Source organism: Sceloporus occidentalis, unplaced genomic scaffold, assembly GCF_023333645.1.
Source record: "Sceloporus occidentalis isolate IW3139 unplaced genomic scaffold, rSceOcc1.0.p SCAF_59, whole genome shotgun sequence".
Classification (NCBI taxonomy): domain Eukaryota; kingdom Metazoa; phylum Chordata; class Lepidosauria; order Squamata; family Phrynosomatidae; genus Sceloporus; species Sceloporus occidentalis.
This window is the reverse complement of record NW_028317039.1, coordinates 2,010,511-2,082,599: the sequence shown is the minus strand read 5'-3', so window position 1 is coordinate 2,082,599 and position 72,089 is coordinate 2,010,511. Positions and strand designations below refer to the sequence as shown.

General features: G+C 39.2%; 1 protein-coding gene across 1 annotated transcript; it reads left to right on the top strand.

Moving 5' to 3' along the window:
- The first annotated feature begins 24,039 nt into the window (after positions 1–24,039).
- Positions 24,040–66,631, top strand: LOC149287537 (vacuolar protein sorting-associated protein 8 homolog). The gene is made up of 25 exons (XM_089492749.1): positions 24,040–24,258; positions 26,423–26,512; positions 28,383–28,434; positions 28,639–28,681; positions 28,860–28,932; positions 32,603–32,722; positions 34,654–34,725; positions 34,843–34,962; positions 37,226–37,282; positions 38,305–38,387; positions 39,401–39,485; positions 39,568–39,666; positions 40,111–40,200; positions 41,026–41,072; positions 42,667–42,814; positions 43,300–43,386; positions 43,538–43,589; positions 44,150–44,253; positions 44,636–44,717; positions 45,413–45,495; positions 50,124–50,204; positions 52,820–52,989; positions 54,088–54,256; positions 63,844–63,924; positions 66,482–66,631. Exons 1-25 carry the CDS (start codon positions 24,055–24,057, stop codon positions 66,629–66,631), a joined length of 2,442 nt encoding a protein of 813 aa, XP_089348875.1. The 5' UTR covers positions 24,040–24,054.
- Positions 66,632–72,089: the final 5,458 nt, after the last annotated feature.

The window sequence follows — 72,089 nt, the reverse complement described above, 5'->3', positions numbered from 1 at the left end:
CTGTCACACCAACACCCATACACAATCACACACCATGACAGGCTCTGCTACACTGACACCCACACATACACACACCAGGACAGGGTCTGCCACACCGACACCCAAACACACACACACACACAACAGGACAGGCTCTGCCACACTGACACCCAATCACAAACACCTGGACAGGCTTTGCCACACTGACACCCGCATCCGGAGGGTTTCCACGGACGGTTTCACTCAGCCTGCCTGTGGCATCTTTGCCCCCAAAACAGCTTGCCTGTGGCAACTTTGCCACCAAAACAGCCTGCCTGTGGTATCTTTGCCACCAAAACAGCCTGCCTGTTGCATCTTTGCCCCCCCTTACACATCCATGCTATCACACACACATATTCATTCACTCTTTCACAAATATTTATTCACTAATTCACAGATAATCATTCACTCATTCAGATATTCATTCATACATTGATACTCATTAATTCCCTCATTCAGATACTCATTTACATATACTCATTCACAAACATTCATTCACTCCCTCCTTTACATAAACTCATTAATTCATTCTTTCTTTCAATCTCACATACTCCATACAGCCTCCCTCACCCCCTTACCTGAGCTAATGATGTACGCGCCGCTCGCAGACTTCTGCAGATCTGCACAGGGGAAGCAGACGTGCAGCAGGGTCATGTGACGTACGTCACATGGTTCCGTTGGATTCCTGCGTCCCCCTGGCGGTAGAAGAGACGCTGCTCACGTGCGTCTGCCAGGTAAGTAGCGGGCCCGCTGCTAGAGTTGCGGGCCCGGTCGCAGTTGCTGCAGGCATAAGGGGCAGGTGCCCCTTTTGCCCTGCATTAAGGACGGCCGCATAGGCCCAGTCAGTCCGGTCCTGGCTGGGCCTATTTTAAGGTAGGGGCCTGGAGCTGCAGCTCCGTTAGCCCCTAAGTCGATCCGGCCCTGCCGCGGCCTGGGCTGGCCCGGTTGCGGCCCGGCGTGCCCGATGGCCAGTCCGGGCCTGTGCTCATTCATTTACAGATACTCATTCATTCCCTTAATCGCACATACTCCCTCCCCCAACCCCTTACCTGAACTGCAGATCTCTCACTCGTAGACTACTGCAGGGGCCCTGCTGCTTCCTCTCGAACAACTTCTCTTGCCACGCCCCCAGGAGAAGAAGGAACGGAGCAGAGTCATGTGATGTGCATTCACGTGAACACTTTAATGAACACTACTGTTCATTAAACTATTTTACCCAAATAGAGATAAGCAGAGTTACTAATTTGCCTTCTTCTCTGTTTTCGTCTCTACAGGATAAGGTTGATGCAGGGTTGCCTACAGCAATAGTGAGTATAGTTCTTATATATACACAAGAACTCTGTTGCCTTTAGTAGATGCCAGCATGAATACAGTATACGCACTACAATATATTTTTGTGCAGAATCTATTTTAGCTATACACTAAAATAAAATCAAGTCTCTTGCAGACCAGCACACATTAACACACAGACACAATTCTGACTAAAGCAAAACCCATGGCAACAACAACTTTAAAATTGAAACTACAGTAACACTTATAATGGTGAGTTATGTAGCCAAAGTGGTTCTCATACAAGGTTTTAATTATGTTTGTCTCTTTTCTGCATACAACTGTGCTTTTTGTGCTCCTTCTTAGACTGTGTCAAATCTGATTGCCGTAGGCACTTCTCACGGCCTAGCATTGATATTTGGTAAGTATCTCTGGACATCATTTTTGTGTAGTCTTATTTATGTATACACACATTACCAATAAGTATAATGTAGCACTGCATGTTCTTTTCCTAAGAAACTATATTTTAGTTTATATTCCCTCCTGTTATCATAGCTTCAAAAAATTAGTCTGGGGTATGACTTGTTTCCACTGCAGCTCACCAGTCACGTGACAGACAGGAAAACAGTACTTTATGAGAGAAGGAGCACAACTAGGCTAAACTATTATACTCAGGCCAGATAATGCATGCACGATATTGCCCTTTTAATAATTATATTATAGGGCTAGCAGGTCTTTCAATACATTCGTTGCAATGTTTCTTGCAATGGAAGTTCATTTGGGTTGGCCATGTGTAATGGGTTCAATCAGCTGGAAAAACTCTGCTACCAACTCTCAATTTAGTGAAGAGATCCCTTTGTGTGTTAAGCCGATGCGTTTGAGATTGCCATACTAAAAGCACACTTATGACGTCAAAAAATGGATGGGTCCCATTACCAGGCATAACCAATATAATTAGGAAGGCTTGTAAAATGTTTTAGCATGTATGCATGCAGTGCCTTGCTCCCGCAATGAGTTATATTTGGCAGACAGAAAAAATGCCATTGTACCTCTTTGGCACTAATGGTTTGTCACTTTTTCTGCCTCTTTTTCTGCTGGAAATACCCAGGCAAAGGTATGAAGATCTACACTGTGCATGCAAAACATTGTGGGAGGCTTCTTTTGTGTGCAGTAGGAATGAATGTTGAGTCACATTCTGTCATACCAAGAAACGGCCTCCCAAAATATTAATGGTCACGAATGACATAATGCTAATGAGTCTCTGGTCCAACTACAGTGCGCAGTGAGACTAACATAACCTAATTACAATATCATGCTTGCATTGTTAAATATATTCATGTTTGTTCCATGGTGGCCCAAAATAATTTGTCTTACCAACAAAATGGAGTCCATTGATTCAGAGTTGTTTAATATCTTCTGGGTGCAATGGAGTTAAGGATTTCAGGTTATCTAGAAATTATTTCTAGGGCTGCCTACTCTTTTTCTTAGGTGACCAGGGCTACATAACCTTTATATTTTTGTAACTTTTTTAGCCAGATCACATGCCTCTTTTATTAACTATGCAGTATCTGTTGCTGCTACCCATTCATAAACTGATGGATAAAATTAGATATAATTAACATTTGCATTGTTAATTATGTCTAGAAGACTAGACCTTTTTTAAATATAAAGAGCCCTTTGGAAATATTGTATAAATATGCTTGTAGGTAAATAAGGTATCCAAGTGTGTATATAAAAAAGGAACAATACATTTTTGAAATGTATTTAAACCCCAAATATTTGAGGTACAATCGCAACAATCCCTGCAGACCAAAAACTGAATGTTTAGGAAATACTGGTCTGCTCTTGCATGCTGTATTGTTTAAACATTGATTGTCTATTAATGTATTGTGTTTTAATATTTCCTTTCTTGTGTGAATACAGTTGAAAGTGACAGGTGAATGTTAGGCTGATTTATTATAGTCCACGTCATCCCTATTTGACACGACAAGATCGGGTGAAATGTGTAAAAGAACTAATATGAATGTACATCAGGTACTGCTCCATGTGTAGTTGGGGCATAGCCAGTGTCAAAGCTTTGCCTCAGGGGGGTATGAGGAGATGAAACTAATCAGTTCCCCACATATATTAAAATAAGATGTTGAAGATGGTCTCTGTAGGTCTAGTTGTCAGAGGGTGAAAATTAAAGTAGGAGAATTATAGGTGGATCCCCCTACCCTTACCCTATCCCCATTCTTATTTGAGTCCTACATGAAAAACATCAAGCCTTGTTAGTGTTATGTTGTCATTTATAGTGCATTCACTTTGCATTATCCTGTATATTTTATGTAGTACACTTGACTCTTCGCTGTCCTGGAACTGATACTTGTGTTGTTTTTACAGATGCCAACCAAGCACTGAGACTTTGCCTGGGCAGTACCGCATTGGGTGCACAATATGGGGCTGTGTCTGCCCTGAGCATTAACAATGATTGCTCCAGATTGCTCTGTGGCTTTGCAAAAGGACAGGTATTTATGCCAAGAACTATTTTCCATCCTCAATAATTACTCAATGTAACTGTTGGTTAATTTACACTTGCCTGCCTTTCTATGTATGCTCTGTATAGTTTGATGGAGCGACACAAATACAGACATGGATGCTTATGTTTTTGACATTAAATGAACAATGGCAATTTTCAGATTCCTTCTTGTCATGATATTTCAAAATTGTTCTATTTCAGCTTTCTGCCCCTTATGATCTCCCCCTAGATCCTATATCACTTTAACACTCACGCTGCTTAGCTTCATTACATTTCATTACATTACTCTTGATGTAAATTGATATTTTAGTAGACAACCAACAGTAGGGACTTCTTACCCGCTTGATGCATAAAAGAAATGAGCAGATATAGGGTGGACGTCAGGAACAGAAATCGCCAAGCGTATGTGCCCATACAAAATTATTGAACTTTATTGATTCACAAGAAAAATGCATTTTGTCCGAAAAGGACTTAATCATAGACTATCATAGTCTAGAGGTTATGTATAAAAGAGAAATAATTTTTGAGCAGAATTTCAAAGTAGCCTTATCGCCATTGCAACCAAAGGAAACGTTTAGTTGGATTGATTACATCACTTTCCCGACTTTTCACCATATCTATTTTTAATCATTGACTCATTGCAATTTCTTTCTTTCTGTTAGATTACAATGTGGGACCTTGCTGGGGGGAAGCTCTTACGATCCATAACAGATGCTCATCCTCCTGGAACTGCCATTTTGCACATCAAGGTAAGTGCCCATTTAAAGGAAGGTGAATAGCTTTGGGTAACTTTAATGGAACTGATTTTAAAGATTCACACACAAGTTTAAAGAAAAGCTGATTAAAAAAAAAAATAAAGGAATTACCTCTCTGTGGTTTTTTAAAATCCTGCAGCAAAACCTCAACATCCTTTAAATTTGATTCTCTCATAAAGGCTGGGTGAAATTGACATTCTGAGTTATTAACTATATATATATATACAAATTAACTATAGCTGAGTGTCTCCTTTATGCAATTGTTTCTGTGTTCTGTGGTATATAATTGTAGATGACAATCTACAGGAGGTGAGTATTTTGCTTTTATGTCTTTTACGCCCACAACCAATCACAAAAAAAGTATCGTAACAATAAAAGAGACATGAAACTTGTCCTCTTTCTTTGATGGGGAATAACAGAACAGTGCAAACACACTAGATACAATAAACTATAAAACAAAACGTAGCCACTCTTTCAAAATCCAAAACTGAACCTTCTTCTCGAATCCACACTCTTCCTCGTCCTGAAAGTCATATCGATCCTGATTAAACTGAAAAAAACAAAGAAAATGCGAAAAGTATCTTATAATGATAAAGTTAAATGTATCTCCAGCCAATACATTATAAAGATTACCATCATGTCATAAATGATACAGTACAACTAGAGATGAAAACATATAAAAACGATACAAATACACTTGCCCAACTTTGAATAAACACAAAGAGAAAAACTATAAGTGTCCCCTCACAGGAAGGGCGGGAAAATTCTTGCCTCCTGTCATTATTAAAATCATGATTATAGGTACACTAAAGCTAGCATAATCTAAAATTTTAATACATGACAGGAGGCTTCATATTTTTCTGTTTTAACACTCCTCTACCAATGAAGAAGAAGTGCACAGCACTTTCCTGAAATAAAACGTCCGAAAGGTAGACTGCACAAAGGATATCCGTCAATGAAACACCGGCGTCGAACCTCCCCTGATGCTGCTGCACCTGTGAGTGTGCTCCAAAAGAGCTATCAATACCCACCAAAGATAAAATCCAGCAAATCCAATGAGCTAAAGTGGCGGTCAGTTTGTGTGGAACAACGTAGGAGATAAACAGTTGGCATGCTGAGGAATGATGCAAGTTAGCAGTGCGTGAAACATAAACACTTAACATAGATACGACACAAATCTGAAGTTGAGAGTTTAAAAAGAGGTAAAAAAATCAATGACAAATCAGATTTCGTCCGTCCAGAAACATGGAAAGTAACCCCTTCCTGGGAAAAGAGAGAAGGCTTTGAGTTCAGTTACCCTATGAAATGAAACTAAAGAAATACAAGTTTTTTCATGTCCCATATTTGTGACTATTTGAGAGCTGGAGGTCAGGCCAGATTAATAACCCTAAACACTCTACAGACTAATGGGTCCTGACCTGCCAGAACTCCCGGGATTTGCACATGAGCGGCTGATATGGCCAATCTCATCACGTTAATCGTTCTAAAGGTGGGATAAATATGTAGAATCGTCTATATAGGGGCAGTAAAGGGATCAGAATCCATTTCCATACACCAGCTATGCCATTGTTTCCATGCGGATAAGTAACATCTGCGAGTGCCTGGTGCCCATGAGTCCCAAAGTAACTCTTTAGGTGCTTGAGATAGTCCGTGGACATCCCAGCTGCCCCGGAGAGCGTCCAAGCCACTAATTGGACATGTTCTTCTATTATCAGGTGCCGAGGTTTGTGAGGGAGAAAAGGTTTGTAATGGATGTTTGTACGATATATCCAGAAAATCTGGATACCACGCTTGTCGCATTTCATCTAAAAGTGACAGGAGATAAGTATAGTTAGGGATATTATATAAGTAATATAGATATATAATGTATTAAGGTGAGGTCTCTTTGTAAACGGGTTGCACCTCATAAGTGAAGGGGGACAGTGTGTATGCAGACCGTATCTTTGAAAACCCCAAATTATACTGTCTAGATAGGCAGATATTACTCATATGCCCAACCATTGCCGCGGGGCGATACAATTAGGGGGCTCACCCCAATATGCGACCCAAATCTGATACTATATGGTATTCAACCCTCTGACAGCAAGATTTATCCCTTGCGATCAATCAGATTGTCAGAATGATATGTCTTTGTACTGAATTGGGTAGAAAAGATAACACGAGGCTCATCCCCGAAACCCAGGGCTGAAGACAGGCAGGGTTGGAACATAAAGTTATTAGTACTGTTAGAAATAGTTATAGGAGGTGTCCGAATCGAAAAAAATATAGCTCAAACTTGAGAAATTAGTGAAAAAGCAGAAAAACTGACTTGACAAAATGGCTGCCGTATGAGAAAAATGTCCCGTATGTAACAGACTCCAATAAGATGGCCGCCGTAAATCCCCCACTCACACACATGGGAGATCCAAGGGAGAGGTCCTGCCGCGATCCGCGCATTAGTAGATGCACCTGCTACCTACAGGCCAACAAACACAGAAGAGGAAAAGAGACAAATGGAAAGGTAAGAAGTAATTGAGATCAAAGACGGTAAACTAACAGCACCGGCGTTGAGAAAAGGATAGGGAGACCATAATAGGAGAGCAAACTACTAAAATAGGTGACACAAAATGAAGATACAGAATAGATGACGCAAATACATGAAAGTTACGGAAACCGTAAAAGACAAAGTCGATATAGAAGAACAAAACAGAATCTAAAAAAATGATGAACTGGGTAATAACAGTAGAGGAAACATAAGAAGTGGGCCACAAGAACCCCATGGCTCAGTTTCATGGCTCAGTCTCTTATTGTTACCATACTTTTTTTTTTTGATTGGTTGTGGGATTACACTGCATACCTATAGCTGTCTGGGCACACTGTAGCAATACTTGTTGCTTGCACCATTGTACTTGACACCATTTAAATATCTGTATTTATGTTCAAGCATTCATTTTCTGCAGTGTTACCATAGGAAATCTCTGACAGTGTAAAAATATCCCTGCAAGATATATTTAGACCTTGCTGGTTTTTCTGATGACCTCCAGTGCTGCTGATCCTACAATGTGTGATCGGTAAATCAGGGCAGAAAGAGCCCTGCTTCGTAATCACTTTGTTACCCGTACACAGCAAAATTAAAATAAAACAATACAAATTGACATTTTTATCCACTCCGTGGCAATGTTTTGATCCAACTACAGATTCTTTTTCAAGCTTCACAAAATAGATCCGCAGGGGCTACAAAGACCAAAAGACTAGTCGTAATACACTGCTCTCTGATGAAGGCAATGCAAATTGAGAAAAAAACTATATGGATAAGTGAAAAAAGAAAAATAGAAAGGAAACAAACGAATTTAACAAAAAATTGCATGCCTTTTTATATGTTTGGTTTTAAATGAAAGCGTGCTAAACGTCCTTGGATTGCATTAGAAATAAACAGCTGTATTTCTATTTATGAAACCGTTTTGGTCCCCTAAATTGTGTTATTTCATGTGCATTATGTTTGCAGTTCACAGATGATCCTACTCTTGCTATCTGCAATGACAGCGGAGGCTCTGTGTTCGAATTAACTTTCAAGTAGGTCCTTTCATCTTATCCAGTGAGCTGTATTTAATCATGTGCACAACTCTTAATAAAGGTTCAGCTGTTTTGTAGGATTTTCTCCATCTGTAGCCCCAGAAGGCCCTTTAAGCCAAAACTTCTTGTCAAAGTACTGAATTTGGAGAAATCGCCATGACCAACAAATATAATATTCCTATTATTAGCTTCTAATTTCTAGTTTCCCTTTTATTATGGGTTTGCTTTAAGAACCCATAATTAGTGGATAGATTACAGTAGCATACCTTAACATCTGTCTTATTTTATTTTATCAGTAACTTAACATTTAGTAACATTCAATCCCCCCCCCATAAAATGCTTGCTTTTACCGTATTTGCTCGATTATAAGACGACCCTGATTATAAGACGACCCCCCAAATCTGAATATTAATTTAGGAAAAAAAGAAAAAGCCTGAATATAAGACGACCGTATAGGAAAAAAGTTTTACCAGTAAATGTTAATTCATCTAAACTAGTTTTTTTAATAAGCTATGATTGAGAAAAATATTTTGGTTTTATTTCCTTCTGTTTTCCAACCTGCCCCCTGGTTATGTACATCTGCCCCAGAAATGCCTTATACCCCCCTATATGCCACTGTGCCCCATGATATGCCTTTTAACCCTATATGCCACTGTGGCCCATGATATGCCTTTTGACCACCTATGTGCCACTCTGCCTCCAGAAATGCCTTATACCCACTCTGGCATTTAGAGGGTTAAAAGGCATATTACGGGGAAGAGTGGCATATAGGGAGGTTTAAGGCATTCAGGAGGCAGAGTGGCGTATAGAGGGTTAAAAAGGCATTTCTGGAGGCAGAGTGGCATTAAGGGGGTTAAAAGGCATTTCACAGAGCACTCTGCCTCCAGAAATGCCTTATGCCCCCCATTTAACACGCCCCCGCCCCCCCCCCCAAACTTACCGGTGCTTCTGACTTCCCTGTCATGTAGCGGGGGCAGCGTGTAGATCCCACGCACTTACGCTGCAGCCTGAAGGATGCGTGGCTAGCAGCGGGGGTTGTCTGCGTCCATCGCGCAGACCTTCCCCGTCTGTCAGAGATCAGAGTTCCCGGCACCGGTGCAGCGGAAGTTGTCTACGCGAATGTACTTCTGGATGTACTTGACTGCATTTGGCCACTAGATGGTTCTTTATGACCTGTATATGTTATTGTTTAGAGCAGTGAATAACCGGCTGTTTTATAAACCTGTAAGTCTATTTATGCTTTCATTTGTAAATGTACTTATTTTACCTAATGTGTACTACGTCACTTTACTGATTTACTGAATATCTCCATGCCTTCCCAGTATGCACATTAAAGTACTTTGCAACCACTTTAACCCCTTAACGTCCATTGACGGGTCAGGCACCTCACGCAAAAACGGTCAGGTGACGACCTATAACGTGCCTGGCACGTCCTTTGCATTAAGCAAGCTTAGAAACTCTGTTTTAAAAGAGTTTTAAACTTCAATGGTGTCGCTGAAATGCCTCGATAGCTAGGCATTCAGCGACACTGAACACCCACCCCAGGACACACTGTGACCGCTCCATCTGCCCTTGTCTGAAAGTCTGATCGTGATAGTACAAAATGACAAGTTTGGATATTCTACTTGTATTACCATTGCAGACGAGTTATGGGAGTAAGGACCTGTGAATCCAGATGCCTTTTCAGTGGATCTAAAGGAGAAGTATGTTGTATTGAACCCTTGCACACAAAGGCTGAGATACGAGATCACCCCATTAACCAGTATTCACTGCTTGCTATGGCGTCTTTAACTAAGGTAAAGTAAAACCATCATGTTCCATTATCAGTATGAACACTGTACTTATGTGCAAGTATTCTGATGTATTAAATGTGCATTAACGAGAGAATATTTAAAGAGTTCTTACATTTACTTATTTACTAGTATAACAGTATGAGTTTTCAAAAATTGCGTGCACTTTTGTTTTTGAAGCAGTTTTCGTTTTTTCCATATTGTTTTTAGACATCTTATTAGTCAGAACAGAACCCATGACTCCTAATCATACTGGTAAATAATGGAATGGCTCAGTCTTTTTTACCCAGCCAAAGGTGCCATCTGAAAGTCTATGCCACATAGAATCTACTCAGTGTGGTTTTTGATCAAGCAACGTTATCCAAAATACTACGTGACTGAGAACAATGGCAGCCTCCAGGTCTGCAGATGAAGAGCGTTTATTGGAATAATAACAGACAAAACCAGCTTTTGGTATAAAGCACCATATTTTATACTTTAAGGAATCTTTTCAAAATTTTATGTAGTCAGAGTGACCACAGCATCATTGGTTAGTGATATTTTTCTGGCTGCTGTCATCTCACTGTTGGTAATGTTTTCATGTCCTGTACCAATGAGGCTGGATCTCTGTTTTATTTCTCGCAGAAGTATTAATTAAATAAAATAGGACATAATAGCTAACTTGTCATACTAATAATGTATCCATAAAGCTGGCTTCAGAGTGAGTTGTTTTCTAAGTGTCATTAAAGTCTATGTTTGCATGTTAAGCTCTGTGTATTGCTAGCCGAGGTTGCAAATTACACTGCAAGTTAGGATTTCTAATAAACATTGAGCCTGTTATCCCACAGATTCTGGTGATTGGTTTGAAGCCATCCCTAAAGGTTTTGATGACCTTTCCCTATGGACGTGTAAGTTCGTTTTACACATACCTATCCTTTGCAAAACTCTTTGGCTTCCATGTCAGGCAACTGTAATTTTTACAGTCTAGTTTATGTAGCAGAAAGTGAATTGAAACTATTCTTCAAATGTTAAATGCTAAATCTAAGTGTGGTGTGGTCATTAGGAGAGACTGCTATAAAATCAATGCAAACATTTATTCTAACTCATACTCCATTTCACCCACTTACACATCCATGATCACATATATATATATATATATATATAAAACACAGTTACACATATACATACATCCCGCCGCCCCCCTTACCTCTCACCGCTCCTTCAGCTTTCTCTCTGGCTGTTTGCGCACACTGTGCGGAAAGCCTCTGTTTCACTGCGGGGTCACGTCACATGACCCCGATACATTCCTGTCTCCCTGTGCCGGTTCAAAATTAGTTTAGGAAGGACCCTTCTGATCTGGAGTAGTGCGGTCCTGGTCGGAAGCGCCCTTTCTAAACTATTTTGTACTAGTATGAAAAGACAGGAACAAGAAGTTACAGGGTCGCACCGGGCCCCCTAGAGGCACCGGCACCCTGTCGTTGTTGCATCCCCTGTAGTTACGCCAGTGATTATAACCTATTTTGTCTATGGAAGGAAGAACAAAATTAATATTTACTGCCCACACCAAGACACAGCTACGTTTATATATTTTTAATGAATTTCAAAATTCTTAATAACGAGCTTCACTTTTTCAGTGAACTGCATGTGAGTCTTTACAAATACCAATTGGTGGCCAAAAATGCAGTTCCTCTGTAAAGCTCAGAGGCAGGCATCAATTTAAACATGTGATGCGGCAGCAGGATGGCAGCTCTCACATGCAGCTCAATAAAAAATTAGAGGAAATTTTATATTCATTTTTAGCCGGGAACAATATATGAACAATTGATGATATGTTAATATTACAAGGAGCAAAATTGCCTAAAAAATATGGACAGGTGGCTGGTATGTTTTTTTCATGAAGCTTCCATATTTCCCGCATGAATATTAGCCTGTGAATGTTGATTATAACTGCAGCATTGCCATCCTATCTGTCATGCTTCATTATCTAGCTTAGCATTTTGTAGCAGTCCAGCAGTGAAAAGACTATTTGCTGCATTATGAATTTCCACACACTTAATAATTGGACTTGACCTCTTCAATATATCTTCCGTTTTAAGCAATCATCAACAAGTTCACCTCTGTGACCTTGTCTCAGTTTTAACATACATATGCATATGAGTGAAGCACTTGAAGGGCGCTCTGTTCTCAATGATTTGAGACTTTTAATGAACTGAAACTCCCAAATGGTATTGCAGACAATTTATATAGTGGCATGGACCGCATGATTAAAGGAATACTTTTGGAAAATCAGTGTATTATCAAATGTCAACCAGCCAGCTAACATCCCTCCACCACTGCTCCAATCCTAATTAGAAAATATACAGTGTGTGTGTGTATATGTGTATGTATATATATATATATATATATATATATATATATATATATATATATATATATATATATATACAACCCATCCAGACACCCCCCAGGACTCCCAAGACATGCTCACATAGAAAATACTACCCATCACACCACCCTGCCTTCTAACACCATGTAGTACTGAACAAATGCCCATATTATAATGTCCCCAGAATAAACTGTACAGAAATGCCATATTAAATACTAACCTCAGTACACAGGCAGATACACTGCAGCAGCTCAAGCTAGGTTCACTGCCTTGCAGCATGTGAAGAACCAGGTGGCAATACATACATTCCCTATGGACCTGCTATGATATCCACCTGTGCTGATGATGTGGGGACCTGTGGCGCGCCATCTTCATGGATGGCCACTCCTTTTCTGGCCGTAATAAAGCTATTCATATCTTACTTTTCAATTAAGATTTCTGTTTGACTGGAAATCAAAGTTTTACAGGAACCTACCAAAACTATTGAGCAAGTACAAACATACTGTAACATAATATTTTTTTAACCCGATAAAAGCACAATGTTGGGTAATAAAATCCTTCGGGTGTTGTTTATAAAACTGGTTCTGTGAAGAGTCTAGTGGATTGGTCTGGTCAGGAGAGAGACTGCATTGGTTGCTACAGTAAGACTACTTTTCATGATCTCACCAGGACCACTTTTTATATATAACCACTATTGATTCCCTACTAAAAGATGACAGAGAGACTCACGGCCATTTCCCCCTATTGCGGGCTTCAAATTGTTTAGTCCCACATCACACACATAAACCTCATTTACCATTGACCATTCTTATATTTTGTGTTTACAGACTGATCCATCCAGCGTTCCTCTTTTGGCCTGGAACTTTGTGGCTCTGCAGGGTGCACTCAACCCAATGCTGGCTTTTTGCAGAGGGGATATGGTCCATTTTCTCCTGGTAAGACATGGAAAAAATATATCAAATTGACATATACATACAATACAGTTGTATTTGAATTACAGTATCTCACAAAAGTGAGTACACTCCTCACATTTTTGTAAATATATTTTATTATATCTTTTTGTGTGACAACACTGAAGAAATGACACTCTGCTACAACGTAAAGTAGTGAGTGTACAGCCTGTATATAAATTTGCTGTCCCCCTCAAAATAACTCAACACACAGCCATTAATGTATACCCTAAGTGGAAATGTCCAAATTGTCAATATTTTGTGTGGCCACCATTATTTTAAGCACCGCCTTAACCCTCTTGTGCACGGAGCTCACCAGAGCTTCACAGTTTGCCACTGGAGTCCTCTTTCACTCCTCCATGACGACATCACAGAGCTGGTGGACCTTGCGCTCCCCCAACTTCCGTTTTGAGAATGCCCCACAGATGCTCAATAGGGTTTAGGTCTGGATTCATGCTTGGCCAGTCCATCACTTTTACCCTCAGCTTCTTTAGCAAGGCAGTGGTCGTCTTGGAGGTGTGTTTGGGGTCTTTATCATGTTGGAATACTGCCCTGCAGCCAAGTCTCCAGTACATGTTGGCATTCATGGTTCCCTCAGTGAACTGTAGCTCCCCAGTGCTGGCAGCAATCATGCAGGCCAAGACCATGACACTCCCACCACCATGCTTGACTGTAGGCAAGACACACTTGTCTTTGTACTCCGCACCTGGTGTCCGCCACACACACTTGACACCATCTGAACCAAATAAGTTTATCTTGGTCTCATCGGACCACAGGACATGGTTCCAGTAATCCATGTCCATAGTCTGCTTGTCTTCAGCAAACTGTTTGCAGGCTTTCTTGTGCATCATCTTTAGAAGAGGCTTCCTTCTGGGACGACAGCCATGCAGACCAGGCACTGACAGGCTGACCCCCACCCTTTCAACCTCTGCAGCAATGCTGGCAGCACTTATATGTCTATTTCCCCAAAACAACCTCTGGATATGACGCTGAACCGCTGTATGGTCTTGCCCACCATGCTGCAGCTCAGTTTCAGGGTCTTGGCAATCTTCTTATAGCTTAGACCATCTTTATGTAGAGCAACAATTTTTTTTTTTCAGATCCTCAGAGAGTTCTTTGCCGTGAGCTGCCATGTTGAACTTCCAGTGACCAGTATGAGAGAGTGTGAGAGCGATAACACCAAACACACCTGCTCCCCATTCACACCTGAGACCTTGTAACACTAATGAGTCACATGACACCAGGGATGGAAAATGGCTAATTGGGCCCAATTTGGACATTTCCACTTAGGGTGTACTCACTTTTTTTGCCAAGGCTTTAGACATTAAAGGCTGCGTGTTGAGTTATTTTGTGGGGACAGCAAATTTGCAGTTATACAGGCTGTACACTCACTACTTTACATTGTAGCAGAGTGTCCTTTCTTCATCACATGAAAAGATATAATAACATATTTACAAAAATGTGAGGGGTGTACTCACTTTTGTGAGATACTGTATATGGTTTTAGGTAAATACAACCTCAGATGAACAACAATACAGTTGTATTTGAATGATTAGATAAACAGCTATCTACATGTGTGAAGATCTTTTGGTGCCACCACAAATGCATTTCATAGGAACATCAGTAGTTAAATGATTATCTGGTTATGGTTCTAGACTTTGTTTTGCAGTAAACTGCATCCTTTATTTTCTAGGTAAAACGGGATGAATCTGGAGCAATTCATATCAGTAAACAGAGACAGCTACACTTACATTATGACCTTATCAACTTTACGGTGAGTTGTGATTTGTCAGTATTATATGGATGTACGCTGATGTCCCTTTAAAAATAAGACCATGGTTCCATCTTATGTTTTCCTTGGGGCAGTGGATTAATGCTCGTACTGTGGTACTGCTGGACAGCGCTGAGAAGCTTCATGTGATTGACCGTCTGTCCCAGGAGGAACTAGAGACCATAGAGATATCTGACGTTCAACTTGTGTACAACAGCAGTCACTTCAAGTCACTGGCCACTGGGGGGAATGTAAGCCAGGCCCTGGTGAGAACTCCTCTTGTGTATTGCCTGTTCATTGAGCACAGCTAATCATAACGCATAGATGTGTCACTGAAACACTGGATTTTAATTTGTACTGTGGAAAAGTTTTTCCCCTTGAGCAGAAAATACAGTGCTGTATGCAGTAACATAGGTTAGCATCCACAAGAAAACATCCTTTGTGTGCTTCCTTGGAGACTGCCACTGTTTTCAGTCATGTGATACTTTCTCTGCTCAAATACCACACTGTGGCGATTCTTTATGCCAATGAATTACCGTATTTTCTCGAATATAAGACACTTTTTTTTCCAAAGCAAATACCCCTTGTCTTATATTCAAGGTCATCTTATAATCGGAGCTTAAATAGTGGTCTGACTATAGACTAAGATCCAGATCCCCCGCAGAGCTGCTGGGCACCTGGAACCTCCCCTGCTGCTGGCACTTCCTCTAGGGCGTCTATGACGGAGTGCTGGGGTAACATGACCTTCTGGTGCTCCATCATAAAAGCTCCAACGGAAGTGCCGGGCAGAAGCGGAGGTTCACCAGCTGCCAGAAAGGAGGATTCCCCGCAGCGCTGCAGGGGACCTGGTTCCTCCTCTCTGGCAGCCGGTGGACAACCTCCGCCTGTGCCCAGGACTTCTGCTGGGGCTTCTATGACGGAGCACCAACGTGATATCATCGTAGACGTCCACCGGCTGCCCCCACTAGACACCAGGGAGTGTGGAGCACAGGGGACAAGTCTCGGAATGCATTGGTAAGTCTGGGGGGGCAGAGTGGCATATAGGGGGGTATAAGGCATATCTGGGGGCAGAGTGGCATATAGGGGGTATAAGGCTAATCTGAGAGGCAGTGTGGCTATAAGGGGTATAAAGCTAATATGGGAGGTAGGGTGGCATATCAGGGAGGCAAAGTGGTATATAAGGGGGTAAAGGCATATCTGGGGGGCAGAGTGGAAGATAGAGGGGTATAAGGCATATCTGGGGCAGAGTGGCAAGCCTGGGGGCATATGTGCATAACTGGAGGGCAGGTTAGCAAAAAAACAAAAACAAAAACAACAAATTCATTTTTCTCATTCATAGTTTTTATTAAATATGAAAAAAATAGTTTACATGTGAATTAATATTTACTAGTACAGACATATACACATACACTGCCCTTACACGTTGCCTTTATAAACACCTGCCCATAAACATACAGATGCAAATACAGATACACACACATACCTACACTGCTCTTACACACACCTGACCATACACACTGCCTTTACACACACCTGCCCATAGACACACATATACACATACACTGCCCTTACACACCCCTACCTTTACACACACATATGCACATACAAGTACACACCCACCAGCTTACAAACACACATATACCTACACTGCTCTTACACACACACACCTGACAATACACACTGCCTTTACACACACCTACCCATACACGCTGCCTTTACACACACCTGCCCATTAACACGCATATACACATGCACATGCATACACACACCATCTTACAAATACACTTATTCTAAAGAAGGTCTGAAATGTTGAATGGAACTGTGTGGAGTCTGGCTACATGTGTATCATTGTCCTGCAAAGCGCTTCCTACGTCCCTGAATCAGGGTTGTCTTATAATGGAGCAAATACGGTACAGCTTATGCAATTAAATTGTTTTCTACATGGAATTTCTTTGAAATTCTGTTGTTTAACACAAGGCAGTATGATAACAAGTAATAATGTTTGTGTAGCAGTTTAGGCCAAGGCAACACAGCTAATACTCATACAAATGACTAATATACAGCCATCTGAAAACATATTATGCAAACACTTGTTTATTGTTACATTATATTATGCAAACACAGTATAGCACAATACAAAACCCAATACTAGTGATAAAAATGGTGGCAGTATCTTTTTAAAGACTACTTCCTTAAAAAAAAAAAAAGCCCTCTTTGAGAAAGATAAAAATCTCTGTGGTTTAATAACGCATTAAGGTTGGTGAACCGGATGCAAATGGGCCGAGCCCTGACATCTGTGTGTTTGCATCCTGCAGGCTCTAGTAGGAGAGAAAGCTTGTTACCAGGCAATCAGCATATATGGTGGACAAATCTTCTACCTTGGAACTAAGGTACGGAACCTATACTATAATAACACAAATTAAAAAAAAAGTTGTACCATAGCAAAATTGTAAAAAGTAACTTATATTAACATGTATATGTGTAGAAGGCTCTTACATTAATAAATGTTTCTTGGTTGCTTAAGGGGTTAATCAACTTTGCTACCTTGCACACCTCTGGTTTGCATTTTTAGAACTTCCTTACCCTCTTATACTTTTACTCTACATCTTGTTTTCCATCTCATGCCCACACTGTCTTTTGTCTTTCCACAGTCAGTCCATGCCATGATGCTGAGGAACTGGCGAGAGGTAAGATGCAAAATAGAGATGATTTGAGAATGGGGATAGTTATTGAGATATCTTATGCTGTGTCAGAGGTAGAGTAGGTATTCTGTATGTCACACATATTTATGCACCTGTGTACAAAGTAGTTCTGCTGTCATTTTATCTTTCTTAAATATATATGGATATTTATGCCCTTAGTACTATATACTATTATATTCCCAAAGTTGCTGTGAATGTTTGATGAAATAAATGCTTACGTATGGAAACATAATTGACTTTCCAAAAAATGATTATTGCTTTTCTGAAATATTCTTTTAGTTATAATAGCAGATCAAAATCATTGTGTATAGGCAGACGTATTAAAAGCAAAAACACACAAAAGCTGATGAATATCTTACCGTACCACATGGTCTATTAACACATTGATCGCAGCAATAAATTCTGTGTTGTCGCCTACAGTTCTTCATAATCTCTCAGCGTACACTGCATCAATCATTGGTAGGGTTATTTTACCACATAATCAATCAGTTATGATGTTTATCATTGTAACAAGTATTTCTGGATTACAACATACTTTGCAACATAATCGTACAAAATTATGCAAATCTCAAGAGAGTCGGGGTAACAATTAAAAAAGGATTCCATCACCATTTTAATACAAAGTAGAGCTTTTCAATACTCACATTTATGCCTGAAATGCGCTATTAAAGAGAAAAAATAATCATCACAATTTGACAACTGCATTCATATTGGTCAATTAGATATTTTTGTTTATAAAAAAGGAAATACAGCACTGTTATTACTTGTATATATAAATAGAAAAGAAAAAATGTATATATATATACATTTGTTAAGTGGAAAAATGTGTATTAAGTAAGTGTGTAGTGAGTGAAAAAAAGGGGAGATCCCCCCTTCTATTAAAAAACAAATGTAGTGAAATCCAGTGATATTTACCGATCTTATCGCTATTGGTGGAGATAATATGAAGAAATAATTTATATTCAATATGTCAATGTTTGCAAAGAGAGCAGCTAGTCCTGGAGAGGTGTGGAATTCCTCTTGGCAAGGGAAAACCTATGGTGACAGAGAATTAACTAAAAGAAGACAGCGCTCAAGCAGGATGTAGATATGTAATATGTAGATATTTTTGTTTAATTATGGCACCTCTTGTCTTTTGTTCCAGAGAGTGGATCATTTACTGAAGCAAGACTGTTATACCGAAGCATTGGCTCTAGCATGGTCTTTCCATGAAGGAAAAGCAAAAGCTGTTGTCGGTGAGGGGGTTGTCAGAGACCTGATTTGGCATGTTTACTTCAATACGATAAATATCACACATAAAACGGCACTCAAAAATGGTTAAATCTGTTTTCTTGTTCTACATTATCTGTTGGAGGAGCCATAAGCTAACATAAGTCTATTATTTTTAAGGTGGATACACTATTAACAGCACAAATAGATACTCCTAATAACTAATGTATTCCAGGATAGGCTTCCACCTCCAGCCTCATCATACCTGAGTATGAGGTGGAGGTCTGTGCAACCTGCTGCTGCCGGGCCCCAGTAAGCTGCCATATTGCAGCATTCATGTGATGCACAGGGTGTTTAGTTGTTGGTAGACTGGCAAGCACTGCATTTTAATAAGTCATTCCGAGTTTCTGTTACTCTTTTGTCTTTAGGTCTTTCTGGGGACATAAAGAAAAGGAAGAGCGTGGTGGCTGATAAGGTGCGATAAAGAGCTCTGATAGTGAAACAGAATGAGTAGAATATAAGAAGAAGATCATCAATCATTGCTTCAAAGTTGCCAGTCAATTATTTTTTACAGAGTCATACTGTCATACATAACTGAACAATATACTAAAACGTATTTTTTTATACACCCAAAAAGTTATTAAAAAAACGTTTTTATTGGTTTTGTTCAGATTTCATTTAGCTATAAAAACCATACTTAAAAAAAGTCACATTACCACACTGTGGTGTCCTAAAACATTCTAAACTTTTTCCGTTTCTAGTCATATATTTCTACTTAGATTACCTGTCTCTTGTGCTTAGTACATTTTATGCACCTTACCTTCTTTAGGTGTTAGAGTAATACAAAGAAAAACGTAACATTTTAATACAATAATAATACATCCATAAAACAATTTTTAGGAATTCACTTTTTAAAAAGGTCCTAGTTTTCAAACAAATGGCAAGACTGAAATTAATTAAAAAAATATTCAAAATCTAGCAAGTAGTCGTATAATGTATAAATCTGTTCTTTTACTTGGTTAATTTTATAAGAAATGAGCAGGTCTTAATGCTATAAAAAATGACTTTAATAAAACAAGTGTTTGTTAAGTAAACCACCAGCTCAAATGAAAATGATGTGAAAGATTTGAATTCTAGTGCTAAGCCTCACACACTTATCTTTTTATGCAACTAAAGCTGGCACATGTATTTCAGAAGAAGGGCTGCGTTGACCTTGCATGATACATAGCTGAATCTTGTATATTTTTATTGATTTATCTGCAGGTTACACAATTGCAAATTCCTGGTTTAGTGAATGATTCATGTAGAAATGTAGCATGTGTGCAAGTATATCTTGCAGGTAATTTTTCGAATTAGAGTGAATTAGAGTTGAATATACTAATGTACACCTTTTATGTAAACAACATTTTTTATACCTTTCTAAACGACAGATCTTGCATTTCACTTGATTAAAATAATTGTCTCTGTGCCAGAAGGAAATTAAGTGTATTGCAGATACGGGGTTAAAAAGAAAACTCTGGTGTGGAAGATTAAAGCTTACTGATTTTATGTGCACTTGCAGATGGTTGAAATCTTACTCCAGTACACAGACAAAGCATTGAGAAAGTGCCCCGAGCAAGGGAAAATTCAGGTGATGGAGCAACATTTTCAGGTAAGGGAGCTATTTATGGTCTATATGATGCACAGGCAACGATGGGATGATTATTATGGCACATTAGGTTAATATCTTAATTTTGCATGGTTCCTTAGCACTGTTTAATAGGGAGGCTGCATCATGACAGGGTTCATGACCATACAATCTTTTATTTTTTCAGGACACTGTGCCAGTCATGGTTGATTATTGCCTTTTGCTACAGCGGATGTAAGTGAATTACAGCTACTACTTTATTTTGAATAATATCCTGAACTGTTTATGGGCCCCTGTCTTCTGTAATCATGAAGGCCAAATTTAATCCCTCTTAGATGTTCTAGAACTCGTGCTACCTTATCAGGTGTTTAACTTTAGGCTACTATCTCCCCAACGTTTTCGGTCTATCTCCCCAACATTTTCTTAAATTGCATTTGTTTATTCTAGTATTGCTTCATCTGCAAGATGGTCACTCCTGATTTTCTAAGTCCTAAATATGTTTGGGAAGCTTCTAATCTATCACCCCTGACCATTCATCCTCAGTGCAATAGTAACATAGTAATTTAGGATGAAAAAACACACGTTCAACTTCAAGTTGCTGTTTATCCAGAATAAGGCAAGAAAACCCATGTTAAAGCGATTACCAATTGTGCTTCAAAAAGAGGGAAGTAATCCTTGATTCCAAAATACCTGATTTCTCATTGGATTAGCAAGCTATAACTAAGCATGCCCTTATAATCAGACCAATTATATCCCTGTATATTTTTATTTTATATATTAAAAGCATCTATTGAATTTGATATCACCACCTTTATTGTTCTTACCGTATATAACCCTCTTCACTGTTTTAAGTGAAAATTCTGAATGGATGATCTCTTGTACTTTGCAGTCTTATGAACAGGCCATCCGAGACTATTGACATTGTCTCCATATGTACCGTATTGGCTCGGATATAGGCTGCCCCGTATATAGGCCGCCCCGTATATAGGCCGCACCCTAAAAGTTTGGTGCTTTTTTAAAGAAAAAGTTTTTTTCTTTAAAAAAGCACCAAAAAAACATGCTGCCACTCTGTCTCCCCCCCCCCCGAGATATGCTGCCACTGTCCCCCCCCCCCCGAGATATGCTGCCACTGTCCCCCCCCCCCCCGAGATATGCTGCCACTGTCCTACTCCCCCCCCCCCCGAGATATGCTGCCACTCTGCCCCACCCGACTTACCAGAGGAGACTCCCGGGTGTCTTGCGGGGCCGGCGGGGGACATCTACGCAATACGCGTACACAACTTGAAGTTGTATACGCGTATTGCGTAGATGTCCCCCGCCGGCCCCGCAAGACACCCGGGAGTCTCCTCTGGTAAGTCTTGGGGGCAGAGGTAAAACGCATCGTGCGGACTGTCACCGGCTGCGGCGATGTGGGTAAACAACCTCGGCAGCCGGTGACCATCCGCACGATGCGCTTAGACAACCTCCCGTGCCGGCACCCCCCCATGGAAAGTGCTGGCAGGGGAGGCTGTCTAAGCTTATCGGGGAGTAGGATGCAGGTCCCCTGCACCGCTGCGGGGGATCTGTATCCTAACCCTGATCGCTAGACCCCGAATATAGGCCTTAAAGACTTAAAGTGGGGGGAAAAAGTGCGGCCTATATTCGAGCCAATACGGTATTTGTATAGCGCTATCATATGCCTCAAGACACCTTTTTTTTTTTCTAATTAACCATGAGGCAAACTGGTCTTGTGTGAAGTGCAACTTCTAGAATCCATGTGACCTGCAAATTGTATTTGTAAAACACTGCCGTTTAGAAGTCTTACATATAGATGAAACAAACAAACAATGCACCGCTAGTTGACATCCTGATCCTAGCTGCTATTGACAATGTTTTGTGATGTTTTTATGCACCTATTACCCAGTCACACATTGACAAAGATGTTGGCAATCCTGCCTGACTAGCTAAAGAATAAAAAATGTATAGTTGATGGATTACTCAGTCATATTATATGCATCATTTTTCAAACGTACAGGCTGCAGATATCGTTCCCCCTTTCCAGGGATATCCACAGCTGTGTTTTTTTGTGACCCTTACTTGTCTATATCTTGAGAAATAGATGCTGTAAGACATTTCTCATGTTTTCAAGTACACCAGGTTCTGTCTAAAAAAAAAAAAACCTAAAAAAAAAAATAAAAAAGTCTAATAAAAACAGTTATCTCTCAAATAGTGATACCTTTCAGTTGACCAGGGTTTGACGCAGAGAACATGGTGCAAAGATCTTTTTGTCAGGTGTACAAGAAGCTGTGCTTCCTTACTTTGGTCCACCGTGCCACTGCAAGCTGGCCCTTTCATGCTAGATGCTTCCGTCCATATAACCCTCTGGCATGGAAAGGATCACCCTGATGGAATCACCCAGAAATAATAATGATACCGCACTTGTCTTCTGTCCTTTACGTGAACCCAGGAGGGTAGAAGGCTTCATTCTAAACTCAAATAGATGCGGGGACATGACAGATATAATTGCACCAAATGTAATGTCACTGCTGTCAGTCTGCCCTGTCGTAACAATGTTTTGTCATTAAAACGGAAGATTCTTTCGTTAGAGCAGTGAATTGAAAATGACAGATCTGTATCCATGGCTCTAGAATACTAACATACAGCAGATGCCTTTTGAGTTTTGGATGTTCATGGAAGACACTCACTTGCAGCTGTTTGTCTTGTTTTAACATTTACTTATGTCTTATCAGGCATAAACAGTTAAAACAATCTATCAAAGCAAATCAATACTATAAATAACAGGATTTTTTTTACTTTTGAGAAAAACTGGACAGTGTCAAGTGTTCCTTTCTCTGCCTTCCTCTGTATTAGCAATTATACGATGGCCTTGATTGTGCGTTTTTTAACCTAATAATGTAATGCTGCAATCTTTTTCAATTTATGATCAGTTGGAAAAAAAACAAAGATGAAAAAAGATAGGTAATTAGTTATTTTGTTAAGGGGATTTAAATGTCAGCCTTCTACTGTATATTCTTTAGGTTCATAGTCTTTGAATTACCACAACTGCTTTTTTGTTTCCCTGATAATGGTTCTCATGTGTTCTTGGTACACTATATATTTAATTGGTATGATACCAGTGTTTGACTTAACACTAAAATAATCCTGGCCAAAAAAATAAGTATGACGGTATTTCATAATTGTTCACTGATATTATCCCAAGAACACCAGCAAGATAATCTTCTCCTGCTCCTATATTATCCTGTGGAGTTCGTGTACGTAAGTGTGTCTTTATCTTTTGTATGCTTAATCTGTTAAAATCACATTGAAATACTTAAAAACTCAACTTTACTATAAACGTGTGTTCAGAGCATGGTAAATGCAGATGTCTGCCAGCAAGCTCAATTAGATTCCTTGCTATTGTCATTAATATAGAATTTATTAGAGGGCTCCAAAGAGGAGCTAACCCCCGAATAATTGGCATCCTAGCAAACTAGATGATTTTAATATGTTGTCCTTTTTTGGTACCTAAGGGATATCCTCTTCAGCCAGATGTATATTAAATTAAGTGAGAACTGTGTGGCCAAGGGTGTGTTCTTGGAGTGTTTAGAACCATACCTACTTCGGGATCAGCTTCCTGGGCTTACACCACATGTGATGAAGGATTTGCTGCTACATTTCCAGGACCGTGGCTTGATGGATAGTATGGAAGCCTGTATAGTTCATATGGACATCACCAGTCTTGACATACAACAAGTGGGTCTTTAATATCAGTTCATATTCTCTGTGTAATACTGTTAAAGTATGTACCTTGAAACCATGAAGAAATGGCCTGATCTTTCACCCTTGTGAAATCTTTTTCTGTGCCACTTTGGAATTCTTGTATTGCTTGAGGAGACTCCCTTCTGCTGTGTCCTCTCTGGAAGATTAATATATACCTTTTTATGTTTTTGTTTTTTTAATATTGCACTCTAACCAAAGCAAATGTTTATACAAAACTGGCCCATATATCTATGTATAAATATCAAATAGCAGATGGAATAAGTATCTTGTGATAATACCTTTTTTATTGGACTAACAGAATTTTGGAATGACAAGCTTTCGGGAGCTCTTCTCCCTTTCTCAAGTCTAAAACATTTCTGAGAAAAACGACACATAGAATTCAATGTTGTGTGGCGGGGAGGGAGGCTTACTACCCAGATCTGATAAGGGAGGGTGAGATGTTGTAAAAGTATGTGTCCCTCCAGAGGGTCATAAATGTTCTGAGTAAGGAATTTTGAGGGGGGGTTTAGCACTGCTGAAGATAAATTGACAAAAAAAAAAAGAAAAAAAATAGGATGCTAGTGCTCACGTACAGGAAATAGGAATGCAATGATGAATATAGGGATGGGAATGTATATGTCTACACATGTTGTCATATATACAGGTAAATATCCTCTATTCTTGCTGTTGAATAGTTGAATCATTCTGACTTCAAAAGTTTGTCTTTCTTTGGTGTTACTGAAGTCCCCTTTCAGTACTTTGATTTTTAGGTCCTTGATAGAATGGTCATTTTGGGTGAAATGGTGTCCCACTGAGGTGCAGTAGGAATTTTCCTTGTGGTGTTTAATGGAATGTCTGTGCATGTTCATTCTGCCATTTAATTGCTATCTGGTTTCTCAAATGTAGCATCCTAGGTCACATTAAGTGCATTGTATCATATACACTACATTGCTAGATGTGCAGGTGTATGATCCTTTAATACTGTAGGTCTTGCTGTAGTGGGTGGCTATGTTGTCTGTGCATATGTGTTGGCACAGTTTGCAGCGGGGCCTTTTGCAGCGTGTGGTCCCTTTTTCTTTATTCATTCTGTCAGTGGGAAGTTTCCGGTTAATTATTTTTTGTTGCAGGTTTGGGGTTTGTCTGAAGGCCAAAATGGGGGTTTCAGGGAAGTTGTTTTTTAGTGTCTCATCTTCTGCTAGCATTGGCTGTAGGTCTTTGATGACTTTCCGGATTTCTTCACGCGCTGGGTTATAGGTGACTACCACTATAAGTGTAGAGATTCTTTTTTCTCTATATTGTAGCAGGTGTGTGCGTGGAACTTTGAGAGCAGAGTTGATTTGTTGATAGTTTTTGATTGGTAGCCTTTCAGTTTCATAGATTTGGAGAGGTCGTTTAGATGCAGGTTGCGGTCGTTGGGGTCAGAGCATATTCGATGGTACCTGGTTGCTTGGCTGTAGATGATGCCCTGCTTAGTATGGGAGGGGTGAAAGCTGGATTTGTGGAGATAGCTGCATCTGTCTGTGGGTTTTCTGTAAAGAGAGGTGTGTGTTGTACCATTGGTACATCATGTCCAGAAAGTTTACGGATTTTGTGGAGTACTCCATTTTTAGTTTAATTGACGAATGGAATGAGTTAAGAGTCATGGACTTGTTTCAGTTTTTCCTCACTTCCGGTCCAAATGATGAAGATGTCATCAATGTATCTGTAATATTTGTGTGGTTTGGTGTCCTGTGTTTCAAGGAATCTCTGTTCTAGGTCAGCCATGAAAAGGTTGGCGTATTGGGGTGCCATCTTCGTCCCCCCCTCAAAATTCCCTACTCAGAACATTTATGACCCTCTGGAGGGACACATACTTTTACAACATCTCACCCTCCCTTATCAGATCTGGGTAGTAAGCCCCCCTCCCCTGCCACACAACATTGAATTCTATGTGTCGTTTTTCTCAGAAATGTTTTAGACTTGAGAAAGGGAGAAGAGCTCCCGAAAGCTTGTCATTCCAAAATTCTGTTAGTCCAATAAAAAAGGTATTACCACAAGATACTTATTCCATCTGTTATTTAATATTGACACCACTGGACTAATACGGCTACAACCTCTACTCGATGTATAAATATGTATGTATATGACATCTTCTCTGACGTAGATCCTTTGCCCCTAGATCGTTCAAATGTGTTGGGAGCACCGACTCTATGATGCTATGATTTATGTCTACAACAGTGGTACTAATGATTTTATCAGCCCCATGGAGGTAAGAAGTTCAGGCTGGGGAATTTTGGAGAACTGATATAACGTAATGTCAGTTTTTTCTAACAATAATCTGTACTGTTTTCTTTGGTGTCAGATGCCTGGCGCATGTTTTCAAACAGGACATTTTGTGTGAGAGAGACAGACAAGATGTCTGGAAACAAATGGTGTTTTTTGTTTTGTTTTTTTAAATCAATGGCTTTAGTTAACTTAACTGGTATGTCAGGTACTTAACTGACATAAACCAAAACGAAAAAGTTTGGGCACTCTACTGTGCTTATGGGCATGGTAAAAAAAAGCCTACCGTAAACTCTTACTGTACCCAAAATCAAGTGGCATGAGTTTTAGAAGAGAAGTATAGAAGAGGCAACATTGGGGTGTATACTGCCATACTTAAGTATGTGAAAGCATACGGGCTGGTATGAAGAGTGACAGTGTGTTTGAAGCGGGTAGTAATGGACAATTCTATCTAAAATGGCAGAAGTTGTGGCAGTATTTATTTGTAGAAAGAAAGAAAAGAAGATTAGATTTAATAAATTTTGCTCTTTAGTCTAGACCCATACAGGAAGGCATAGAGCAAGGATATTGTCCTGTTAACATCTTGTACAAATGCCACAAAAATTGCATCTCATGATTGCCCTACACAACATGTTCTCCGCATTCTGACTTGTTTTAATATTTTTTGCAGGGCAGTAAAATAAGTTTCCAATCAATCCATTTCAATTAACTATGACTTAACCTTGAGTCACATAAACATAAAGTAGGAAAAATACTGATTATAATTTGGGTATCTTTCTGCAGTTATTATTTATTGATTTATGTAGCTCATATTCCACAGCGTTGTACAATTGGAAAACTGGACAAAACAAGTAATATATATCACATAACAATTTAACTTACAGAAATAAATGTGAAGAGGGCCCTTCTCAAACTTACAACCTAGACATTTTTAGTAACAAGAAGTTTATTAATTTAACATTTTAATTTGAAGAAATGTTCCGAAATAGTAAAATGTGTTAAAATGAGAAACTGCAGATGTAATTTTACGACCTGGAGATACTGTCACCCAAGTCCCAGGGATTTGCAGGTGTTATTATAGGGAAATGGAGGAGGAGGAGAAGAGCAGCTGCAACTGTGCAGCTTCTCTATAAGGTAACTCAATTTTTAATATTTTTATTTTTTAATGAAGTACTTTCAAATGCATGGTTTGTGTAGGACTGGACTGTTCCAGTAGGACTGTTTCATTAGGAGTTTTATCAGCTTAAAAAAAATCACACTTTTGTTGAGCTTTGGTTTCTGTGGCTATGATTAGGTGGAGGTTAATACAGTGAGAAAATATAAGGATAAATGGGATGATTGCAATACAAGACCAAGGGCTGATTAAAGTTTGAGTGATTATATCAGGAAAAAATGTGCAGACAACAAGGGTCGAATGGTTTTTATCTGCCGTCAAGTTTTGTGTTTTTATTAGGGCCCAAGTCTCAGTACATGAAATTTGAAAATGGATTAAAATCCTAGGCAAGTAAGATGTTTCCAAAATCAGGACAAATACATATATTGATAACTATATAAGTAAATTTATAAGTGTATGTGTATATATATATATATATATATATAGATAGATATAGTGGATTTATATATATATAGACTAAAACAGCCCCCCAACCTTTCCATCTAAAGGGATTATTGTAAAATGGTAATATTATACGATGCCATATTGCCTCTAAGTGAAACCATGATTTTTTTTTTCCTACATGACACTCAATATAGACAAGTGGTAAATAGGACAAAAGGCTTCATGAGGCTTTAAGGGGAATGCTAATTAGCAGTATCACTAATTAAAAGTTGTATGTATTTTAATCTTTTTCTTATAGAAACTGTTTACAGCCATATCGACTCCCATAAGCTCTGGGAAATCTCTGACAGGTATGGTGCGCAATGGACTTTCTTTGTTATAGAATTGTATAAATTAGAAAAATACATGCAATAATTACAACTTATGGTTTCCCACTTTAACATACTAATTGCAAAGTTTAAAACGATTACATGAATAATGGTTTTCAGATGATAGGAAACATTTTGACTTTTGATGATCTCATTGTTCTGCATGATTTTTTCTGCTTTCCTTAGATGAGCAAGTTGTCATGGGAAACAAACTGCTTGTGTATATCAGGTAAGTTTTACATTATGTTTCTGCTTCTGTTCTCTATGTATCCTGCAGTGGCACAAAGTGAACCTCCCCATTCTTTGTTCACTGGCTATTGGTATTTGACCAGCATTTCTTATTCCACAATGTGAACATGACGCGGGAACAATGTTCTAACTTTATATCCCTGTATGCTTAACCGTAGTTCCAGTTTGGCTGGACGGGCTTATCCTTTGGGAGACATTCCTGAAGATCTAGTACCATTGGTGAAAAATCAAGTAAGCTGAATTTTAATTAAAGCGTACATGTGCCACCTGTATACATTTTTGCATTAACCAATATAGTGACATAATTGTCCTTATATATTTGAGTTGTTTTTTTTTGCTTACTGTGCTCTTTATAGTAGAGGGCTTTTGTCACTTTTTGCTCACCATAAGCACACAGAATGGTTTATTATTATTATTATTATCCTTTATTTATATAGCGCCAACAGTTTACGCAGCGCTTAATACAATACATAAATTCAAGGGATATGACAAGACAAGAATTGACAGACTAAGACAAACCGATACATTTGGTGGAGAGAGCCCTGCTCGCAAGCTTACAATCTAGAGGATTCCATCTAAGATTCACTTACATTAGCCAGAGAAAGTTCCCAGGAAAGCAGCAGTATGTAGATAGAGGAGACTTCGCTACATTTGTTCTGGCAATGTCTTTTTACAAAAATGAGTGAACTTAAGGATTCTGTGAAAGGAAGTTAGCTCTCTATTTCTTGAGAATATAATTTTTCAGGAATTTACATGAAGGGTGCTGGTGAAGAACTTTTTGCCCTGTGTTGCTTTAAGGACAATTTGTGGTTTTAAAAAAAAAACAGGTCACTGCCGAAAAATCAAATAGTGCCATTGTGTACATGTTTAGGATGTACCGGTATATCTAAGTGTATTTTTATTTTGTTTTATAACAATCTAGCACTTTTTAGGACTATTGTAAGTGGAATTATTTTTGTTGCATAGTAATTACCCGTGTGCACCTGACCTGGTCTTGCGTAGGTGCTTATTATGTGGATTCTTAAGACTTTTTACCAATAACTTAATCAGAGCCGGCCTTAAGTGTTCTGGCGCCCTGTGCAGACTACTCCTCTGGCGCCCCCCCTCTTCCCCTTCTCCCTGCCCCTTCTCCTTATCCTTACTTACCTCGTTGCCGGGGTCCTGCGGTGGGAGCCGGAGGCGTCCGTCTTCCCGATCTGCCGCGGTGCACACTTCACAGCTGAGCGCCAAATAATTCCGGCGCTCAGCTGTAAACGCCGGCACCGCAACGGAGTCACGGAGAGGGAGGGGCAGCGAGCGGAGGGGCAACGACGCCCAGCCTGCCCGGGACTTAAATTGAAACAACTTTATTTAATATGGAGGATATTAAATAAAGTTAAAAAAAAACAAAACAAAAAAACGATGCTTTAATTTAAGTCCCGGGCAGGCGCCCCTGTTACCATGGCGCCCTGTGCGGCCGCACAGGTCGCACACCCCTAAGGCCGGCCCTGAACGTAATGATTTCCATGCAAGATAGACTGATATTTTAATTGTTTTTAACCACCACCTTTTTTTTTGCAAAACTCACAGTAGTATTTAGATTTAATAAATTTTGCTCTTTAGTCTAGACCCATACAGGAAGGCATAGAGCAAGGATATTGTCCTGTTAACATCTTGTACAAATGCCACAAAAATTGCATCTCATGATTGCCCTACACAACATGTTCTCCGCATTCTGACTTGTTTTAATATTTTTTGCAGGGCAGTAAAATAAGTTTCCAATCAATCCATTTCAATTAACTATGACTTAACCTTGAGTCACATAAACATAAAGTAGGAAAAATACTGATTATAATTTGGGTATCTTTCTGCAGTTATTATTTATTGATTTATGTAGCTCATATTCCACAGCGTTGTACAATTGGAAAACTGGACAAAACAAGTAATATATATCACATAACAATTTAACTTACAGAAATAAATGTGAAGAGGGCCCTTCTCAAACTTACAACCTAGACATTTTTAGTAACAAGAAGTTTATTAATTTAACATTTTAATTTGAAGAAATGTTCCGAAATAGTAAAATGTGTTAAAATGAGAAACTGCAGATGTAATTTTACGACCTGGAGATACTGTCACCCAAGTCCCAGGGATTTGCAGGTGTTATTATAGGGAAATGGAGGAGGAGGAGAAGAGCAGCTGCAACTGTGCAGCTTCTCTATAAGGTAACTCAATTTTTAATATTTTTATTTTTTAATGAAGTACTTTCAAATGCATGGTTTGTGTAGGACTGGACTGTTCCAGTAGGACTGTTTCATTAGGAGTTTTATCAGCTTAAAAAAAAATCACACTTTTGTTGAGCTTTGGTTTCTGTGGCTATGATTAGGTGGAGGTTAATACAGTGAGAAAATATAAGGATAAATGGGATGATTGCAATACAAGACCAAGGGCTGATTAAAGTTTGAGTGATTATATCAGGAAAAAATGTGCAGACAACAAGGGTCGAATGGTTTTTATCTGCCGTCAAGTTTTGTGTTTTTATTAGGGCCCAAGTCTCAGTACATGAAATTTGAAAATGGATTAAAATCCTAGGCAAGTAAGATGTTTCCAAAATCAGGACAAATACATATATTGATAACTATATAAGTAAATTTATAAGTGTATGTGTATATATATATATAGATAGATATAGTGGATTTATATATATATAGTGGAATTATTTTTGTTGCATAGTAATTACCTGTGTGCACCTGACCTGGTCTTGCGTAGGTGCTTATTATGTGGATTCTTAAGACTTTTTACCAATAACTTAATCAGAGCCGGCCTTAAGTGTTCTGGCGCCCTGTGCAGACTACTCCTCTGCCCCTTCTCACTGCCCCCCTCCCTCTGCCCCTTCTCACTGCCCCCCCTCTGCCCCTTCTCCTTATCCTTACTTACCTCGTTGCCGGGGTCCTGCGGTGGGAGCCGGAGGCGTCCGTCTTCCCGATCTGCCGCGGTGCGCGCTTCACAGCTGAGCGCCGAATAATTCCGGCGCTCAGCTGTAAACGCCGGCACCGCAACGGAGTCACGGAGAGGGAGGGGCAGCGAGCGGAGGGGCAACGACGCCCAGCCTGCCCGGGACTTAAATTGAAACAACTTTATTTAATATGGAGGATATTAAATAAAGTTAAAAAAAAACAAAACAAAAAAAAAAATTAGACCGTTTTTACTCCATTACATTATGTAAAGGGGTTTTAAGTATTCAGAACCATCGTAACATTTAACCCAAGATCTATTGCTATCATGTTAGAGCTGGTTTGTTAAACCTGTGATTGGGTATTATTTGGACAAAAACCTCTTTTGGGTTTATTCTGTTGTGGTTCCAACTGTTCGACTTTTTAATATATATTTTAAGGACCAACCCTAGTGAGTTTGTGCTGGAGGAACAACTTAACAGGTCCTGTATAATGCATTATTAATTCAAACTCCCATTAAACTGAATTATTGCTAAAGAAACCTTGCCAATGCTAGACCTTCACAGTGAAGTGAGTGAACTCTCTTGGCTACGCCTTATTTTTATAATAGACTCACTTGTGTTTTATAATGTTTCTGTAATCCTGAGATTGAATGTTACAGTATTATGTTAATTTTAGATCATTAAATATGCGTGCTTGTGTTCTTTGTTGCCATTTCAAGTATGCACTAATGCCACTAATGTTGTGTGATATATTCCGAATGTAATGCTTTAATGTTTCTGTGCCCCCTAAGGAAAAAAATAACCAAATTTTATATGTCCTTAAAGTGAACTAATTCAAACTTAAAGGGAAGTAAATTTTAAAGAATGTATTAGCAAAACTTGTCAGACATATAACAAGGAACAACTTTTTGTAGTGTAATTTCTTGAATGTATATTTACTGTTTATCTTGGATTCTTTTCTTTTAGGTCTTTGATTTTCTCATTCGATTGCACTCTCCAGAGGCCCCTCTAGATGAGGAGGTGTACCCCTATATCCGTACCCTGCTGCACTTTGACACACGAGAGTTCCTCAATGTTTTGGCCTTGGTAATAGACAAAAAAGTTAATATATGAATTTCACACTGAATCATTAAAAAGTGATTAAATTATTATACCTTTGACATGGGAAAGGAAATTGCAAAAATTGAAAGTAAGAATGTTTGTGAAAAATTGGTGTTTCCCCTTACACATGCACAGCGTCCACGGTTTCAAGTACTGAGAATGCATATTGCTCTTATTTCTGTCTCTAGGGGGTATTGCGGGGGGAAAAGGTTTTAGTTTAGTTTGGTTGTGGCTGGTATACAGAAGTTGATTGTTTCCGTCCTGTCAGTTAGACCATAACTGACAGGTAAGAGGTTAAATTCTTCTGAAAAATTATCCCCCATCACAGTATACTGTCTGAGTCTGGCCAGTAAATTCTCCTTTTCCACCTCTCAGCAAAATGGTGAGACCAACATCCTGTTCTCATGCATAGTTGAAAAGGTCTTAAGATATACAGACAAAAATACGTTTTTAAAAAGCAAATTTAGTTTATTATTTACTGAATAAGGTATACTTTTATTTAAGCATAATACCTTTATATACACTGCATTTCATGTTCCCAATGTAACAAAATGATTTTCAGTCTGTAAAACCACTCAATTTTTTTTCAAGAATTTCCCTTTTTCGCTAAAGAAAAAAAAACAGGGAGAATTTTTTTCCCAGAAATGTAAATCTCTAGTCCATGTTTGATAATCCATGCTGCTTAAAATGGTTTCTGCCACCTCTGTTGGTCCTCAGCAACACTTTGTCTACTTTTTCCATGTTGTTTACTATAACAGGCCTAGCTATATAAAGTGTATTCTGAAATTGGGGAGGACACCCAAATACATTAGACCTTTTAGTGCAAATATGAATTTATGGCCAGGAAAAAAATATATATATTAAGGTCTGTATATTATGGTATTTTATCTTAACATTATAAAATGCTTTTGCTTCCTGCAAGTTTGATTCATTTTTGTGTGTTGTAAAAGAGTTACATTTTTATCTCAAATTATGTTTGAGAGTCATTGACTCAAACCCCAACCCCCCACCTCCCCTCATGAGTTTCTTTCATCTGCCGGGGAAATGTTTGCTTATTATCAACATCATGACTCGGCTTTAGTTCAAAGAGAAGATTTTTAATCCATGCTTCTTTCGCCCCTCTGAAGTCTCTTTTTCTGAAGGTAGTCCTCAGGAGACTCAAACAAAATTAAATGAGGTTTATTCAACATGATCCAAGCCCATAATCTGTGAACAGAACAGGGAAAGATAATTAAGTTGTCGGAAGGAATTTTTTATAAAGAGCACTCTATAGCCTGGAAGAAATGGACGCAGAATGTTATACTAAATTTGTTATGTTGCCCAGATGTAACTATTTACGAAGAAATGGTTTTGACAACAAGATCACATTATCAATATATTTAGTTAGCTGGTACATTGTTTGTTTTAATAAATAGTTTCGTAAACACAATTTTAGCTCAGTTCTCATGCTATTTGGTTTCAGAATATTGTCATTTACCTTCTTGTCCTGCCTTCTTAACCTTCCTGGACCCCTTAGGCATATCCCAGATCAATTGTAAACTAATTTGTCAGATATCACCTGGTCTGTTATCAGTAATGAAAAGTTCCCAGTTGCCAAGAATATTGATAATTTGGGTTCATTTTATCTTCGGTTCCAGCTTAGCACATATGTAAGTAGTAGCAATTGTTTTGTCACAGCACACATTATCGAAGTTAAAGATGTGGTTTGTTTGGTTCTGAATTCCAAGATTAGGCTTACAGTACAGAAAGCATTGTAATAAAGTTAGCCAATATGTCCAAACAGGGCTATTTACCCCATTCATATAAAGTTTGTAAAAGTTGGTTTGAACAAACAATAAAATACATGTCAAATGCATACGTTTTCTACATACAATATTCTTGAAATCCATATGATTCTCTGTACTGTCATTTTTCAGACATTTGAAGACTTTACAAATGATAAGCAAGCTGTGGAACATCAGCAACGTATTGTGGACATCTTACTAAAGGTAAGCAAAAACAGTTACTGGAAAAATATAGTTTGCCAGCCTCTGCTTAAAGCTGAGTGCTAGAGAGGCTTTTCAAAACTAGTAACAAATATTATATCTTGCTCATGTGATATTTAGGTCATGGTGGAGAACTCTGATTTCACTCCCTCGCAAGTGGGCTGCCTGTTTACCTTCCTGGCTCGGCAGCTAGCTAAACCGGACAATACACTTTTTGTCAACAGAGTGCTTTTTGACCAGGTGACTTTCACATTTGGCTTGGTTTGTGTGTTATATGATACACATCTCTGTAAAAGTCCACTGTCTCCTATATAATTTACATTATAAGGTAATGAAATATTTTGTATAGTAAGAATCATGTACTTTTTATGCTGCATTTTATGTTACTGCTGCAAAAAAGCCATACAATTCAGTAGTTAAATTAGGTATAATGATTTAAAATTAGAGTCCAGCTAATTTGCATTCATACATTATGGTCAGAAAGGCCAAGACTGAAATATTAGTTACAATGCCATCAATGCTAGGAAGGTTTAGGTATTAATAAAACACCAGCTCCCTCAATGAATATTTGTCCTGACTAATAGAGCTCAATGCTAGAACTCTGTGTTAGAAGCAGGAAATATGGGCAACCGTAAAGATCTGAGCAACTTTGACAAGCGCCAAATTGTAATGGCTAGACGACTGGGTAAGAGCATCTCCAAAAATGCAGCTCTTGCGGTAGTTCCCAGTCTGCAGTGGTCAGTACCTATTAAAAGTGTGTCCAAGGAAGGAAAAGTGGTGAGCCAGCGACAGGGTTATGGGGGGCCAAAGCACATTGATGCACTGGGGGGTTAGGCTGGCCCGTGTGGTTAAATCCAACATACAAGCTACTGTAACTAAAATTGCTGAAAAATGTAACGCCGGTTCTGATGGAAAGGTGTTGGAACACACAATGCATTGCAGTTTGTTGGGTATGGGGCCACGTAGCCTCAGACCAGTCAGGGTGCCCATGCTGACCCATGTCCACTGCCGGAAGCACCTCCAACGAGCACGTGCGCGTAAGAACTGGACCACGGAGCAGTGGAAGAAGGTTGCCTCGTCTGATGAATCACGTTTTCTTTTACATCACATGGATGACTGGGTGTGTGTGCGCTGCTTACCAGGAGAACACATTGCAACAGGATGCATTATGGGAAGAAGGCAAGCCAGCGGGGGCAGTGTGATTCTTTAGGCAATGTTCTGCTGGGAAACCTTGGGTCCTGCCATTTATGAACTGCCTACCTAAGCATCGTTGCAGACCATGTACACCCTTTCATGGACACGGTATTCCCTGATGGCATTGGCCCCTTTCAGTAGTATAATGGGCCCTGGCACAAAGCAAAAAATGGCTCAGGAATGGTTTGCGGAACACAACAATAAATTCAAGGGGTTGAATGGCCTCGAAATTCCTCAGATCTTAATCTAATCGAGTATCTGTGGGATGTGCTAGACAAACAAGTCCAATGGAGGCCCCACCTCGCAAATTACAGGACTTGCTAACGTCTTGGTGCCAGATACCACATCACACCTTTAGAGGTCTAGTGGCCTCGATGAGTCAGGGACCTACACAAGATTAGACAGGCGATCATAATTTTATGGCTGATCTGTGTATACCTCAATACAAACTACTGAATTTGTGGGTTAATCAAAACATTACGTAACATTTAATTACATTTAACCCCTTAATGGCAAAGCCTGTATATGTACGGGCTCAAAATGCATTGTTTTCAATGGGTTTAGGGACCGCCCATTGTCATTAAGGGGTTAAGTATATGACGTGTACTAAACAGTACCTTTGCAGAATCCCTTGCAAGGGGCGCCAAATGAAAATTTAAATATGACAGCTAGAGTGTACTTTTAATTAATGTAGAACTAGTCCCTTAACCACAGTTGCTGACAACACAATCAATGTTCTCTGCCTAGTGTGCTAAGCTTGTGCCTTACCTGAACCTTTCTTCAGTTACGTATGCAATTTGAAATGTATATAGTGCTTATGAATTCCTAAATCTATACTGACCTCAACTGACAGAAATAAAAAGCATCAAGTTCTGTATTGTGGATACAGCTGATAAGCAGAGTGTAACCTGTTGAGGAACAGAACTATCCCTCTTAGCACACAATATCCATGAGATGACTTGAAGAGACGAAACCATCTGTCCATTGGCTTCAGGAACTGAAACTTGCAGTTTTAAAACTCTCTATAGTGCCTTAACAACAACAATATTACTTAAAAATGATAGAATAAGGTAGTTAGTTCAGTTTACCAGCCTTTAAGGAGACGTGCTATGCTTCCCTAATTTGTGGTGGCAACAATGGAATATGCAGCACACATTTCTTTAACCTGCCCTAATTGTACTGAGCACTGGGATGTCATGCCACCTCATGGCTCCCTGCAACTGAAAACTGCTGGCTGTGTCAGAGTCAGGACACAATGTTTAAAGAGGCATGATCTAAATTCCAAAGGTGATCAAATCTCTGTTAACAGGTTCTGGAGTTCCTGTGTAGCCCAGATGATGACTCGCGACATTCAGAGAGACAGCAAGTATGGAATAATTAATTATTTTTTTCTTATTCTTTTCTCTGTGCCATTATTACAAAAGTAAAAAGGGTCATGTGCTTGGTATCCTATTTATTTACCGTATTGGCTCGAATATAGGCCGCACTTTTTCCCCCCACTTTAAGTCTTTAAAGTGGGGGTGCGGCCTATATTCGGGGTCTAGCGCCCGACGCCCGGGACCTACTCCCCGATACGCTCAGCACTTTCCACGGGGGGGGGGTGCCGGCACGGGAGGTTGTCTAAGCGTTTTACCTCTGCCCCCCCCCCCCGACTTACCGGAGCAGACTCCCGGGTGTCTTGCAGGGCCGGCGGGGGACATCTACGCAATACGGGGGGGAGGAGGACAGTGGTAGCATATCTCGGGGGGGGGGGAGGAGGACAGTGGCAGCATATCTCGGGGGGTGGAGGAGGACAGTGGTAACATATCTCGGGGGGTGGAGGAGGACAGTGGTAGCATATCTCGCGGGGGGGAGGAGGACAGTGGTAGCATATCTCGGGGGGGGGAGGACAGTGGCAGCATATCTCGGGGGGGGGGAGACAGAGTGGCAGCATGTTTTTTTGGTGCTTTTTTAAAGAAAAAAACTTTTTCTTTAAAAAAGCACCAAACTTTTAGGGTGCGGCCTATATACGGGGGCGGCCTATATCCGAGCCAATAGGGTAATTGTAGTTTTTAGTGGCTCAATATCTTTAAGGTTGAAATTGTAATTTGTATATTTTTATATACTTACCAAATAATTAAAACTATAGATGAGTCATGGAGAAATATTCTGATTTATAGGCATAGTGCAGAATAATAAAAGGGTAACTGCAGTCCTTATAGTCTAATAAGTTATATAGAACAACATCTTCCTTACTGTAATGTTTTTCACCTATAAAATGTAATAATAAGGTAATTTGTTTCTGTGTGGTTATTGAACTATTCTTTGAAGAACACCCTATGCAATAAGAATCCAATTTTTTTTATGTCGCACTGGCAACCGATGCCCTCTTTTTGTCCTCTTCTTTAGGTTCTTCTTGAACTCCTGCAAGCTGGAGGTGTAGTTCAGTTTGAAGAGAACAAGCTGATCCATCTAGCAGAGAGAGCTCAATTGTAAGAGAATCTTACAATACAATAACACATCCATCTAACTTATCCATTAGATCAGTTGATCCAGTTAATTGATTGTAGCTGCCACGCTGCCCCGATTCCAAGTTATAAAACATTCGATAATAAAATGATGTGTCTACCATGGCAATGGAAGCATAGAAAACCCATAGAGACATGGAATTTGACGTCATGTAAGAACTATTTGGTCCATCTAGTTTGCCTATTTTTCCTGATGTAGAGCTTAGAAAGTGGTCTTTTGTAGATGGGTATAGGATCTTAAAAACCACTACAGTTGTGTTTAGAGATGTCCCAACAAGAAGTCTGTACTGAAAACAAATTATGAAGTGGCACAGACTATGGGCAATGCTTCTTATCTACAACCCTTACTCATCTAGTACCGACTGTAGTCCATCTGAGATTGCAGGGGAGAGGCAGTGACACCTGCTGATTTTGTAGATGAGTGGAATGAGAGAATTGCTTACCAGTTGGACAACATTTCAGACTCCAATATATTGCTATGAGAGGAAAAACCAAAACCAACATTGCAATGCAACAAACTTGCCATTTTATAAGTACTACCATATTTCCCCATGTATAAGATGCTCCCATGTATAAGACGCACATTAATTTTGGGGCCCGAAATTTGAAGAAAAATTTATTATCATAAAATTCCCAGTTTTTAGACCCCAATTTTTTTGAAAAAAGGTGCGTCTTATACATGGGGAAATACGGTATGTATAAATGTACCTGAATTTTCATTGGGGGTCATACACAACTATGGGAAAAATACTATAAATAACTATTCCTGAATTTTCAGGAGTAGTGTATGATCCCAGACCAGATCACCAACATCTTAGAATATCTCCAAAATTTGTGTAGTTTTTTAAATTTTAAACATTTCACTCTGCCACTCACATCATTTATATCTAACAGTGACTATTCCTAATCTTGGATGATTAGTGGGAGTCCTAATTTACATATTCTTAGGTTTTCTTTTCTTTTTTCAATGATCATAGCTACCAGATCTGTGAATTCATGTATGAGCGGAAGCACCAATACGATAGAATCATTGACTGTTACATGCATGACCCTATGAGAAAGGTAAGATCCCTGCATAATTAGTAAAAACCCTGCATAATTATAGAGACTCAAAAGCAATGTAATAGTATGGTGTCTTTCACAGCAAGACGTGTTCAACTATATACATAACATCCTTTCCCTCCCTGGGCACAGTCCAGAGGAGAAGCAGACAACCTGGGACAAAGCAATGATGCATGTAAAGGTATGAGGACATATTTCTTGCTGTCATTAATGGTGTTAGCACGTGGGGGCATCTACCACAGGATTTAATAAAGTCTTATACAGTGTTTTCTTGCATGTCAACATTTTTTTTAATACCCCACCATCACTGTTAAGAGATCCAAAAACTCTTCATTGCTATGATAGGATTGACCTTTATTGGATAACTGTGTAAGTAAATTAGATGAGATTCCTGCTTTCATAGAATCATCTTGAAGATAAGCAATTTGCCATGAAGCATTTAAACAATTTTCACAAGCAGGTCTCATGGTCAGGATTATATGTGCACATAAATACATAAAGTAGGCCTCCAAGACCATTGACCATTACCGATATGCTTGGATGAACTTCTGACCCAAATAAAGATTAGTTGGAAATTGCTTTCTGTCCTTTACATAATACCGTATTTTTTTCTTATACTTACTAGGAGCTTGTAACATTGAGCCCCAGCAAAGCAGCTGATCTTGTCTGTACCCACTTCAGTGAGCAGCTGTGTAATATCATCATAAAACTGCAGGTAAATCTTTTTATATAAAATCTTGGGCCTTATTTTGGATACTCTCCGCCATGCATGCTGCTGTCCATTCTTGTCCACCTTGGCTTGATACCTCTGGGTTAGATGTAGTTCTCATGTTCTACGTCGCATTCTACCTAGAACCAGGTTAATTATATAGTGTTCAGATTTAAAAATTAAATGAAAAAATTTGTATTGTATGTGCCCAAACTCCCCAAAATAAGAGTTAAAGGCATCGCTGTGGGTTTCCTACTGAAAGAGCTTTTAAAATGTACAACTGTTGACGCTTCTGTTTATATTATAGTCACAGGTTATATTATAGTGGATGTAGTTTACTGTGGAAAAGAAATTATGTTCTTGAATTATGTTTATATTAAAAAAAAAAAAGCGCTTCATAAAAATACAGATATGATGTTCCTAAAATATATAAAACCATTAAAAAAAATTTACATACCATATATATTTATTTTTTTTATGTTTTTTCATGTAATACGTCTTATACGAATAAAGATTTTGATGTCAAAAGAACTTTCGGTGATAATTTTTAATCTTTTTTTCCTTTTATATCGTGCCTCATGAAATTTACATATAATGGTCACTTATAATTTCTATGTGTTTTAGGGTTTGTATTAAAATAAACTGAAAACACCAGCAAAAAGAAATATGAATAATCAGTATTTGAAAGATTTAAAACTTTACATGCATTTAACGTAAGCTTCTAATTATCCATTATAAACGCATTAAAAAGACAACTTTATAGAAACTCACTTTTTTTTCGTTGTACCTGTCTTAACAGTATTGTAATCAACAGTGTTCATTCTGTTGCAGGATTCGTTATTGCTTTTCCAGTTTCTTAGAAGTCTACTAGATCCAAGGTTTGTATGCAAAATACAGGACATATATGTGTGGCAGTGTGTTAACACAGGCCGTTTTATAGCTATGTTTAAAAGATCATGTGAGTAGCTATGTTTTAAAGGTCATGTGAGTGACCGCCGTTTTCTATTAACTTTTTCCATTATCTTGCTCCTCTAGTTTGAGGTTTTGCCATGTAGAGAAATAAACAACAGGGTTTAAACAATGAAATAAAACTTTTATATTTATATATATATATATATATATATATATATATATATATAATATAAAAATATATATGGGCAGAATAATTTTAATGCCCCTCTCTATGTGTATTCATTGCAATTTAAGTGCAAAAGTAAGGGCAATCATAATTAAGTGTTTTGTGTGTTTATAGTATAGACATTGGTATATTCTGGGTTATTATTATAATGGTGGTATATTGAGAAAGCCTAGCTCAGGCCTTGTTTTGAAGAATCTCTCAACCGTACTGAAATTGTCTATTTAATGGCTTTGAGGAAAGCTGTCACCCAGCTGAGTGATCAGCATTCTGAGGTTTGAGTTGTGTATGGAGTGCTAGGGGCATCAACTGCCGATACCTAAGAGATCGGAACCTATTATTCATTTTTTACACTTTTATTGCCAGCCTGCCAAGCAAAGAACCTACAACAGTCAGTTCAACAAAATTACCATCAGACTTTAAGCTGTGACATCATCTGTTTTACTTTAATGTGTCAATTAAAATAGGCTGTGTATTACAGCAACATTGCAAGGCATAATGGATTTTTTAATATGCTTTTTTGTTATATTTATAGCACACCAGCAGATTCAATAGCACTTTACAACCACAGCAGAAGCTATATACTGAACGCCCACCATTCATTATTTAGATATATATACTGGAGCCCTAAAAAAGTGCATTCTATACAGATTACAGAACTAATTTCCTTACAACCTAGATGCACAGTGCACTGGTATATCCATGGTACTTAATTTGGTGATGGAAAATTGAGCAAAACCTAGATGCTTAGGTACCAGCAGAAATGTTCGATTGTATTGCTTGTTCTAAATAGGTTCAATTCACAGTAGAGAAAAAGTAAAGTAACAGCTACAGGGCAACCATAGCCTAAACATGCAATATTCCTTGTACCTCAGGATACTCAGAAAAGGTGTTAATTGTGGTTGGGGCTCAAATCGATAATAGGCATGGGAAAAGGATAGAGTAAGGAGTATAGCTTAGTGTGATGCTTTGTAAAGAAAACCTAGTTGGTGATGAAGGTGATTGGAGCTGGGTGTAGCTAGGTTGATTGTGAGCCTGTGTATATGGCTCTAATCCTTCAGCCTCTCACAAATATACAGGTCCTTGTGACAGGTAGTTGAACACCACTTATTTACAAGGTCCCTAGCAATGAATGATATAATTCCATACGAAAACGACTTACAGGTGTCCACATTTTTTGTTTTTATATTTTAATGTACTCTCCAAATCATTTGTGGAAAAAACGGACTTGTTAAATGTCCTTTGAGTATTTTCAAGAAACCCTAAGTACCATTTCCTTCTGCAGCTTCACAATTCAATCTATTAGTTGCCTAATTTCTCTGTTTTGTTGTTGGCAGGGATGGAGCTCAGATGACCCCTGAGATCCTGCAGTCTCAGCCACACATTACAGAGCTCTTCATAGACTTAATGTGCCAGTATGATCCTTCCCAGGTAACTCCAATGCTGCAGATTCTGGAGCATTACAGATTAGAAGAGACTATTCAGGTAAGTACAGAGTCTGCACGGTTTCTGTAATGTAGACACACAACATTTTTATTTCAGTGGAGTTCCTCTGTACACTTTCGAATACCTATATATCACACAGATGGCTCTCTGTTAGATTAAAGCTGTCTACTTCCCAAACCCTTCCACTGATGCATCCCTTTTCACCAACTGTTCCTGATTATCCACATTAATATATTCATCCTTTTGGATGACAGCTATGGAAAGAGTGGTTATCCCCAGATATGTAAGTGACTAATTATGCACAATAGTCCCTAACTAATAACTGTAATATTTACAACCTATGGCAAAACAGATGTAAGATGCATGCAATGTCTAAACATTAATTGAAAAACAAACAAACCTCAAGTCAGTTCTCCAATGGGTCTTATGAGGTATCTTTTTAAATTGTAATGTGCCTTTTACCTCAATGCACATATGTGTATCTATTCCAGAAACTTCAAAAATAACACCCATTCTTTTTGTAGATTGCACAAAAACATGATCATGAATCTTTGGCCTATCTCCTAGAAAAGAAGGGGGACATTGAGGCAGCTTTTCAAGTTATGCTTACGGTAATGGTCTCTCTAACTACAGTTTCTTCCAGTAGTCTAATAAGAAAAAAGATTTTTGTGTATTTCATATCTTTGTCCCTGGTTATTCCCCTTTTACATTCTACAGTAATTCATTTTCTATATTTTGTTGTTATATCTTTCCTGTATACAGAGACTTAAGTGCATGCTTTCAGCGCTGACCAAAGACTCTGTGGATTCACCAGGTGTGTTTTACTGACAAAAATATAATTTATCAAAATCCTTTAACTTGTGTTTAGTTCAATCCTAGCAACATTTTGCATTCAGCATTACCTGAACAATCTGTTGATAGATTACTAAAACACCATCCCCTGTATCATTGAGATTAATAGTGTATAATAGTGTGGCACGGTTAGTGTTTTCTGTCTGCCAGTCAATACTGGCATACTAGGCACTGAATAGTGAGTCACCTTGTAAAGACTGAAATGGGCTATCATGCCAAAAAAACCCCACCTGGAAAGACATTGATGTACGTATTTGTCTGTGGGGAGTAGAGGTCATATGGTTAAGGTGCACCACCAATGTAAAGGGGGGAGTTGGCATTCACACATCCCCACTGAATATGTTGCTATATTGAAAAAGAACAAATAACAAAAATAACCCATTATCAAGAGATACGCATTCCCTTCCAATGCAGTATCATGTACCCATCTCCCAAGACAAAAACATGATTTTCTCAAGCTTCGAGATTTTAACGTAAAATATACTATTGAGCATTTTGTACTCTTCTCCTTCTTCCAACCAGGCTTCAAACAAGAAACCACTATTACATGTGTGGAGAAAACGTTATTGGAAACTATCTCTCTCTGTGAAAGGACAGCGCACACACTAAACCAACAACAGCGAGAGGTACTGGTCTGGGCATGAGTCACTTTGATGCAAAATGGTTGCTCTGGACAGCATGGTTTATTATTTAAGCTATTCTTTACCTATGATCTATAAATTTAGTGTTTTAGGAAGGTACACTTTACCATGTACCAATTATCTAGTGCTGTAGAAATCAGAGCCCATGCACTGCATTTTATTTGCTGTATGAATTATTTTCTTTACTGGTAAATCAAAATTAGGCCAACGGGCTATTTCTTACCTAGCAATCGTTCCCTGAATCTACTGGGGCTAAAGAAAGAAAGAACATGTATATATTTTTAGGGTACAGTGGGGGAGTGTTTGTTGTTGTCTGACGTGGGGTATGCATGATGTTTTTTGTGTTTGTTTTTTTTGTCCCACTCAGGCCCTGTGGTTTCCTTTGCTGGAAGCGATGATGTCACCACAGAAGCTTCTCAGTTCATATTCCTGCCAGTTGTATTTTGAATGTGAGTTATTTCTCCATGTGTTCCATTCATCCATAGTGTTAAACCAGGGAGTTTTAATTGTTCTAGATGACAGAGGATTTTAGTGACACACTAATACACCTATTTTCATTACCACTTTTACTTATGTGCATCCTTTCGTACCTTGAATGTGCACAGAAATAAATATTACAGCAAGAGTTTGGCGAGACAAAACCTCAACTTCTTTGCAGCCGATCTGTAAGAAACAAAAAGGTGAACTGTTTAAAACAGAAAACAATTGCTAGAAACAGCTAGGTTTAATTGTAGAAATAAAGGTCCTCTGTATGGTAGATGGGCTTTGGCTGTTATTTGGTCACTACAAGGAGCCTGAAAGATGTTCAACTGTAGAGATCAATTTGGCATAAAATCTTAGGAATCGCATCTGAAATCTAGAAGCCATGGCTACCTGACTCATGGAATATTTCAAGCCCTATCACAGGATTTAGGACAATCCTATTTAGACAAAAAAACCTTCTCACCCTTTTAAAAGGTTTAACCATCAGTCCTTGCTCTAGTTCCATTATTATTATTTAATCATTTTGCATATTTTCTAAAGAGAATACACAGATCATGTGGATAGGTTGGGTTCCATTGGCTACAATACTATCTTTTTGTTGTTTTTGTACATTAACTTGTTTGTTATTCCTGAGATCTCATTGCATTTTGTGTCCCTACAGCATTAAAAAGTATGACCATGGAGGTTCTAAATAGCATGGCACCATACATCCCCCTCCCATCCATCCTCCAGAGAATCCTGCAGGTGAGTGGAGGCAAAACCAGCAAAGTTCTGATTTTTACATTTTACTTAAACACACAACTCACCACTGTGTACACTGCTTCCTAGGCACATCCACCTCAAGCCCCATTATTAACCATTATTACTGTATAAGCACTACCCTCTTGCAGGGCCCTTGCATTGTAGCTCTTTGTCGGTTTGTTTCCTATAGAATAGAACCAAGCAAGTCTGTCACCCCAATGACTTATAAAAAAGTACATGATGTAGTGTATATCTGTCTCCTATATTGTTTGGTTGCTAATCATGCATGTGCTGTGCTGCCCCTTCCCTGTTACAAGCTACAGTAAGTAACAAGACCTAGGCCTGGAGTGACCATTTCCGTTGTTATAGTTCCATCACCATTTGAATGATTTTTTACTATTATTTCCACATATACATTTGGCATTTCACACAAATACAGTTGTGGTGCTAACTCTTTTTTTTCATCTTATTAATGGTTTTAGGAATTTTAGTGATTTGCATTAGGCAGGGTCAAACCTGTTCAGTTTCCTCTGCAACAAAGGCTGACTTGGTCCTGCAAAATGCATTTGTTAATACCGTCAGAAAATCTTCTAAATGTACTTATTCGTTATGCGGGATCAAGGCCAGTCTTGTAGAAACCGGTCCTACACATTGCATGGTGAAATCTGTGAAATGAAATTATAAACTGTTGGTTAGGTAAGCTAGAGATTTAAAATAAATTTGTCTGTGAGTTAAAATGTTTAATTTTGCACACTACTCACGGTTTAAAAGATTCCTTTGATAAAAATTAAATTTTTACTTGTTTCTCACTGCCCTACAATTTTAATGTGGTTTCTGCCTGTCAGTGCTCCGGATCTCTGACTTTGTGAGTATGTCTGTTGACCTACTAACAGAGTTGCTAAATCTAGATCTAGGTACCTTCATGCCTTTAATGTGCTCCCACAAGGTATTTCTGTTAACGCTTAGGACGGAAGAGGGTTACTATATTATATACTTACTGGAAAAAAACAGTACTAAGGGTAGTCAGTTTTAGGAATTTCTTGGTTGGAGAAACCGTTCAGAAACAATGCAGTACAACATAATGTCCATTGATTGTACAGTTTGCGCATTCATTTGGTGGATAACAGGATTCCCAGACACACTGAAGCAGACCTTCTGGGTTTGGCTGGTGTGATGTTAATATGGCATTATCATTCATTCCTGGCCATATAACAGAATTTTGCCATCACTCATCTGCATCAAGACACAGATGCATTGCATTATATACTGTATATACTGTCCAAAATGCCTGTACTCCACCTTCATATCCAGGAAAATAATAGTAGCTACATACTAGTCAGACAGAATACAGGCACTCACAGGATTTTGATCATCCACGTGGAATTTATGCTGTCCACTTCAGCATACCAAGACATTTTGCACAATGCTATGTGTCCAATTTTGTGGAAACTGTTTGGGGATGGCCCTTTTCTACTCCAGCATGACTGTGCACCAGTGCACAAAGCGAGGTCCATAATGACATATATATATATTGTCCATATAGTGTGAATGTATGTATGTGTGTGTGTATATATATATATATATATATATATATATATATATATATATATATATATATATAATTAACTTGTATTTGTATAGTGCCAATAATTTTATGCAGCACTTCTTATAAATACAAATACATTCAAAGGGTACAAAACTAGAACTAAATAAACTGATAATCAGAATTTCTCTTGGCTCTGTCCAGTTTCATAGGTGTAGAGGGGTTGCTTGATACAGCCATTGTCTGCCATGATAGGAGGTTTCAACCAACAGAACCTGGAACCGTAAATTTCCCTGTCTAGTATTCAATTGTTTTTGGATTAATGACTCTTTATGTAGGTGAGACAAGCAAGCCTTACTTCTAAAGAGCAATCTTGGGACCAAAACTGTGCCTCATCGCCATTTAATGAGCAACGTTGTCAAACTCTCCAAGGAATAAAATAGAGACAGAGCATTTCCCCCATCTATCACTGAGAGTCTGTGAGGCTGTATACTCAACAGTTAAATGAGACGCAAACTAAAGCGTGATTAAGGGAAGAGCAAGGCACAGTTCATTTGGAAACTGCATATGTGTCATTTCTTCGTATAAGCTTTATATATGTCGTAAAACACAACTCCTTAAAAAGGTTCATGTTTCTATGGCAACTTTTCCACACAATAACTATCTGATTGCAGCATAATCAAGCAATCATGGTATTACATTTTATTTTCTATTGGAACTTACATTTTTAGTTAGAGGATTAAATCATTTAAATGTTGTATTTAATTTTTCATTTGGATTTTTGAACATACTGTTAATTTAAGAGGATCAGTCTCTTCTTTTCCTGTATGATACTGAATAGTTATCTGAACATTTGGATTAAGAGACCCAAATGTGACAACTGGGTAAATCTAGCCTGCATTCATCAGATTACTATTATTAATTGATTTATATTGTGCCATCATACCCTACAGTGCTGTACAATGGATTAACAGAACATAACATGTAGTACTTAACAATTTTGACTTACAGAAACCAAAGATAAGTAGGGTCCTGCAAGTTGAAAGAAAGCCCTTCTGCCTGAGAGAATCAATGTTTTTTTTAAAGAAGGATTTATCTTTAAATGTACACTGAAACGTGCCAAATATATGTCATTATGATTATCTACAATTGTTCTTCTATGAAATTGCATCTGGGTGTGTATATCGCAACTGGATCTTTCATAGGCACTGGTTAAAGTGTGTAATATAAGTAGTTAAATTGAGAACAACTGGCTGGCTGAGACTGAATTTGGGATTGGACTATTACTGCATGCTTACAGAAACATGTCTTCCATTTCATTCACCAGTGGGATTCGCTGAATCCTAGTATCACAGTTCTTTATATTATAATTTTAATTATCTGATCCTGTTTAATAACCTGTGTTTATGGATTGCTTCTACCGTGAAAAAGGTTTTTATTGCTATAGGACATCAAAGCTTTACGTTAGTGCATTCAATGTTGACCTGCTTCTTACGCTGATAGAAATTCCAGTTAATGGAAGGGGGGCACATTAGTAGTTTAAAGCTGCACCTCTCTTAATAACATCTTTCTATACTCCAAGATAAACTGCAGAAACAAATATATCTATTCTCTGTATGTTTCCATGTTGGGCATTTTTTTGGCAGGGGGGCTATTTATGAATAATGTATTTCTCTTCTGAGATACTTAAACACTTAGCATTAGAAGGATGTATAAACGGCCAGCTGGTGACCACAAGGTTAATTTTCTATTAACTAGCCCACATATACCTTGATGAATGCCAATGGTGCCCAGATGTGTGGGGGATAAGAATTCTAGCTTTCAACATGAAGCTGACCTTGGGCCACCAGATCACCCAGTAATGCTTATGGAAAACGTACACCTCAGGGTCACATTTCAATCATTAACCCCCTGTATGATGCGGTTTTTTGTCCCCAGGGGACAACTTGTCACCTTAAAGAGTAATGTAAGAGCTTCATGCAGAAGAGGTTAAATAATAGATATATCAGTAGGCACATCTGCTGCTTGCCTGCCTTTCTGCATGCCCCTGGCTTGTTTTCCTGCAGGATGCAGATGTTTCAGAGAGTCTCTTTGAAAACTGGGCCACCATTTCATGCATATTTCATGGAAGCTCTGAAGTGATGTGATCGCAAACGGATAGAGATTTAACCACTTTGTGGCTATTCAGCAAGTATCGACAGGCAGTGGTAGAAACCATAGGCTATTGTTCAATGATATGTTAATTCAGGTTCTTGGCAACGAAGTGCTGGTCGGAAAATTATAAAAAAAAAAAATTTCATAAGTGGGTTTCCAGAATCCATCTTAGTTTCACGTATTTTGATGCTGAAACAGGACATACTTTAATAAGATTAGCAGATGCACTTGAAACTTGATGGCAATGGTCACATCTACTCTGCCTAAATGCTGTTACAATATTTTACCTAAATAAAATACAGATTGTGATCAACATACCTTTAATCACCAGATTCTTTATCTAGTGATCATGTTAATGAAAGGTTTAAGAATATTTTTGGTGAATTTGTGTGTATGTATCAACATTTCCTGGTCAATTGAAGCTGCAAATTCTGTGTTCTCGGATGTATTTTAACTCCCTTGAATTGAAACCTAAATTATATAATGTAGTAATGTAGCATTCCCAGACCCGGCTCTGGAACTTGGGGTGAGTGTATCACACGCTGGGAAATATGTTCGGCCAAACACATCACCTGCAAGCTGGGGGAGGGTATGGAAAAGGGCAAATGCATACAGGAAGTGACATGTATATCTTGGGAGCGGCGGCAGGCCTGACCCATGGCAGTGCCCCCAGCCGCTCCCCTCCACGGTATCTGTGCTCTCTACGTGACTTAAAAGCATTGTATGGCGGCTGTGGAACACTGGTGAACAGCACTTTGTCTTCAATTTTTTATATTGTCACTTTTAATCTTGTCAATATTCACTCTTCCTTTTTGTGACACTGCTACAGAAATGTGTGTTTGCATTTAGGCACAAACGATATAATCCTTTGAATTAAGGAAAATATGATGGGATTAAGCAGAAAATGATAATGCATTTGTTTTATTATTTCCAGGATCCTGTGTATGGAAGAGGAAAGTTGGGAGAAATACAAGGCCTGGTTTTAGGAATGCTAGACACCTTTAATTATGAAAGGGTAAATTGTATTTGTTTGCCTTTGTTTGTATTGTAATTGTATAATGCTGTTAATGCCTATAACACACTTTAACCCTTGTCTTTACCTGAACCTTCCTTTACCTCACTTTAACTGCCTCCATAGCCTGCTGATTTCAAAGGTGTAACACTTGGTTCACCCTGTCTGGGTTAATTGTAATTGTTAAAGGCTGGGTGTGAAACCTCTGCTTCATGTATGTAGTATATACTGATCTTGTCAATCCTTTAATGCAGGGGTAGGGAACCATTTTTTCTGCAAAGCACCATTTGGATATTTATAACATCATTCGCGGGCCATATAAAATGATCAACTTAAAAATTAGCCCCACGTATATTTATCTCACCAGACAGCCCCCCTCTTAAGTATTGATTTATGTGATGCCCCCCCAGCCAGCCCAATTGTGAATGAATGCCCCATTGCCCCCCACAGCCTTGTGTATTGCCCCCAGTCAGTTCCACATTGTGAATGAATGCCACCCAGCAAGCCCCTCCCCTTTAGTATCACTGCAGCCTTGGCACCCAGAGTGCATCCACAGGACCTGCCTAGCAGATTGGAAGCATAGGAATTGCCATCTTTGCCCCAAACCAACAGCCCCCCTGTGGCAGCATTTCCCCAAACCAACATCCTCCCTGTGGCAGCGTTGCCCCAAACCAACAGCCTCCCTGTGGCAGCGTTGCCCCAAACCAGCAGCCCCCCTGTGGCATGCCCCCCACTTACACATCCATGCTATCACACACCTACTCACTCATTAACAGATATAGGAAAGGCTGAACTTGGACGCATGTCTTTCATCCACAGATACTCATTCATTTCCTCATCCACAGATACTCATTCACAAATATTCCCTCATTCCGATATTCATTCACTGAATCACAGATACTCATTCATGCACCCTCCTCCACCTGCTTACCTGAACTGCAGATTTATCTGTGCTGCTCACAGGGGCCCCTGCTTCCCTCTGTGTTGCTTGCGGTCCGCGTGAACAACTTTTCTTTTAGTGCCCAGGGGAAGCAAGGTATTCTGCTTAATTCACAGATCATTCACTCATTTAAACTTTAACCTTTCTACAGCCAGTCCTCTTTATTTACATGTATGCAAATTATATGCACGCATGTTTAAGATGACAAATGCAATGATTATTCTCTGCCTTTCTCCTTCTCACTTGTGATCATGCGTTAGTGCGAGACAGAGGACTGTGATATAGTGTTTCTACTGTGTCTCTCTTTTTTTTTTTTTTTTTTTTAGATAGGGATAAAAAAAAGATAGCTGTTTTGTTCCTTTAGTTAGAAAATGAACAGTTTGTATACCACTGAAGAGGCATATGCCACTGACACTGAGTCAGATTTTGATATGAGTCAGCTTAGCAACACATCTAGTACCTTGCATAATGATAGATCCTGAATTTGAATCCATATAAATGTATGGAATAGAATACATGATTTATTTTTACATGTTGCCAATTTTTTTTTTTTTTTAACATTGTGATTGGAAAGCTGAGCTCCATTGACCTGCATGGCTGAATGTGGTACCTGTATTTAACCTGCAGGGGGAGCCCAGCGTTCTCCATAGGGTCTGGAGAGACCCTCTTGGAAAGTTGGTTATTTTTTAAGGGGCCCCGCCATCTTGTGAGAGACAAAATCTTTTAAATCCGGTGTCCCCAGAGAGGGATCACACCGGGTCTCTTTGCCAGATTTCGGTGTTGAGGAGGCACTACAACAACACCGTTTAAGCGAAGAAAGCGACCTTTGATCGCTTTCTAGGCTTATTTAATGCCCTGACATGCTCTTCTGAGACAGCCCTCACCACAATTACTAACAATTCCTTTACCAGCAAAATTAAAGGTCACTCCTTACCTATCTGCTTGGACCTCTCTTGCAGTTTGACTTTTTCACATCACACTCACCACAATGAAATCATCCTTACCCAAACAGTCCCCCTCCTGTCTCATTCCTCTCAACCTCTTCTACTTGCATACCAGCGTATCCAAATGTGTGTTTTTGCATACCTGGGAACTTCTCGGCTCCGGCTACCCAAAGCCTTCCCTTGCGGGACGCGACCAGGACTGCACACTGACGTCAGCGGGACCCCAGTTGGTGAGCAGTCCCACTGACATCGGTGGGCGGTCCCCCCGCCAGCAGTGGGCGGTCCCGCTGATGTCTGGGGAGTTCCTGTTGACGTTGGGGGCGAAACACCCCCATTTAATGGAAAAAATGGGTGGGGAGCGGGGCGTGTCAAGACCCCGCTCCCGTGACCCAGAGGAGCAGCTCTCACCCGTCAATCTCCGGGTCAAACCCGGAGAGTTCCCAGGTATGTTTTTGTTAACATAGAAAACTGTCAATTTTAATGTTGTTCATTCCCACTCTCCCCTTTTGTAACATCACTAATGAATCTGCTGGTGTAAATAAATAAAAAAAAGTGTAATGCATTTATACCTACCAAATACTGTACTTCAAGGTACCACTGTCATTGGTGATGAGCCACATGTAAAAATTAAGAGTGTCCTAGCAAATGTCCAGTGCCTCCTAATATCTGCTATCTAAACAGATCACTGTAGGTTGTCCTCTAAGTCTGTTGTCTTTTTGGATCTTCCCATTCAGACATTACTGGAAACTACCACCAATCTATTGAACCAGGACCTGCACTGGTCACTTCGCAATCTGAAATCTTCAATTGCAAGGGCGCTGGTTCCCAAGCAAGACTACTGCTGTGTGTGTTTGCAACAGTACAAGAGAAGGCAGGAAGCTTCCGACGAGATCATTGTCTTCAGGTAGTTATAATCTAGGGTCTATTAGGCTGACAAATATTTAATCATATTTTGTGCAGACAATATGATTAGTTGAAAAACATGTTGTACCTTGAACCACGAATGTGCCCATTAAGCAAACCTTACAAATCACCCCTCCTCAAATTTTACATGTTGTCCTATGGAACACGTGGAATATCACATTTAAAACCCTGTGATGTAATGTAAGGAAGTTTTACTTTATCGAGAGGAAATCTGCCTAGAACTTAAGAGTCCTTATAGCAAGAAAAAATAGGCAGGCTAGATGGATCAAATGGGTTTGATCTGTATATGTATATATGTGATTGTTAACAGCAATCACACTCCTATCATGCCCAGGCATACCCAGATTCCAGCATGTACTGGCCGACTTAGCATGATAGGAGTATGATTACTAACAGCAATCGCACTCCTATCATGCCCCGGTTCTAGCATGTACTGGTAGCCTGGTCATGATAGTGTGATTGCTGTTATAATATATATATATATATATATATATATTTATTAATATTGTTTATATTAATATCCATGCTATCACTCATTCATATACTCATACTCTTATTCATTCCCTTAATCACGCATACTTGCTCATAACCCTCCCCCACCCCCTTACCTGAACCCATAGACTTCTCTTGCCTCCCCCCCCCCACCCCCGCGCGGAAGAAGGAACGGCACAGAGTCAAGTGACATAAATTCATGCTGGGTTCTTCTTCCCCTCGCTGGTACAAAAGACGCTGCTTGCGCAGAGCAACACATAGGCAAGCGGCCTGGCACCTGCGGGCGATTATTTTCTGACATTTTTTTATTTCTGCATTTTGCCGATAATCCCCTTTTTGGCCACCGATATATAGGTGCATCCCTGACTGATACAAAAGGAGAAGAGGGCCTGCTCTTGCGAGCTTGCAATGTAGTCAGTGGTTGAGGAGGTATGAAACAGTAGGAGATTAGTTGGTTGAGTCAGAATAATTCTACAAGGTTGTTGGCCGTTCATATGGCTTGAAAAGTAAGGGGGTGCAGAGTTGTTAAGGGCTCTGTAGGTCAGGAGTTGATTCCGAAGGGTTGTAACCTATATGTGTTCTGCAGCTGTGGTCACTTGTACCACTCACTCTGTCTTCTGGGGAAAAACTGCAAGGTTGATGCAGGTGAACAGAGCCAATGGATCTGCTTTCGGTGCAGCTCAAGCAGCAAAATCCAAGTTGGGTGCCAACCAGGCACAGAAGTAAGTAAAGGGAGAATGCCATCTTTGGTGCAGGTAAGCAGTACCCAGACAGGAGAAGTGTCACACTTCTGTTGTGCATTACCAGTTTAATTGATCTTAAAAGTTGACTTTTAGAAACCAACAAACAAAAGAAAAATATCTGCTACATTAATGCACACCAAGAAGCAGATGGACTTAAATCCAAATAATGAGTGGTAAACTATCCAAAGCCACGTAAACATTGAGCACATGTATATCACAGCTGATTCCTTGTGAAAGCAGACCTCGAAGTAAGAGTCAAATTATTGACAAATTTGGTAGATTTTAAAGTAGCTATGAAAATGTGTACATTTAGTCTCTGATTTAGTCTCGCAATAATCTAAATGTGTTGAAATCATTATAAAAAGTTAAATTTGTTAACCTAGTAATTACACAAAGTATTTAAATTAAAAAATATATATACTAAATAATGATGCTTATCTATTGATGGATTATTTGATAATTTGTAGCAAGTAGTTCAACAACTTTGCAGTAGTGATTTTAATTGACCAGTCATGGTTTTTAAGGTGTAAAGCCGAACATTATATTAATATTGAATTTGTTAATCATTTGTGAGGGAATTAACTTTATCGCTTAGTAAAACTGTTTCCCTTGACTAAAATAATGTACTGAGAACTATTCTGAACAACATCTTAGAGTTGTCATCAGCAATTATCATCTCCAAATATTTCTGGGAATCTGACCTAGGTCCTACTTAGATTTTCCTTGCTTAGTTTTATAGCCAAGACCCTTTGTTATTCAGGAGTGGATCTGTTCAGGATTAGTTAGTCAGCACTTCTTGGAGGCTGACATGGACCATGTTTCTCAGAGAATTCTGATGAATGGTGCAACTGGTGATCACACATAAAAATGTTTGTATGTGAGCACAGGTGTGTATGATAATGGATGTGTAAATGTATGTGTATGAGGATAGGTGTTTATGTGGAAGTGTATGGGAGCATAGGTTTTTACATGGAAGTGTATGTGTGAGCACAGGTGTTTACGTGGAAGTGTTTGTGTGTGAGCACAGATGTTTACGCGGAAGCGTGTGAGTGAGACCAATGACGTGCCTATTATTGCTTTCTTCTTTGCTTAAACAGTGTTGCTATAATGCCTCTATGTTGAGGCATTCAGCAACACCGAGATCGTCATCAGGGTGTCAATGTCCGCCATGCACTGTATGCCAGCGGACCCCCGTTTTAAAAAAGTTTAGGAGGCGATCAGTGATCGCCTTCTAAGCTTCAATTGTGTTGGTAAAATGCCTCGATAGGGAGGCATTCAGCGACAATGAACATCCACCCCAGGATGCACTGTGACCCCTCCGGAGAGCGGTCACAAGCGCCAGTGCCAAAGATTTTGCCTCTCAGATAAACAATAAAAAAAAAATAAACACGTTTCCAAGAGGGTTTTTCCAGACTCTGCACTTTGAATATAGGTAATGAATTCAACCATGCAAGTCAATGAAGCCCAGCTTTCTAATCCCAATGTGATTAGTAATACCGTATTTGCTCAATTACCCCCCAAAATTGGAATATTCATTTAGGAAAAAAAGAAAAAGCCTACCCTATAGGGGAAAAAAGTTTTACTAGTAAATATTAATTCACATGTAAACAATCTTTTCATATTTAACCCCTTCAGGACCTTGAAGACCGCAGTTTTATTTAAATATTTTAATTCTGTGCTTGTGATTCGCTTCAAAGCGATCGCATGCACGGAATTGAGGGGAAGTGGCTGCTACAGATCGCTGGGGACACCCCTCGCGATCCCAGCGTCCATAGCTGGATTGCGCATCATCGATGACGTACCTGGAACGTCCCGTTCTGTGGGTGACACCCAATCAGGAAGTACCAGGTACGTCACAGGTACGGAAGGGGTTAATAAAAACTATGATTGTTCTGGTTTTTTTCTTTTTATTTGCCCCAGTTCTCCACATCTGCCCCCCAGATATGCCTTATACCCCCTTATATGCCACTCTGCCCCCCAGAAATGACTTTACCCTTATATGCAGCTCTGCCTCCCTAATAAGCCACTCTGCCACCAGATATGCCTTTTAACCACCTATATGCCACTCTGCCTCGAGAAAACCATTATACCCCCCATGCCACTCTTACCCTCCCCCTGACTTACCAGTGCATCCCTAGACTTGTCCCTAGACCCCGTGCTTTAGACTTCCTGGTGTCTAGTAGGGCAGCTGGTGGAGGTCTGTGGGATGCCGCTAGCGCGTACTTCCGCCAGGGCTTCTATGACTGAGCACCGGAAGGTCATGTGATATCGGCACTCTGTCATAGAAGCCCCAGAGGAAGTGCCGGCACCGGCCCACCGGCTGCCAGAGAGGAGGATCCAGGTTCCCTACAAAGCTGCGGGGGATCTGGATCTTAGTCTTGTAGTTAGACCTCTATTTGAGCATTTGCTCTGAAAAAAACCTTGTCTTATAATCGAGAACATACTGTATTTTCAGCTGACTACAGCTTATGGACACTTCGGTATTGCCCAGTACCACACTGAACGGATCAAAATGTATAAAACCCAATTTAAGTAAAATAATAAAGTAACGTGGTTTAATCTGGGTTTTCTCAGAAGGTAGCGTTCAGTTAGAACACAGAGACAGAAACTGGATTCATATATAGTTTAATTTGACCAATGACACAGTGCTTACGTACAAAATGATATGAACCAAGGTGATTTAAACACAGAGTATATAATACAGTTTGTAAAGATAAAACAAGGAGAAACACAGAAAAACCTAATTATAAAAAAACGATATTGGTCATCTGTGGGAACCTCAATGTCCTTGTTGAGTTTGAGGATTTTCAGTGAAAAGTTCCAGGAGAGGTTATCCACTGGTGAGATGTTCCTCCCCTCCAGTGTCACAGAGGGAGACGTCCCAGGCCTAGCCCTTAGTATCAACACGCATATGAAACTACATCTTAACATTTGTTAAGATTGACAGATCCCAATGTCTCCTCAAGATGACCCAAACCCAGCATAGAAGACCATCACTCTCAATTCCATATCATAGGGGAGTTACCACTAATGATCACTGAGGCTGAACCTCAATGAATTTATGGCATAGCTCTGGTATGAACAAAGTGTTGGCCAGTCTGAGTGGCTTAAGAGGGCAAGCTGTTGGTTGTAAAACACATCTGGCTAGGTTAACCCTTCCAATGCCAAACCCCTGTGTTAGCCCAACACAGGCTCTGTATGACAAGGGGGTATTTCTTTAATCAGAACATTTAGCCATTTTTTTTTCATTAGCTTTTGTAAACTAATATAAGATTTTTCAAATAAAAGTGAGAAAAAGTGCTTTTTCAATCTTTTTTTTTTTTTTAGGAAATTAGATGATATGACTTAAAATGGTATCTGAAGAAAGCCCTTCTTGTCCTGAAAAAAAACATATAACTTGTGTGGGTACTCAAAATAGGAGATGAGAAAATTACAGCTCAACACGAGCAAAAGTGTTACCAGCCTTGGTCACGAAGAGTACAAAAAAACAGCCTGGTCCTTAAGGGGTTAAAGTACTCATGGTACTTTTATATGCATTCATCTGCAGCATAGGGTTTCAGGGACAATAAACTGCCACTTTAGGGTTCTTGCTAGTGTCAGGAGTATTGGTGACCTTCTTACCCTTGTTTAAGGTTAATTTATCTTAAGTGACTCTGTCATATCTGTATTTCATGATTATTTATTTATCACCTCTACTTCACCTCGATTACACAATTCATCCACATTGGCAGGTCTGTAGTGTATTTATTTGTGCATGTCTTGTAATATACTAAAACACTGGCTGTTTAATACCTTTGCAGTGTAGTCTTCTTCCCTGTCGCTCTCTGTCTTTAACTGAACAACTTTGGATAAATGTGTTTATTTCACAGGTCCCATTTCACAGATATAGCACAATGTGTTATATGACAGATACATCTAGCAGGGAGAGTGTTAATTATTTCTGCCATCAAGCTCAGCTGAGTATTTGCGTGAATTATTTGACTCACTTTTCACAATTTTCACACAGCCTGCAATTAGATCCTACCGAAGCAATTGTTATTTCTTTATCACTTCTCCCTGCTGCTCACAGTGTGTTTTGTCACTCTTTTGTGCCTGAATCTCATGAAAAAGTAAGAGATTAAAACCTTCATAAATAGACGCTCTGAAAGTCAACTTCCTTTTATTGACAGTATCTGTTTCTTTGTAGCTAGAAAATTGGAGATATGTCCACAAACTTTTAAAACATTTCCCTAAGTCTATAAAGAGTTAGCATGTTTGGTTTGGTGTGTGTTTATGGGTACGTGTGTGTCTCTGGATTTTTGTGTCTGCATGAGTATAATAATGTGTCTGTGTCTGTATGGGGATGTGTGTATGTGTATGTGTACGTACTTGTGTCTTCCTCTGTTTGTGTGTTCCTGGGTAGGATATCATGTGTGCCTGGGTATGTTAGCATGTTTGTCTATGTGTGAGTGTGTCTGTGTCTGTCTGGATGTGTTTGTGAATGTGTGGTTACATGTGTGTGTATAGTTATGTGTATGTGTGTTTGTCTTGGATTGTGTGTGTGTTTGGGTAAGGTTGTGGTGGACCCAGGGCAGCCCTGTGTGTATACCACATGTGTTCTGGCTATGGAGTGCTTGATATCACAATTTAAATGCTGTATGTATATAGCAGCCACTGGTAGGTTTATAGAAACTTTTCAATTCTGCATGAAAGTGATCTAAAAAGTGTGCACTTTCAACTTTTTCTACATACTCCAGGAAAGAATTGTCATTGTCTTGCAAAAGCAGGACTTTAATCACAAAAGTCATTTGCGCATTTCTAACACCCACTCTATCTCTAAAGCCCTAGACTAAAATTCATGTATTGTTTCCTGTTTTGTGAAAAATTAGAAGGGGCTACCAAAACAATGGGGAAGCTCACACAGGATCTGCCTTTTTGTTTTAATCTGTTCTACTTGTAGGTATTTATATTATGTATTATTTCTTGAAAATTTTACAATCCAAATGTATTGTTAAATATTGTGATTAAACATGTATTATACATATGTTTTTTATTCTTATGGTGTGAAGCTTGGGCATTATGTAAAATGGAGGATATAAGAGTGTTGAGAGACACTTGATTTAAACATTGGACCCACTTTTATAGTAGCTTGATTTTTAATTTTGTTGTGCCCTCCTACTTTAATTTACATATATGGGTGACTCCTAACCTAAGGTCACTAACACCTTGCAAAGTGGGACATTTGCACATAATCATTTAATCTTTTAGTTAACAACTTTTTTGGCCATGGGTGCCTACTGTATTGGGCAGAACATGGGAGAATCTTCCACTGAATGATGGCAGTGAAGGGAGGGTAATGCATTACTCAACTACCACTACATTGTGATCCATGCTATATACTTCCAGAATCCAGGCACTGTTGCATTAACCTTTTTGCCATGGAAAAAATCTCATGGTAAAAATTTTAGTTACATAAGATATGTGGGCTATCTATATGTCACCAATGTACGCAGACCCCTTTACACAAGTTACTTTATAAGGGATTATTTGTGTCCCCAGTAAAGTATAGTAGTAGATAATATCCTCTTGATCAATGTATATGTCTGCTGTTTGTGGTTGATGTGTAATCACTTCCTGTGTTTTTTTTGTTTGTTTTTGTTTAAATAGGTGAAAGGTGCCTTGTCCCACCTGTCCAGGGAGGAATCCACAAGGAAAGTGAGAATAGTTACATTTTAATATGATGGCTTATGTGATGTACACTATATGGGCAAAAGTATTAGGAAACCTAGCCATTACACCAACAGGGACTTGTATGATATTGCATTCTAAATACATAGATACTTATGTAGTTGGTCCCCCCCTTGTAGCTATAACAGCTTCCACTCTTCTGCAAAGGCTTTTTACAAGATTTTGGAATGTTTCTGTGGAAATGTTTACCCATTCATCCAGTAGAACATTTGTTAGGTCAGATACTGATTTTGGACAAGAAGGTCTGGCTTGCAATCGCCATTCCTGTTTATCTCAAAGGTGTTCCATGGGGTTGAGGTCATGGCTCTGTGCGGACCAGTCAAGTTCTTCCACACCAAACTTATCCAACTATGTCTTTGTGGATCTTGCTTTGTACACCACTATATGGACAAAAGTATTGGGGCACACCTCTTAATTACTGAAATTAGGAATTGGGCTAGGCCCCTTACTTCCAGTGAAGGGAAATCTTAATGCTTCAAGACAAAGACATGCTTCCAACTTTGTGGGAACAGTTTGGTGAACAGTTTGGTTTTCTATTCCAGCATGTGCCCCAGGTCCATAGAAATATGGTTAGATGAGTTTGGTGTGGAAGAAAGTGACTTGCTGGCTCAGAGCCCTGACCTTAACTCCATCGAACGCCTATTAATTACAAAGTGTGAAATCTCTTTTAAAATTATATTCCAGCATGGTTTTATAGCAAAAAAGGTCTCCTAACAGGATTGTTTTTTATTTATCACAGCAAATAGCCACTAGCATATATATCAATTACTGATACGATGCTCAACCATAAACAGTTCTAGCAGTAGCAGGTCACCCAAGGCACTGTACTGCTGGCCATGCTCCTTAACCCCTTCGTGACAAAGGCTGATTTTACTTTGTGTACCATTCGTGACAATGGCCGTTTTAACATTTCTGCGCTGCTCGTGTTTAGCTGTAATTTTCTTCTTTCCCGTTTACTGAACCCACACACATGATATATTTTTTTTTTCAGGACAAGATGACATTGTTTTGATTGTATCATATTATTTACTATTAAAAAAAGTATAAAATATGGTGAAAAATTTAGAAAAAAATGACTGTTTCTAACTTTTAGTTGAAAAATCTTTTACTCATCTATAAAAGGTAATGAAAAAACCTGCTAAATAGATTCTACTATTTGTCCTGAGTTTAGAAATACTCAATGTTTTTATGTTTTTTTTTGCTTTTTTCTAAACATTATGGGGCAATAAGTACAGGTAGCGTTTTGCTATTTCAAAGCCATTTTTTCCAAATCTGGTAATTCTTCCCCCCATGTGCCATTTCGGGTATATTTGAAGCCTGCCAATGCAACTTACCCCATCAAGTCATATATTTTTGAAAACTAGACAGCCCAGGGTATTCCAAATGCTAGTATTTTAACCCTTTCCAAGCACTAATTCTACCATCAGCCTTTGTCAAACTTTATGGTAGTATTTTTTTTTGCATTTGTTTTTTCGCACACATTTTACTTCAGGTATGAATAAACAGGTTCTGGTATATGTCAGTATCATAAAACACCCCAATATGTGTTTAGCAACATCTCCTGAGTACAGCGATACCTCACATGAATGATTTTGCCTGGCTGTTTGGGGGCAAAAGGGCCACATTTGGGGCATGCGCATTTTCAATGTTGAACTTTGGCATTTGGGGATCCACTGCCCATGCCCTATTTGGTACATCTTTGAGCCGGGCCATTTCAGTATGCCCAATAAAGCCATATATTTTTGAAAACTAGACACCCCAGGGTATTTCAAATGCTAGTATTTTAACTCTTTCCATGCACACATTTTACCACCAGAATTTTTTCAAAGTTTGCAGTAGTATTCTTTTGTGTGTTTTTCCCCCACACACCTATGTAATGTATGAATTTACAGCTCCTGGTATATGCCGCTGTCACACGACACCCCAATATGTGTTCAGCAACATCTCCTGAGTACAGTGATACCCCACATGCATGGGTTTGTCATTTTTTGGGGGAACTAAAAGGCCACATTTGGTACGTGTGCATTTTTCTAATTGGAAATTAGATGTGTGGCCATCCTTCCCCCCGTGTTAATGACATTGTTGAACCCGGCCAATTCAATTTACCCCATCAAATCATACATTTTTTAAAAGTAGACACCCCATGGGCATTTAATATGCCAATATTTTAACTCTTTCCATGCGAGAATTGTTTTAAACTAATGTGCTAATTTTAGGACTTGCTCACAAAAATATATTTTTTATATATATATTTTATTTTTTTTGCCTTTTTTAAAAAAAATTGTAAAAATGTTTTTCAACTTGAAGGTTCCCCTGATAGTGACATCAGTGAGAAATGATTTTTACATTTTTATGGTTTTTTTACTATTTTTTTCTAATTATTATTAATTTTATTTAATTTTTTAATTTATTTTTAATAATCACACTGTGATTAGAAAGCTGGGCTCCATTGACTTGCATGGTTGAATGCAGTACCTGTATTCAACCTGCAAGTGGAGCCAGAGTTCTCTAGAGGGTCTGGAGACCGTCTAGCGAACTTTTTCATCTCCGGAGCAGTCACAGTCCATCCAGAGGTAAGTGTTTGGTGTCGCTGGATGCCTCCTAATCGAGGCATTCCAGCAACACCATTTAAGTTTAGGAGGTGATCGTTGATCGCCTCCTAAACGCTTTTAAAACGGGCGTCCCGGGCTCACAGTGTGAGCATGCTGCAAATACAGTGTGTTGGCTGTACAATGTATACGAAAAACGAAATACTGTCTGCGCTTCTCACCCTGTTTGGTAGGCCTCATATTATACATTTGTATTATTTGAGCCTGAGACTAGCTTAGCGCACCGACATTTTTTCTTTTCCCTGTTTGCACATATTTGAGGTTGTTGGCTTCCCATCAGTCTGGTTGCAGCTTGCTGTCCAGGGGTTAAATGCGAGGAGGTTTAATTGCACCTCCCCCAACACATTAATCTGGTTTTGGTAGCAGTATAAACAGCTTTGTGTGCCCACTATGTAGGAGGTGAGAGTAGGTTCTCACCCTATTGAGAGTGTGCCTTGACGTGGCGGGTGAGCTTAATTATGCTTTGGCCAATTCATATAACCAAAACCTCTCATTTATATTATGTTTATATATTTGTTGCCAACTTTTTTAGGGTGAGAAGCGCAGACAGTATTTTGTTTTTTTGTATACATTGTACAGCCAACACACTGTATTTGCAGCATGCTCACACTGTTTGGTAGGCCTCATATTATACATTTGTATTATTTGAGCCTGAGACTAGCTTAGCGCACCGACATTTTTTCTTTTCCCTGTCTAAACACATCTTGTACATGGAAAATAGCTGCAGGGAGGGGCAGAGCCAAATGCATTTGGGAGCATTCTGCAGAATCCACTCATGCTTTGTCAAGGTGTCCTCATGTCTGGAGTCATATGTGAGTATTGGACAAAGACAGAAGCCATAGAGTGAACCTGAGAGAAAAAAAAGACTGGCATTAAGATAAAGAAAAAAACAATTTCCATGACAACAAGGAAAACGATATTCGTCTTTCATCTGGGAAGGAGCATGATGTGGAGGGTGGTGGTGTAAACAGTTAAGGAGAAATAATTACATGCAGTTTCACAGTATGTTAAGTGGGGTGATGGGGCTTCCCAGATAGCCACCAGGATATGGATACAAAATGATACCTAAATTAAACCTGGGCATCAAAAAACAAAAAAGAGACTTATGGTTACACAGAAATTTAGTGAATTTGTTTACATACATCAGTGACAGACAATCTGAAACAATTAATGAGTTCTTAAATTCCACAAAAAGTTTTCACATAGTTAAAGTTATCACAAATCCAGAGTAAATGAATACAACAATGTGTATTGTTTTTCTAGTCAAGCTGTGGCTCCATCTTAGACCCGCAACAGCTGCAGGCATTTGACCAGCTCTGCCGTCTATATAAAGGAACATCACGGGTACAGTAACATATATATGTCTCCATTGCTCTAATATATCTTTACAGATTTGTTTATGGGTGGTCTGTTCACAAATGGGGCATCTTTGTTAATAGTCTATGGCAGAAAACGTACCATTTTAGATTTTCAAAATAGAACCTCAGGATTTATATCAGGTCTAATTTTGTGGTTACTTTGTGGCCTTAAAAACAAATAAAACATTCTTTTTCTTTAGAAGTAATGTAAATAAGTTTACTCCATGGCCCAGAACACTTAAAGCCCCTGAGATGAGTTGTTTTGTGTGATTATTTCAAGAATGAACATTCTCTCTGTTATTGAATTACAGAAACCATTTAAATGTCCCTTTTTACCAGGAATAGATGCACAGTTTAAAGTAGTTGTGGGTGATGGTAACTGGTAAAAACCTTGTATGACAGCTCACCATACATTTCCATTGTAAAAAACCTCCCTTTGGTCCTACAGAACTAGCACCTCAATCTTACATTCTACTATTCAGGAAATGCTTATATTCCACAAGGAAGAAATTCACACACATACCATTTTTGTAGTAAGCAAATTTTGCATTGCAAATGGTCGCATGAGCATAGTTGATATTATTTATTTTGGCTATACTAGCTGAAATATATTCTAAATTGTTACACATAATGCTACATGCATTATTTATTTTATATGAGTTTGACTAAACGCAAAAAACGCATATTTTAAGTAGGGCTGCAACTAACGATTATTTTCATAATCGATTAGTTGGCCGATTATTTTTTCGATTAATCGGATAAAAAAAATGTTTGTAAATTTTTCATTTATTTAAAAAAATTTAATAAACAAATGATGTTAAATACAAACAGCAGAATAAAAAAAAACTTTGATAAAATACATTTCTTGTCTTTATTTCCCAACCAGCCCCCCCCAATTTATGCACATTTGAGCCCAGGCTTGCCACGCTGCCTCCCACACATACCACTCCACGCTGCCCCCCACATATACCACGCTGCCCCCCACATATGCCACTCCACGCTGCCCCCCACATATACCACTCCACTCTGCCTCCCACATATACCACTCCACGCTGCCTCCCACATATACCATTCCACGCTGCCTCCCACATATACCACTCCACTCTGCCTCCCACATATACCACTCCACGCTGCCTCCCACATATACCATTCCACGCTGCCTCCCACATATACCACTCCACGCTGCCTCCCACATATACCACTCCACGCTGCCTCCCACATATACCACTCCACGCTGCCTCCCACATATGCCACTCCACGCTGCTTCCCACATATACCACTCCACGCTGCCTCCCACACATACCACTCCACGCTGCCTCCCACATATACCATTCCACGCTGCCTCCCACATATACCACTCCACGCTGCCTCCCACATATACCACTCCACGCTGCCTCCCACATATGCCACTCCACGCTGCCTCCCACATATACCACTCCACGCTGCCTCCCACATATACCGCTCCACGCTGCCTCCCACATATACTGCTCCACTCTGCCTCCCACATATTCCACTCCCCGCTGCCTCCCACATATACCACTCCACGCTGCCTCCCACATATTCCACTCCCCGCTGCCTCCCACATATGCCACTCCACGCTGCCTCCCACATATACCACTCCACGCTGCCTCCCACATCTGCCACTCCACGCTGCCTCCCACATCTGCCACTCCACGCTGCATCCCACATCTGCCACTCCACGCTGCCTCCCACATCTGCCACTCCACCCCCACATATGCCACTGTGCCTGATACGCCTTATACCCCCTGATACACCACTCCATCCTCCCCAGACATGCCACACTACCTCCCAGACATGCCACGCTGCCCTCCCCACATATGCCACTCCAGTCTACCCCCAGATATGCCACTGTGGCCCCAGATATGCCTTATACACCACTCCGTCCTCCCCAGACATGCCACATTGCTCTGAAAAGACCCTCATTTTATAATCGATAATAATCGATTCAACTAATCGATAATGAAATTCGTTGGCAACGAATTTCATTATCAATTGTTATCGATTTTATCGATTAGTTGTTGCAGCCCTAATTTTAAGTGAAACACTCTAGAGTGCTTATAAGTCCATGTTGTTGACTTTATTGGGCTCTTTAGATTAGCAGGTTAGGGAGCACAAATTGGGGCAGGAGAGGACTTTACTGCACTGCTAGGGGAGAATGCACTTGAAGCGTTTGCAGATGTCTAGTGGTAGTGATCAGGCTGGCAGACGCAATGTTTTCAAACTAAGTGCTGCTACTTTTCTTAATAAACATTAATAGGTTAAGCAAACATTGTGATTCACCATTCCCTAAAAAAAGTCCTGGCTGTCTGTTTTAAGCCCCATTTTAAAGTATTTTACCAGCCTGTTCGGGTTTTAGAAGCCAGAATGGATACTAATATTGTGCGTCCTTGTATTTTGTCGTTCGTGGGGCAGCACTTTACTGTTCTGTAAGGCTGTCAATCGAACCATGAAATGTTGGGTATTATGCTGTTTTAGGATTCTTTTTCATTAATAACTGACTTTCATTTTCCACTATCTTGCAGTTGGCACTTCTGACTGAACTGTGCCGTTCTCAAAGTCCAGAGAAATCAGGCAGTTACCACCCATCTCCGGGAGGCCTTCCCTCAAGCAGCGTATTTCAAAATGAGAACTTTCAGCTGCACCTTGCCCCCCCTCCAATTATTGATGACTAACCAAGAAATCTACTCCTGTCAATGCCCAAAATGAGAATGGTTTGAAAGCGGCCCATTTTAAAACAGGTCTATCTGCAACAAAGAGGGTCTAATGTCTGACCAAACCGTTTGGAAATGTGGGACTGTGTTTTAATGTGTATGGCAATACAAAGTATTTTCAAAGATTGGTTGACATGTATAAGAAGTCTTTGTCTCTGTGTGCTCTCAAATATGTTAAGTTTAATGTTAACACTCCGATATCTTTGGCACAAATCCTTTTTTATGCTTAATGTTTGTCCAAGCAGACCAAGAACTCTGTGCCAGATTATTGATGTTTTGCCTTTAGGCTCTATGATGCATGTAGACAGGCCGACTGGTATATATCTAGATGCACAACCTCAATTCAAGAGCAAACTGGAGAATTCTCAACCATATTCCCTGCAATCCTTACAGTTATGTAATGTTTTCTATGTACACCTTTATGTTAATGAACTTATACAGTATGTACTAATTTTATTTCATATATTCATGTTTGACAAGTACATTCCATTGATATTTGTGATTCTTGGTCGCCTGTCTTGGTGAGAAGTCACTTGTAAGAATACAGCCCTATTCAACCTTCTTAGAAAAGAGCGCTGTGCCTGATAACTCCTCATTACATTTAAATAAACAAGTAGCAATAAATCCATAAAGAGAGTAATGATCAATCTTACCCAACAGAATGCAAAAAAACCCTGACTATATACACATAATTAGCTTCCCTAACTATGCGTGTATGTTAGGGGTATATTTGTACTAATGCCGCAATACTGAAGAGGTGACCAGAAGGTCAATGTCCATCTGTAATCAGACTTGAACATGCTGTGGAGGCTGTGCTGGTTAGACATGGTTGTCCATAATGTAATTTTGCTAGGTGTAGAGAGCAGAAATCTGCCTTTTGACAGCCCCACAGAGGCATCACATGTTGGGGCCTGATTTCCTAGTGTTTTTTTAAGGCAGAGGTCCTGCCAAAGCTCCCGTTCCCCCCTGTTCTTGCCCGCCTAGGTCTAGTTGGCCAAAACCACTGCTAGCTTGTACTATATTCTGGTAATTGACATGAACAATTGATCTTTCTAGAAGCACTGTTCCTACAAGCATCCCTCCACTTACTTGACTGGGATAGGATGTTATAGCTGTGACACTTCTCGTGAGTCAGCAGATGAAGATAAATCGTCAATTTAAATGGGAAGTCTACACTAAGCTTATTCTCAATGGCAGTGCGGATGAAGTTCAGTTCATCTGATGAAGCCATTTGAAGTGATTGAATGGACAGTTTACTGTCCATGACAGTCTCACAAAAGAAAAATGCATATTGAAGCATTCTTTTATATATCAATAAATAAAAGACCTTACCTTCATGGTTCGAGAATTCTCGACACTGATTGGTTACTTGAGGCATCCAATCAGTAGTAGGAATGTATTCCCATTTGTATCAATGGAGGGTCAGTTGCAAATGTCTGTACATGCAAATGGGGGTCTTGTTAGACTCCCCCCTGCAATGTTTGTTAAGCCATAATTGAAACTGACTTGCATTAAGAATATCAGGTGTCAGGAAAATAGCTTGGAGGCGGGCAAAGTGTCAAATCAATTTCCAAAGGGTCACCACAGAAATATAAAGGGACCTGATCTACTGTGATTTTATAGAAACACAGAATATGTGTATACTAGAAAATTAGCATTTTGAACTTACAGAGGCTTTGCAGCCAGTATGGATTTCTTTTGTTTTTGTTTCAGTCTTTTGGAAATATTTAGATTAAATGGAACTATTTTACCTTAACCCCTTGATGACAATTGCCGGTCCGGCCACGTCACGGAAAAACAAAAAACTTAAATGGTGTCGCTGGAATGCCTCGATCAGGAGGCATCCAGCGACACCAAACACTTACCCTAGGATGGACTGTGACCGCTCCGGAGAGCGGTCACAGCCGCAGCTGCACGCAGTCTTCACCGTCCGCCCGGGAAAAAAACAATAAAGATGCAAAAGTTCGCTAGAAGGTCTCCAGACCCTCTAGAGAACTCTGGCTCCACTTGCAGGTTGAATACAGACACTGCATTCAACCATGCAAGTCAATGGAGCCCAGCTTTCTAATCACAGTGTGATTAGTAAAAATAAATAAAAAAATTAATAATTAGAAAAAAATAGTAAAAAAAACAGTGAAATGTAAAAATAATTTCCCTCTGATGTCACTATCAGGGGAACCTTCAAGTTGAAAAAAAATGTCAAAAATGTTTTAAAAAAGGCAAAAAAAATTAAAATATATATATATAAAAAATATATTTTTGTGAGCAAGTCCTAAAATTAGCACATTAGCTTAAAACAATTCTCGCATGGAAAGAGTTAAAATACTGGCATATTAAATTCCCATGGGGTGTCTACTTTTAAAAAATGTATGATTTGATGGGGTAAATTGAATTGGCCGGATTCAACAATGTCCCAATTAACACGGGGGGAAGGATGGCCACACATCTAATTTCCAATTAGAAAAATGCACACGTACCAAATGTGGCCTTTTAGTTCCCCCAGAAAATGACAAACCCATGCATGTGGGGTATCACTGTGCTCAGGAGATGTTGCTGAACACATATTGGGGTGTCGTGTGACAGCGGCATATACCAGGAGCTGTAAATTCATACATTACATAGGTGTGTGGGGGAAAAATACACACAAAAGAATACTACTGCAAACTTTGAAAAAATTCTGGTTGTAAAATGTGTGCATGCAAAGAGTTAAAATACCAGCATTTAAAATACCCTGGGGTGTCTAGTTTTCAAAAATATATGGTTTTGTTGGGCACACTGAAATGGCCTGGCTCCAAGATGTACCAAATAGGGCATGGGCAGTGGATCCCCAAATGCCAAAGTTCAACGCTGAAAAGTGTGCATGCCCCAAATGTGGCCCTTTTGCCCCCAAACAGCCAGGCAAAATCATTCATGTGAGGTATCCCTGTACTCGGGAGATGTTGCTGAACACATATTGGGGTGTTTTGTGATAGTGACATACACGAGAACCTTTTAATTCATACCTGAAGTAAAATGTGTGTGAAAAAACAAATGCAAAAAAATGACTACCACAAAGTTTGACAAAGACTGGTGGTAGATATGGTGCATAGAAAGAGTTAAAATACTAGCATTTAAAATACCCTGGGGTGTCTATTTTTCAAAAATATATGGCTTTATTGGGCATACTGAAATGGCCCGGCTCAAAGATGTACCAAATAGGGCATGGGCAGTGGATCCCCAAATGCCAAAGTTCAACATTGAAAATGCGCATGCCCCAAATGTGGCTCTTTTGCCCCCAGCCAGGCAAAATCATTCATGTGAGGTATCGCTGTACTCAGGAGATGTTGATGAACACATATTGGGGTGTTTTATGATAGTGACATATACCAGAACCTGTTTATTCATACCTAAAGTAAAATGTGTGTGGAAAAAAACATGCAAAAAAAATTACTACCATAAAGTTTGACAAAGGCTGATGGTAGAATTAGTGCTTGGAAAGGGTTAAAATACTGGCATTTGGAATACCCTGGGCTGTCTAGTTTTCAAAAATATATGACTTGATGGGGTAAATTGCATTGGCCGGCTTCAAAGATATCCGGGGGAAGAATTACCAGATTTGGAAAAAATGGCTTTGAAATAGCAAAACGCTACCTGTACTTATTGCCCCATAATGTGTAGAAAAAAGCAAAAAAACATAAAAACAATGGCTATTTCTAAACTCAGGACAAATAGTAGAATCTATTTAGCAGGTTTTTTCATTACCTTTTATAGATGAGTAAAAGGTTTTTCAACTAAAAGTTAGAAACAGTCATTTTTTTCTACATTTTTCACCATATTTTATACTTTTTTAAATAGTAAATAATATGATACAATTAAAACAATGTCATCTAAAGAAAGCCCTTCTTGTCCTGAAAAAAACCATATCTAATGTGTGTGGGTTCAGTAAACGGGAAAGAAGAAAATTACAGCTAAACATGAGCAGCACAGAAATGTTAAAACGGCCATTGTCACGAAGGGTACAAAAAGTAAAATCAGCCTTTGTCACGAAGGGTACAAAAAGTAAAATCAGCCTTTGTCACGAAGGGGTTAAGGAATGTGAAGTCTATGGTAAAATCTTCATTGCAGGCTAATTTCTTATCTTGATGTCCTTTCCTTGTTCCTTAGTTATATTTATACTGTATATTTGTATAACCGTGTAATAGATGTTACAACAACAGAATAACAGACCATTTTGTTATCCAAGATGTTCAGCAACAGCATATATATAACACAAGGCACATACAGTACTGTGAAAATATATTAGGCAGGTGTGAAAAATGGTGTAAAGTAAGAGTGCTTTAAAAATTGACATTTATTTTTATCATTTACCAAAACACAAGAGTGAGTTAACAGAAGAAAAACCAAATCAATATTTGGTGCGACTACACTTTGCCTTCACAAACTCTTGCACAGTATGTGTATTTAAACATATTGCACATGTGTATTTAAACATACTCTTTCACCACCACATACTTACACAAACTGATGCCTCAGAGTTGTGATAGAGCAGCAGCACTAGAACCTCATGTAATTTCAGGAGTGTCACTAGCTGCGCATCTAATGCCCATTTCCCTTTGCTCAATCATTTATTTTGTGATTTACAAAAATATGAGGTTTTGCTGGAAGTGTATTACTGACACACGGCAGCTGTCCTGGCCTGTCAAATGTGTGAACAATTTTTTTTATCGTATTTTAAGAAATGGCTTATTTTAAAATTAAAAAGAGCCCTAAAATAAGTATTAAATTAAATAAAAATGAAAAACCTACTACTGCAGTTCCAGTAGGACAATAAAATCAACTAGTAGTGCACATACACTTCTTGTAGCATTAGAGAGTAGACTAAGTCCCAGCCAAGTATAACACTGCCGTTGACTGTCACTCAGTAGCAGCCACAAACAAATGAGTTAAGTGTGCTAACACTTAACTCATTTGTTTGTGGCTGCTACTGAGTTAAAATGGTGTCAGCAAGCTTTGATGTCCTTCCTTGTCTCTTCCCCATATAAATGCTGATTGGTCAGAGTGAAAAGTAAAGTCTGTTGGAACTATCAAAATTGTTCATTTATAAAACCTCATTTATAAACACATTTCCACTGTTTATATATCTATTATTGTAGCTGCATCAGCTGTATCAGAGCTGCAAAACAATGTGATATACCCCTTCAAAATGGGTACATTGTAGGGGTAGAGGTATTTACATTTTACAGTGGGATTGTCCATCCTGTTACTGTCATACTTCTTGATTGCAGATCAAATAACCAAATTTAATAGAATTGCTTTTCAAAGTTTGATTAGTACCTTAACGACCAGGGATTTTCCTAGGTCAATGACTAGGGCGACTTTTTCATTTTTGATGTGTGGTTGTTTAAATGTACATTTTATCACTGTCAAGTCACCCACCCAT

Bases quoted from the DNA above. Each gene is read 5' to 3' on its own strand.
- LOC149287537 (XM_089492749.1), top strand. From the start codon at position 24,055: ATGTATATTAAATTAAGTGAGAACTGTGTGGCCAAGGGTGTGTTCTTG. The intron at 37,283-38,304 runs GTATGGAATAAT...CCTCTTCTTTAG, and splicing joins GACATTCAGAGAGACAGCAA to GTTCTTCTTGAACTCCTGCA. The intron at 43,387-43,537 runs GTAATGGTCTCT...TCCTGTATACAG, and splicing joins CTTTTCAAGTTATGCTTACG to AGACTTAAGTGCATGCTTTC.